This window comes from Myripristis murdjan, chromosome 5 (assembly GCF_902150065.1).
Source record: "Myripristis murdjan chromosome 5, fMyrMur1.1, whole genome shotgun sequence".
NCBI classification, from domain to species: Eukaryota; Metazoa; Chordata; class Actinopteri; order Holocentriformes; family Holocentridae; genus Myripristis; species Myripristis murdjan.
Window position 1 is genome coordinate 2,412,895 of NC_043984.1, and position 56,571 is coordinate 2,469,465.

Sequence of the window (56,571 nt, forward strand, 5' to 3'; positions counted from 1 at the left end):
CAAGGGACACAGAGAAGGACACAGGGAGCTGCATCAGAATACATTTATTTACCTCTGCCTCTCTTGCTTTCTGTCTCCACTTTCTAAGTAGGTCCTGTAGTTGCATGTATAACCTGGATGTGCACCCTTTACAGGGCACCGCAGTAACTGTTTCTCTCTCCAGCAAAATGATGCTGGAATGACTCACCTCCCAGAGGGTTAAATAAATTGAGTCTCAATGAAGATGCATTGGAGAAAACACTATTTACCAGCAAGGTTGTGGGACTGGTAGCCCCAGGAGTGAAAAAAGCATCACAGAAAATAAAAATTGTCAGAGCACATAGGGTGAGGTCATTTCAGCACAAGACTCTCATCAGATATTGTGATTTTATGAGAAAGAGTTCACTAAGGAGGAATCGTTCACAAGAGGGTATTGCATCATCATATCTAGAAGCAGAAAATCTGTTTTTATGTGGCAATAAATCCAAGGGTGAGCTTGATGTGCACAGCTCATCTATGTCATCTTATTGCATTATGTTAGCCAGTGAGCTGGTAATAGAAATTACAAGGTATTTAAACTTTATCATAGAGAAATTTGGGACTTTGTGTGTGTGTGTGTGTGTGTGTGTGTGTGTGTGTGTGTGGTCAAGGAGGCTTTACACTTGTGGCTGGTGCAATGCAGTGTCAAGGACCAAGGAATATGATACTCCCTATAGATCTCCAGTGTCCATACAAAGGGTATTGTGCTCTAGGGACCAGGGCCACAAGAATAACCAGTTTTGACAGTAGAGACAGCAACTATGAAAAAGCTGACAAGCCTGACTTCATAACAGGCTACCAAATATACAAAACAAATGTTTAATTTGGGTCACTGATGATCTAAAAATATGGCTTGCATGGCAATCTTTGATCAAGAATAAGTGGGCACACCTCTAGCATAGCCTTTTACATGTCCATCTGTTGATCTGCATCAGCTACTCTGCAGCAGTGACGTCCAGTCATGTGCCACTGAGGGCCAAGAGCATGAAGGTGTTCAATCCAACTAAACACTACATCAGCTGATTTTAATAATTAGTGACACAACTTGTTGAATTTGTGCTAATTGATGAAATCAATTGGTGTAGCTGAAGGTTGGGAAGAACAGCTTTTGTAAGTTAGAGTTTGACTGGAAGAGAATCTGCATTCTTCTGGCCCATTCTGGCCCATTCTTGGCACATAAATAGACACCAGTCAGTTGGCACATGATTGGAGACCAATCAGTTCCCTGATGCCAAAGATGTATTAAAGAGTAAGCTAAATGGCTCAAGCCTCAACAATAATGACCCTTCATTTTCTCAGTCACTGAGTTCATTGCCTTTGCTCTCTGTTACTGTGCCAAAGAAACATCTGATGGGGATTGGGGGCGTGTCCTGAAATCAATACCTCTTGGAAACAAATTCATTGTTGACACCCTCGTCTCCAACTTACACAACCACCCATCTCCACGTCTCCATATGATTAAAATGCACAGAGCATTTAGAGTGCTTGGACCCTTCGCTTTTAATTAAAGCAAGCCAGCTAATGCAATGTCAACTGAGCTTGAGAGACTGCATTAACAGTCTTTGTAATGGGCCCCTGGCTCATAAATAATGGCTATGCTGTCATGAGGAACCTGGGAAAGCCATTAAGAGACAGTGAGAGCTGTACGCATGTGTGGCAGCACACAGGCAGACAAACAGAAGGGAAAAGGCTGGGAGCCCTTGACGGTCCTGGGGCTGCCAGTAGTAACCTTGGCAAAGCCAAGTCTCACACAAATCATCCCGCAGGCAGGCCTACCCATCCCCCCCATTTCTTCCTCTTGCTCTTTCACTTCCTGCCCTCCAATCCAAGGGATTCCCTCTGACCTTTGGCTCGTACGTAAGGTCATTTTTGGTCATTGTGCTTCTCCAGTATTGACAATGGGGGAAGGAATTCCTATTGACCAGTTTGAGCGTCATTTTGAATAGCAGAACACTATGATGGAGTATTTGCTCTATTTTAGTCACCCTTGTATCTATTATTAATGAGGCTTGTTGCCAGGAAAGCTTGCAAGAAAAAAAAATTCAATGAGGATCTCAGTTGAAACAATATCCAAAGATGATTTCAAAAATAGGGGGGTTACAAGGCAGAAAGTGGATGCATAACTGCTGCTGCTACTATTATACCAGTGATTTTCTCTGTCAACATCACAGCTCACGAATCCTCCTGACTTAGAAAGATGTCTCATCACGCACACATTTGCAGTTCAAATAGGTTGTAACTGTGTTGAACAAGGCTACAGAAGAGAATGTATGAACGCTGGGCAATATTTCAAAAGATTCCTCTATTTTCATAGCAAAGACTGATAACCACGTAGCCTTCTGCCTAAACCTCATCCTAAAAATAAATTCTGTATTTACAAAATAATTATATGATATAAGTATAAATGAACTCCTGACTTGGAAAGATGTCTCATTATGCACACATTTGCAGTTCAGATAGCATGTAACTGTGCTGAACAAGGTTACTGAAGTAAATATATGAACACTGTGAAATATCTTTAAAAAAATCTGTTGGCATGGCACTGTCTGATAACCACAGCCTCATCATAAAAAAAAAAAAAAAAGATGTATTTGCAAAAAAATACTGCAATAAAACTACTGCCTGCCCATAATTCTATCTGACAAAGAAGAACAAGATACTGTTACAATGAAGACGGAATAAATTCCAGACAATAAGCAATAAAGATGTTTTGGCTGTTAAAAAAAATGGCAATGCAGCGTGGAAATGACAAATTAACCGGCCGATTTCACCTTATACGCGAGAAGCAGATCTGCTGCTGAACCACTGGAGTTTCATGTTTAAGACGTGTACCCCTTTAAATAGCCCACACTGCAGATAAGGTAAGGAGTGGTAGGCTACAGTGCGGAGAGAGAGCGCGTTTTTGCGCCCTTGCCTCCTCCATCACCAGCACGTCTCTTTGTATGCATAGCACTGCCCGACTGCAGGTTTGACTTCAGCTTTATATACCAGCCTGGTGGCTACTGCTGATTATAGGAATATTACACCGTGTCTCACCTATTGCCGGACTGAGACCGTGACCAGTAAAGGTCACTTGTGTCGGGGCTGACACTGTGAAATTGCATAATGTAGCCCAGTACGTAGGGTGATCCTTTCATGCATGTCGTTTCAAGTCAGTGTCTGAAGATGCTGTTCTTCACACAGTGTGGGCTATTAGGAGGCTGCAGGACTCGCACAACTCTGCCCGCCTCTGCCCACTAAACCATGGGATGCACTTGACTCTGTTCGAACGTCTGCAACTGAGGCATCGGCCTTTTTTCTAATGATAATAATAATCATTATTTTTATTTCTCTTGTATTATGTGGCACCATTATGCCAATGTTAGGGGGGAATGTGAATTGGCTGGGTGACGCATAGGATTATATTTTCTAGGCAGTGGGTTAATGCCGATATTGAAATGAAAAAGTTGTTACCTTGGGTGACTTATGAGTCATTGTTGGTGCATACACATTCCTTATAAATCGTCTCCAGCTGCGGTTATTGCCTCTAATATCTTTAAAACACATAATCTCTGATTCTCATCTCCTTCTTTTTGAGAGCAACTCACCCTCCTCCTCCCTTCCCTTTTTTTTCTCTTTCTTTGCAGATGTTGCCTGTGAGCACCTTATCGGGACAGTTTACCTTTGCGGTTGTCTGCAGCTCCAGCTCGACACAGTCATATCGGAGTGGAGCAATGGTGGAGGCAGACCATTCTGCTGATCCCAGCACCTTTAGTTATTAAGGGAAGCACCAGCACCTCCTTGATCGGTGCCCCCCTCCCTCCCTCCCTTTTTGTCAATCGCCATCCCACGACAACCTGCCCGGAGGAAAGGAGTCGGGGAGGGGAAAGCGAGGACACACCCGCAGATACTGTACCCGGTGTGCACGGCGAGGATGCTGCAGACAACATGAGGTGAATGTGATCGACCGTCCCAAATTGGAAATTTCTGCCTTTTTTCCCCCCCTCTCCTCTCTTGCAAGACATATAGACTTGATGGTCGCAGCTGGTTATTCACCTCCCTGATATCAGTGTCCAGCAGGAACATCAAGTAACACCCAGATATGAAAAAGATGTCTGCAGGTATGTATGCAATCAAGATGCAATGTAGCTCACATTTACCTGACATTCTTTGATTTCGATGAAATGGCTTTTTAAGTGGTGTCTTCATAGCCTATATAGTTCATTTGTTGATTTGTACTCCAGAGGAAAACGTGATGACTGAACGCTCCCAGTAAGCCTGCAGTTAGTTCATCGTCAGTAATTTCTTAGGTGTTAGATAGATGGAATGTATTTTTTAAGATATATATATAAAATTGTGTTTCTGCTGTGGAAATGGAGAGGATGCAGACAAGAGATACAGTTTTTCTCTTGAACCCTATTTCCTTCCCAAGGATAAATAATTTATAGATGTTTTTGAATATTTCAGAGACATGCACCATTTGAGACCAGTAAGACTAAAATGCTCCAACAAAACTAAACTGAAGTGAATTATTATATCGTATTTTGTGTGTGTGTGTGTGTGTGTGTGTGTGTGTGTGTGTGTGTCTGTCTGTAACGTGTGTCTGTGTATGTAATGTGTGTGTGTGTGTGTGTGTGTGTGTGTGTGTGTGTGTGTGTGTGTGTGTGTGTGTTTGGCACATAAATAAATGTTAAAAGCATCTTCAATGTTAGTGTTTTAGACTGCAGTGGTTTTCTATGATCTTCTAGACAGGGTGATGTCTGTATGAATTTGGTGCCTGCTGCATTGCCATATTCATGCATGGCTTCACTGCAGAAGGTGGTCCGGTTCATTTCAATGGATATTGTCCATTGCAGCAGATCAGTGTTAGCACACGTCCTAATTCATGAGCTACTATAGGTTTACGTGCTGGTTACTTCCAGAATTTACCTGCATTGAGCTGATTGATATGCAAGACGGATTACTCATTTCCATATTAATTTGTCCCAGTCAGGAGCAGTAGTGTAAGCTTCAAGTTTCCCAGAGCTGATTCTTTTAGGATTGCCTTATCAAGGCAGGATAGCTTTACATAACTCATATTCAATTGCTTTAGAGAGAGACTACATATTTAGCTCTGTTGTCTTGTTTAATTTTTTCTGTTCATGCTCAGGAAAATTCTTCCTGCTTTTGGGTTAATTCTTGCCATTTTGGATGAAATGATAGTAGTGAAGTTGTCCAGTCATACTTGCCTCAGGTTCACCTGACTCTGTTGTCCTTGTTTTTTCTGTTCTGCATGCAGCCAGATCCTAGGTGACATCCTGTGGCCGTCAGGTCTTTACGGTGTTGAGCCCCCTCCCTTTCCTGGCCCCTGCCTGCAGTTCTCCAGGCTGCAGGACCCAGATCCACTGAAAAGTGCAGGCCTCCTCCCCCTGCAGAATGACTGTTGCCACAGGCGACCCCTCTGACGAGGCGGCCGCACACCCAGGGCACCCCCAGGACTATGACCCGGAGGCTGACCATGAGTGTTGTGAGAGGGTGGTCATCAACATCTCGGGGCTGCGCTTTGAGACACAACTCAAAACTCTCTCCCAGTTCCCAGAGACTTTGCTGGGGGACCCCAAAAAGAGGATGCGGTACTTTGATCCACTGAGGAATGAGTACTTCTTCGACAGGAACAGACCCAGCTTTGATGCCATATTGTACTACTACCAATCAGGGGGCAGGCTAAGGAGGCCGGTGAATGTCACCCTTGATATTTTCTCAGAGGAGATCCGTTTCTATGAGCTTGGGGAGGAGGCCATCGAGATGTTCCGAGAAGATGAGGGTTTCATTAAGGAGGAGGAGAGGCCTCTTCCTGATAATGAGTTTCAGAGACAGGTGTGGCTGCTGTTTGAGTATCCAGAGAGCTCAGGTCCTGCTAGGATTATTGCCATAATCTCTGTCATGGTCATCCTGATATCTATAGTCAGTTTCTGCTTGGAGACCCTTCCTATTTTCCGCAATGATGAGGAGGAAATGCACAAGTCTCATGCGGAAGTCTTTTCACCTGAGACCAACACCACTATTATCAGCTATACATCCACCTACTTCACTGACCCCTTCTTTATCCTGGAGACACTTTGCATTATATGGTTCTCTTTTGAGTTTCTAGTGCGCTTCTTTGCCTGCCCTAGCAAAGCAGGTTTTTTTGGTAATATAATGAACATTATTGATATTGTTGCTATCATCCCCTACTTTATCACTCTTGGCACAGAGCTAGCAGATAAACCGGAGGATGGCCAAGCAGGTCAGCAAGCCATGTCCTTAGCCATTCTCAGGGTCATCCGTTTAGTACGAGTCTTTAGAATTTTCAAGCTCTCACGTCACTCCAAGGGGCTTCAGATCTTGGGCCAGACCCTGAAAGCCAGCATGAGGGAGCTGGGTCTTCTCATTTTCTTCCTCTTCATAGGGGTCATTCTGTTCTCCAGTGCTGTCTACTTTGCTGAAGCAGATGAACCCGAGTCACAGTTTGAAAGCATCCCAGATGCCTTCTGGTGGGCTGTGGTATCTATGACAACGGTTGGCTATGGTGATATGGTCCCTACTACCATTGGTGGCAAGATTGTGGGCTCCCTCTGCGCCATTGCAGGTGTGCTGACCATTGCTTTACCTGTGCCTGTCATTGTCTCCAACTTCAATTACTTCTACCATCGTGAGACTGAAGGTGAAGAACAAGCCCAGTACCTGCAGGTCAATGTTCCCAAAGCTGATTCAGCTGAGGAGCTGAAGAAGAGCAGGAGTGGCTCCACCATCAGTAAATCAGACTATATGGAGATCCAGGAGGCTGTTAACAACAGCAATGAGGACTTTCAGGAGGAGAACCTTAAGACAGCTAACTGCACACTGGCCAACACAAACTATGTCAACATCACCAAAATGCTCACAGACGTGTAGTCATATGCTGTTTTTTTCCCCGTCACTGTGGGAAATGTGGAGCTGAGCAACTGGATGGGACAGGTGTACAGCCTCCCCATCTCACATGTGCTGGAATATTAAGGCAATAGGCAATATCAGGATGTTCTCGTCATTTTAAGAGAGAGACCTAGAAAAAAAAATTACAAAGACCATATGCTCACCCCCCTCCCCATCCTCTCTTCACTCCTCACATCTTGCCCTTAACTCCTGGCAGCATAACTGTCAATCAGTGTGAAGATTCAAATTTTGCATTTAGATTTCTGCATGGAGTTGGCTTTGTCTGTGTGGCTGTTTAAAAGCTAAATACCTAATAATTTCCTGCGCACAACAGTAGCCAACAGTAGTGCACAAAAAGAAGAAAAAGGGAGAAACTTAGTAGGATAAAAAAAAAAAAAAATCAAAATTTTGCTTCCAGAAAAAAACAACAACAACACAAACCCTGCTTTAGTCCCCTATCCCTTGGTCCCTCATTTCCCAAGGCACACTGCTCTGCCATGCGCTTCTGAAGAGCCCTATTTGCGTGCTACATATGCTGCTTCCTGGAGCCAATGAAACAAAACTGTTCAGTGGTTAACGACTTAGAGATAAAAGGATGTACGAGCATAAAGCAAGCACACTCCGATGCTTTGGCCTGTGGGTGACTTGTGACGAGATTGGTAGTAAAGTACTCCACTTTATTTCAAGGATGAATGACAGCCATCAGCACTAAGCTTATGGTTCGACACCTTTTCTTCCCAGTAGACATCAGTATCTGATGAATGACTGAGAATGGCCTTGACTTTTCACTGCTTTGGTCTTACATGGTTTATGTACTGCAATGCAAGCTTTCCCCTTCCATTCACCCAAACTGGTCTTACTGCAGAGCTTTGAGGACAACTTGAATGTTTATTCCTATTTCATTTGTTTTTCACAATTTCACACATACTTACTCATATAGATAGGTAGGTAATTGTGACTTAACTGATACTGTAGTTAGATAGGTACTTTTACTAGGAAATGTAGACAGTAGATTACTGCATGACATTCTTATCTGAATAAGAATTTTCACTTGTTTCACTACTGCCATATTGCTTCAGCACACCACTGTATATTGTCTGTACACTGCCCTCTTTACAATCTTAAGTCCACTTATACAAGGATGTCTGCAGTTAGCTGTTTCAAGAACCTAAAGCATATGTTAGAGGGTTTCTTAAGGGATAATTATATGACCAATCCTGCACTTAACAGGATGTGGTGTCCTTTGTCTAGAAATTCAATGTGAACACAACATTCCATGTAGAAGTCATTGCCATTATCTTTGCCAGGTTGCTGCACAAATACTGCAGCTGAGCTGTGATTTCCGGCAAATGCATTAACTTATACTCCGGTTTTTAACGTTAGTCCCAGTTACAGAAGTAATAGGCTCGCACTGTTGTCTTCTTCACAGCTTTGTTACATGAGCATGTCTAAGCAATCAAAATGACAACTTTTAAGGACTCGTGTATAGAATTATGCTTCCCCTTAACTGCCTTTATCAAAATGGGTTTACTCTCCTAGTGTTGCATGACCTCAAAACATTCCTAGAAGCATGCATTTAAGCTCAAAGAAGAAGACTCTGAGACAAAAAAAAATCTACAATGAATACAATAGATATATTTATTTCAATATATAGAAATATATATAAATATATAAACAGTACACATACTTTATCTGAGAAATAAGGGAAAGGGAGAGCTTTTAAACAATACGCAGACCATTGCCATGTTTTTTTGTTTTGTTTTGTTTTGTTTTTTATTAGAATATCACTGATTTGCTCTGAGCTCTGTTCCTGTAGCCCTATTTCAGAGCCTGTACAGACAGAGTGCCAAAGACACACTCTTACTAGCCACTACACCATCAGTTTCTTGACCTACAATACTGGTATCCAGCAAACCTAACAGTCATCACTTACTCGGTTTGAGACTGCCTTTAGTGAAGCAGTTGCTGAGAGCAGAGGGCGATGTTAAAACTGTACCTTCCCTACCCAGTTTCAGAATCTTGAATAATCAGGATACTTGTAACCACATGGGCTTTGCCCAGCTGGTTGTGTCTGAAAGGCGTTTTATTGGTCAGAATATAATTTCTCTTTTTCCCCATCCCCTGAGAAGTCACTAACACTAGGCCCGGAATCAGTCAGACATTTTTAAAAGTTGGCACTGAATGTGAATCAGGGCCAGATTCCAGCAGAGATTTCACCATTTGCTCAACACTGCCAAGGTAATCGTCAAAGGCAGTAACATCAATATGAAAGGTGATAATTAGCAGTAGTGTAGCAGATATTGGCTAACTGTGGTGTCCTCTGACCTCACTCTGTCTTCTCATAGATGTAACTGGAAAGGTGATGGATTAGGAGAAGGTCTGTAGCAAGAAATGACTAATTAAGCTCTGTCATTTTTAACTTTATGGGTAAATATTGTCAAATACAATACCACCAGGATGTACATCTTGATTCTTAGGATTTCATTCTGCAGACTACGGGCTTAAACCTGCAGTAGCAAAATATTTTATACCATTGCTGCCATTATGTGCTCAGGTTGCCTCGTTTGACCGGCCAAGGCACCGAGGCGCCTGACGTTGTCTCTCTGTCCGATCCATGTTGGCTCTCATGTCTTGAAAGGACAATTGAGACTTTTAGTAAATGAAACTGAAGCCATTGTATTTACTGCTTTCCCAAGAGTAGCATAAAGATGGACTGAGAGGTTAAAATGGGGCCGGAGTCCCACTTGTGTGAAGGGTCAGGGTGAGCTTCTTTCAAGAGTTATCAAGCAATATTCCCATAATTCCTTGATGGTGGGTGCTGTGTGGTGACAACATAAGCATGGAGATGGAAATTATATTCAAACTTTTCTGGCACCATAAACACTAGACCTCTACACTGTCCAACCAAGGTCTTACTGATCGTCAGTTTAGTTCATGTGGGTATGCTGATGCACTATGTGGTAGTTTGCACTGTGTGTGTGTGTGTGTGTGTGTGTGTGTGTGTGTGTGTGTGTGTGTGTGGTGAGTGAAAGAGAGAGACAGAGAGAGAGAGCCCACCTCTGAATGTCAGTATCTTAGCCTGGTTGTACAGCTGCATCTATGTGACAATGCACAACCACTTGCATGTCTGTGTATTTAGGAGAAAAAAAAAAAAAAAAAAAAAAAAAAAAACATGATCACAGTATGACCAAAAAGACTGAATTGTCTATGCATGCAAGTGCATTGTATTTTCTTTCAATCATTCCTTTTTGCAGACAGATATTCATGACACACATCTACAGACAGCATGTTTATCTGTTATGTTTGGAATTGGCCGTGTCACCTCAGTCAAATTTACTGTAGCAGCTCGTACTGGAATACACAATATTGTAGTTGAATATCAATAATTATTTCTCCTCCAAGCACAGGGACAAGTAGAACCACCCTGCCGTGCTTGCAGATGTAAAATGTCTTTATTCCATGAAAACAAAGTAAATTGAAAAGCTCTTGTATTGCTTTATAGGGAGCACCACAGCCTCTAAAATATAACATCCCTCAACTGCTGAGGGACCCACCAGCAAATCCACACCATGAGAAGGGTGCCCAACAGTGAATACACTGAGAAATCTATGCAGAGAATGAATATTAGCTAGTAGTTTGGGAAAAAAGAGGGTTTAAGGAAGGAGTTGTGTGTTTTATTTAGCACCAATTACATGTCAGCCCTGAGAGCTGGCAGTGCATTTCAAATTAACCCGGAAAGAAACATGAACTTGAATATGCAAAAGTAGGATTGTTTTTGCTGTATGGTAAACACTCACACATGTTAGCTGAATGTGAATATGACCTTTCCAAAGTTTGGGTTTGTTTGAATTGCACTAGTCTGTGAGCTCCATGAGACAAGGCCCATCTGCTCTCACAAAGAAAGTCTGAAAGCTGTACATTTTCCATTTTCAGTAGAGAGGCAGACTCATATAAGGAACCAAGTCGATCAATATGCAATCTGTGTGCATGTGTGTTTTTGAGAAAGCGTTTCTTTTTTGTTTGACCCAAGAGCCTGACAGTGTGGCATCCACTGAAATAATATGTACAGTTGCTCACCTCACCCCGATCCTCCCCATATCACGGAGGCCTAAAATCATTTATCAACTTTTGGTACAGTGGATGATGGATTTTCTTTCTATGAAATGAAATGTGAGGGAAATAATGTACATAACAACGATGGATTTTGGAGCAAAACATGTACTATACTGTATGTGAAGTCTGGATTTAAAAAGTAGTATTAAACTGCACTTTACATGACCAAAAGGACAATCTATGGACAAGAAAAAAAAAAATGTCAAAAATTAAAATGCATATAATCCTTCCAAATGATCATAACCATGACAAAGTAATATCAATAATGAAGCCAATAATAATTCAGTCAAAGTTGGGCTTAGTGTGTTTATTGTGTTCAATGTCTTCAATCCTGAATACTACACTGCTGCCGTTAAAAAATGTCATTTTTATTTATTTATTTTTATTTTTATGGACATAAGGTATGCAACAACATCCAAATACACATATTTGCATCCCTTGTGGTGTTGACTGAGAATATGCGAGAGGTGTTTTTATGTTTATCAAACCTTTTTGCTCACATCACATTGCTGTTCACAAGGTATTTAGTCTGCCAGTGATTTGAGGGATAATTTTAGCTGATGAGCATCTCTGCTGATACAAAATGCCATGAATCGATCAAAGCCATCTTTGTTGTTATTCTTAGGACATTCAGCAAGCGTCTTTGTAGCCACGGGCGGAGCGGAGGACATTTTCAAACAGCCCCTGGCATCTTCAGCTCCTTCCTCCTTTAAGTGCACTGTATATGCTCCCTGCAGTTTAAAGAGAGAGCAGGGCGTTCTATTAATAGCCTTTTTGTTGGAGAGAGAGATAGGAGTAGGAGCGTGAGCAGAGGAGGAGACATGGGGAGGGAGGGAGCAGGAGAAAGCAGAGGAGGAGGAAGAGGAAAGGCTGTAGTCTTAAAGAACTTTCTCCAACGCTACAGTCCCAACATCCCTCTGTGATAAGCAACACTGAAAAAGATGAGACATATGTTTGCTGCTTTGCCTTTTTTCTCTGGACATTTTTTGTTTGGGAAAAATGAAGTTTTTTTTGTACATCAATTTGAAAGAACTGAAAGGAACACAACCAGATGTAATTTAGTTATATTAGTTAGAGATTTACATCTAATCTGGATTCATCTTGCAACTATGTGTTATTCCTAGTATATTTTTTGCTTGAACCTGCCACATTTCATCTTAATTGTAAATGATTCTGATCAGCCATGATGCCCACTCCTGAAAACTCAATTTTTGGCACCAGGACTTATAGATAGTGTCTGGTTCTGTGCTATCTATAGTGTATGTTTGGTTTAAACGGCTCTGCATTGAGAGCAGGAACACTTGGGGCCTCAGTACTGTAGTTACATCTCTGCTGTAGTCATTAGTCTTGCTTTGATCCAGCGATGCAGTGCAGCTCCACAGCTCGCTCGGCTGAAACCAGGGCAAGTAGGAAGAGGCTGACAGAATGGAGCACCGGGGTGAGCTGAACCAGCCTCCCCAAGGACATGGGCATGGGGCAGGTGGCCACCACAACACTGTTTTTTTTTTTTTTTTTTTTTTTTTCACAAGGGAAGAGTGTATGTGTGTGTGCGTGTGTGTGTGTGTGTGTGTGTGTGTGTGCATTCGTGTGTGTGTGTATATGTTGTTTGTCAAGGATGGTGCCATGCCCACAGGAGCACGGTTGAGCAATCACACAGTCAGGCACTACACTTACCAGCTTGTAATTAGGAGACTAGCGCTGTGGGACTTGCCTCTAATCCAGCAGGGCAGCCCTGGCACAGGACCACACCTCGCTATTAGGCAGATTCAACACTACACATACTCACTCCCACCTTCACATGAGTCATCAACTCATTTTTTTAAGCCTAATTCTTACCTAAAAAGTACTGAAGTGTCATGGATGTTTTGAGTCCTCAAAATGTCATTTGAATGGTTTCTGACTGTTGTGTAGTGTAGCTGTTGCACTGTGCCACAGCTGTTTGGGCTGACATGAAGATACAGATATTAACTTTTGCTCGGCCACACTAATGCTTGGAACCTTGTCTGCTCAGTGAAGGGGAAAATGAGGAAGAAAGCATTACTGCCCTCTAGGGTTGTTGCGGCAGAAATGACATACAATGTCTGTGCTTCAGTGTCACTATGGCAGTGGGCTATACATATATATATATATATATATATATATATATACATATATATATATATATATATATATATATATACATATATTAAGATCAACAGAAGATGCGAGATAGAAGTGTAGAAGTGAACTTCATCTGAAAGCTAGGAACCTGATGACTGATTTAAGATGCAGCTCAGCACTCAGCACAGCTCAGTCAACTTTTCTAGAAATAAATCTGGAAAAAACATTTTATCTTTTATCTTACATCTTTTATCTATTTGAGTGTGTAAGGGTTAGAACTTGATGATGGAAGCATATGATGGCCTGATCATATTTGCATATTTGTCTCATAAGTTGTTGCAGCAATTCTTGGATTGATTTTGTTATTTGTTACACATGTTTGGTGCTAAATTAGACCATTTCCAACCACTCCAGAATTGATCAACATGGTCAAAAAAATACTCTAATTATTAATTAATAATTAATGTGATAATTATTAATTATCACATTATGACACAAAACCTTGTGTAATATCATAGAAAAATGCTTTTACTTGGTGTCAAAAACTTTTGACACCAAGTAACTTTAGTAACTAAATGGTGTGTGTTCTGGTGTGGAAATTGCTCAGAAACTCCCCCTTAATGTCAGTATAGCTAGAAAAAAATGTACATCCTTTCAGTGTAGTAGAAAAAACATACATCCTCTCAAATTCCTAGGTCTCTAGTTTATCCCTTGCCAAAATTTAGCCTAACTTTGGAGCAATATTTAGTTCCCCTTGACAACTAGCTAGCATTGACATGTGTGGTACTGGTGGATTTCTTAGGTTGTCTAGTTTCATATGATACCTGTATCTTCATTTTAGCTTCAAAGTCTAGCTTTATCCAAGCTTTAGATCCTGCTACAGCCGTTTAAAGACAGTCTGCTGAGGACGCCGGTGTCCCTGCCTGAGTTTAAGAGGTCAAGTAATTTTGTATAAATACCTTCTGTCCCCACATTTTCATCCTCTAAAACTACTTTTCTTGTTAAATTTGCAATTCAAGTGGCAAGACAGGTAACAATAGCATTGAGTTTCCACACACAATAGGACACATGTCCACCACAGCTCCCTCTAGAGTCATATGGAGGATCAATACACTCACACTGTGTAATGATCCCAGTGAGTGGGCATGAAGCACACACACACACACACACACACAATCAAACAAAGGCACACTAACATACATACACCCCTCCACCTCTCTGGGGGTGACAAATGGGTTGGGTTCAGCTCAGCCAGCCATGCGGTGCATCCCACAGGGGACTGTGAACCTGTCAGACCACACAGTCAACAGACAGATGCTCTGGAGCTCATGAACACACACAAAAAGCAGGAGATAATAGGAGAAACGACCCCGATATGGACGCTCTAGCAAATCCTCGTTTATATCACAACAGCGTGGGCTGAATAAACGAGGATAAGAGGTCACAGGGAAAACAATGATTATGCATCAAGCTGCCGGACGCAGCAGGTCTCGCTCCCAGGTGTTAATTTGAGATTTCAGAGTTGTTTAAGTCCGATTACTGTAAGTGTTTTTGGCATTCCTGGGTCATGTGGGGCTGCGACATATGGAATCTAAATTAAATAAGGTCATATTTAGTAGCTCAGAGCAGTTTTAGCCTCAAGGTTAGAGGGTTAGCCTGAGGAGTTGCAAGCTTGTGACTGAAATGACAATAATGGAATAAAACAACTAAAATCCCTTGACTGCGGGCAGCTCCCAGGTATGGATGTGTAAGGTGTAATGTACAATGTGAGAATGACTAAGTGCACTCATTCAGCCAACCTAGAATCGTAACTCATCTTAGGCTCACTGAAATAGATTCTTTTAGACACAATTATGCATCATTGTATTTCATTTCTTCTTTAATTACCCAAGAAAGTCACAGTGATGTGCCATTTCATTTTCAACGGAGCTCTGGCTAAGAAGGCAGCATTTTAAAAGTGTTGGCATAAAAACATCATACATTATAAGTATTAAACATTTGTGAGTAAAATCAATTCAGTGAATGTTTATGAAAGCTGAAAATAGAAGCAAAAAGCCATTATTTATTTAGCATTTATTGAGCGAGTTCATGATGGTCAAATCTCCATTTTTTCTTCAAAATTCCAATAAGAAATGATAGCTAGTATATGGAAACAGATAGTTAAAAATCTTCTTTTTCACATGAATTATCCATTTTTCCTGTGACATTCAGCACAACTTTTAAAGCAATGTATTTCAGTGGGAAGTGTATTTTGCACCTGTGCCATGTATCATGAGGGGGTACACAGAGCAACTAACTCTGCATTAGGAGGGAGTTGTGCTGGTGGATGGGTCAATCGACACGACTTTCACTCAGGTGACCTGGATTCGAGTCCAAGGCGAGACCATGTTTGATATCATAGACAGAGTCCAGGTTCTAGGTCTGGTGAGTCAATCTAACTTTTCCCTAACCTTAACCAAGTGGGTTAAAGCCTAAACCTAACCTTTCCTCACCTGGATATACATTTTTGCTGGCCAGAGATACCAAAGTTTAGCCAGTTCTGGAAGTGGTTTTATCCACTTCAATTAAAGGAAAATTTGTGTTCATGGACATAAATTAAATACGTGTCCATATGCACAAAAAAAAAATTGACATCATCTATAGCTACAAATCTGCAGATCAAAGTCCTGCGAGACAGGGTTAGATCCAAACAGTGCTACTATTAACGCTGACCCTGGTTTTGCCCAGAACATCTGTAGTACAGTAAGTTGAAATCAGTTCAATAAATCTTTGATCAGGTTCATTCCTCTTGTCTTTATCACTTGACTTTGGCAAATGCTCTGCATCCCTGATGGGTGCTGGCTCCGTACACATCTTGTAAGACAGTGATGCTGCACGGAAGCCATTTCCAACATGCCAACCAGGGAAAGAATGTCAGAGGCTTAAAATATCCTGCGTGAGTTAATATTTTATCAACATCTCAGTCCCAAGGCCTCTCCCCCCTTCATATCCCACTTCCAGCTCTGAGATTGTGCACAAAGCATTGGAAATCTGTAAGTTCCCCATTGCTGCATTTCCCAGCTTTTGTCTTAGATAATGTATATGCTGATTACGTTGTAAACAAATGTTTGTTGTCAGGTGGCAGAAAAGCATTCACAAAACCCATGCCCTTTTTGGGGAAATTTTGTTGTTCTTATCATGAAAGACCCATATTTGTCCAACTGATTATAACAGGGGGGATGATGTGATGAATACGCAATCTTGATGAAGCAAGGGTATTCAAATGTGCTTTGTAAGCAATTTCTATTTGAAATGACGAAGCAGCCATCAGATCAGCAGTGTCTCCATATGAGAGTTATCGTAGAGAGTGTGTGACAGCGCATTGTGGATGTGTGCTGTTCATGCCACTTATTCATTATGTATGCAGTGATCTCTTGAAGAAGAGAAGGCTTCTTGCCTCAAACGGAGTCATCACTGTGCACCCTGGATGACGCTGCTTTGTGCTCCTTTGTCAAACTGCGCAACAAAGATAGAGGATGCATGTGTGTGTGTGTGTGTGTGTGCGTGTGTGTGCGTGCGTGTGTGTGCGCGTGTTAATGGGCGCGGGTGTGTGTGTCTAATTCAACGGGTGGAGGAGAGAGAGGACTCAGAGTACATGGTGGCACTGGCTCCGGAAACGCACGTGGCCTGGTGGAGCTGTAGAGCAGCCATGAACTCTCTGTACTGACTGACCCAAAAATAGAATATATATAGAGCGACAGTGAATGTCTATATTATCATGACATGTCTGAAATGAGAGCCGGGTCCCGGCTGACATAATGGGGTTCCCGGGTGGAGCGGTCACGTCAGGTGCGAGCAATGAGGACAAGAGATAGTGAAGGAGGATTAGCAGCTTGCCCTCATTCATTATTCATGTTTGATCAAAGAGAGTGATCCCGTCGAACAACGGTGGAGAACAAGGCCTGATTACAACAAAAGAGACGCTGTTTTATCGCTATGCACTATTTCTGTTTTACACCACATATTAATGTAGGATTAAGGAAATGTAGTAGAAAAAAATATTTTAAATAAAGCACAAAAGATACAAGTTGTTTGGTGATTCTGGCAGAAACACAGGTAGCAGTTACCCTGTGGTAACATGACATGGAGCTCACCAACAAATGACTGTTCGTTCATTCATTCATTCATTTTGACTCCTACAGAAGTGTAAGAAGATAGACTATCACTTTTGTTTAATGATTCAGTTCTATTCTCTGGAAGCAGCAACCCATGCAACCGTGCCACGGCAACAAAGTGTTGTTCCGCTAGATAAGCAGATAGCCACTGCTCACAGCTGAATACCTGTCTGTCTGTCTGTGCCGACCAACATGGCAGCAGCCACAGCTTTCCAGCAGCTTTCGGACACCAACCTTTATCTAGTCCCTGCCCATGCCAATTCACTGAGGCCAGTTCTGGGAACGAGACTCCTGACTTGGAATGAACACAAGGGTGTAGAACAGAAATAGTTTATAAACCATTAAAAATGTGTTCCAGCAGAATACTTCCGACCAAAGGAAATGCATAATGGTAATTGTATTGTTTGCGTTGTGGAGCTGTGGTTGAAGAGCTTGATATACGCCCCAGCCTGCAAGGGATTATTTTATGAGATAGACTACGTTTTCATTTAAAATATCTTTATTAGGGTTATATATACTGGCCATTATAAAACAGTGATTTCCAGTAGCGCACTCTGAATGGACAAGTGGTGTTCCATGAGTGCTAACACACACACACACACACACACACACACATATATATATATATATATATATATATACATATATATGTGGTATTTTACTATCAGTATCACTCACCTTTACAAGTGTTCAGTAATAACTGTTAACTGGGTTAACAACTGGGCTACATTGTAACTAACAAACTGTGCACTGTGTGGATACTAGTGGTCGTGTTCTTTGTTTTGTGTCCCCACTGTTGCTGGGCAGCGCTGCGTCCCAGGCTGTGGGTTTTGCTTCTGGCTCAGGACGCTCCTAGTCTAGTCATGAAAAAACCTAGGACAAATTGCAAGAGAAGCAAACTCAACTGATTTTGTATCCTCAGTTTGTCCTGAGTGAGGGGAAAAAAAAGTCCCAAGAAATCCCATTGGTGGAAAGTTTTGAAAATCACCTCTATATGACCATATAATACCAAAAAACACCCTTTTCAACACACAGGGGAAAGGGGTTCAACATTTTACTTTCAGATATCACTATAAAAATTCACAAGCTGATTACACACACAAAGACAAGAAAAAAAGTCAATTACAAGTTCGTTGAATTATTCTGTTTGCAATTTGTCCTAGGTTGACCCCAGTTTTGGCCTAAAATTACTGGACTATCCCTTACAGAGCAAGAAAATTGATTAGCAAGAACAGATACTGCACTGAAAACCTCCAGGCAAGCTAGCTCACGCTCAGGAAACTGTTGATGTTTGGCACAACACGATCTGTACCTCCTGCCCAGGGGCATCGCCAGGAATTTTGGGCCCCATGAAAAAAAAAAAAAAAAAAAAAAAAGATATATATATATATATATATATATATATATATATATATATATATATATATATGTATATATATATATATGTATATATATATGTATATATATATATATATATATATATATATATATATATATATATATATATATATATATATATATATATACATATATACATATGTATATATTCACTCGATGATGGTTTAATAATTTTATATTATATATTTTACCTTTTTTTTTTTGGGGGCAGGCAAGGGGCCCTTGAAATTGTCCTAACTTTTCCCCCATATATGGCGCCTCTGCTCCTGCCTGATGCTAGTGTTGCTGCGCTACTGCACCTCAATGAGCCACAGCTAAAAAGAGGAAACAATTTGAAATATTAAGATTGTGTCAATAGATGGTGAAAAACATAAGCTTGTTACTTCCAGTTAGCTTTGTTGCTTAAAGCTAGCCTTGCTGGCTAAAGCCATCAACGTTGCATCCTACACCGGACGGCGAAGTGTGACCTGGCAGCCTTACAGACTGACTGGAGGTCAGGCCACACACACACAAGTCAAGTCAACATAAAACTGCTGTCGTCCAAAGTGCAGGCTGTGCCAGCTTTTTCCTACCCGAGGTAACACGTGAACGATGTATATGCCTGGATATCAATATATCTTAATAAAACTTTGTATTCATCTTAATTGAACATTACTAAACTTGTAACGGCGACCACTGAAAATTAAATCCAAAAAAGGCCAAAAGTTCAATGACTGTTTGTCCAGGACTGGATGCCCTGTCCGTGTCTGGCTTCCACCAGTCTTGTTTTTGTTCGCTTATTAAGCTAATCAGTTCATTCAGCTAACGGTAACAGCCTTCCTGTTTGATTTGCTAAGCACGTGAAAGCAATGCTATTTTTGCTAACAGGCTAACAGGTTTTCTCTGTCATCTTGAGGATTTTATCAGATCAGATCAAACTGCTGATGCACATGCTTTTAGCGATGGGCAGGAGGAAGGGGTCGGGTTCAAACCAGCTGCTTCATTTCTGACCAAACTACTGAGAGGGCGAAAAATTAGAAAATCATTGCTCTTGTGTCTTATTACCAGTAATTAATGGAAGAAGTTGAACTTTAAAAGTAATATCACACAAAACAGAGTACTGTTATACTGGACATCATTATCTTCCATGATTATCTTATGACCGAATCATCAGTCGTGATGATACTCAGTATCACTGCACTCCCTCTCATGTGATGTTGTATAAATATACTGGGCTGCTACTGGAACTTTGCATACAAGAAAATGGACCAAGGTCTACTAAAAGTGCATTGAGTGCATTTTCTCTTTTTTTTTTTTTTTTTTTTTTTTTTTTGATATGCAATAATCTATCCCCTACCACTGAAAATGCGGTGGTACCCCCTGCCTCAGTAAGCTCCTGACCCACCTGAAAGAAAAGAATCAGTGTGTGTTTCTAGATAGATAGATAGATAGATAGATACTTTATTCATCCCGAAGGAAATTCACAGTTTTTAGCAGTATCCACAGAGTACAAGATTAAGTAAATAAAAAATAAAGAATAAAAGATGACACTCGAGCACTAAAGATCTAAGTACCTAATGTGCAAAAAACAATGTGCAAAAAAAAACAAAAAAACAGTGTGCATCGATGTATACAATGTCCATAGATGTGGGCAATGTGCAAATTTACAGTATAAACAGATGAAAAATAGCTGATAAATAGATGATAAAAAAAAAAAAAAAAAAACAGTGTGCATCGATGTATACAATGTGCATAGATGTGGGCAATGTTCTATGGAGCATTTTTGATTCTGTGTAGAACATCGCATCTTATGCAATTTTTAAGCATGATATTCAGTTTCAGTTTTTAAAACACTGAATAGCAAAACACTGATTTGACTAAAAATATCCCTAAGTGCCTTTGAAAACCCATATCAGTCAAATCTTAATTTTTATCCTGTCCTTAACTGCTCCGGCAGTGAGTCAGATGAGAGTCATGATGAACTGTGGCTGAATTAGCAGGAAGCTACGGCCATGAGAGCTTGACTGATGATGGCACGCCCCACAAAGAAAAGCACTAAATCATCTCTCTGTATATATCAGTCACATTTTCATCTCACCCGGCTCTGACTTTGTGAATGACACTGTGAATGGACAGAGGAGAGGGCAGAGAGGTGAGCACGTTGCAGGAAAATGGCATATGACCAGCGAATCTTACACATGAGTGTGAAATGTGATAGAGAGCCAAGCAAGAGCACCTGGCAAGCAGACCGACAGGTAGGTCACTTACAGGACTTTACTAGCATTGAGAAAAATGAGCCCCGTGCTGCACAAGCAGAAGTGGCACAGTGGGGTGGGCAGGTGAGAAGAACTGGTTTAGCAGCAGTCAGAAATGACAAGAATTTAAAGGTTTCCAGTGACAGTCTACTGTTCTTATGCGAAGGCCCTGGAAGGTCGTGTTGCTGCTGCAATCAGATATGCTATAGCCATAAGGGCAGTGTGAGTCTGTTGTAATAATATTAAAGCAAAAGCATTACAAGGTGGCAAGTAACAACAGGAGGATTTATTCATTTTCTGTAGTTCAGGGAAACTGGTCAGATTGGTTGAAATCTTGTTGCTACCTCCAAAAGAAAAACATGTTTTGTTTATCAAGTATCTAAAGCTAACTGCCCTGCCTTCTGTCAAAACCTCTCACTTGAAAGAGATTTGCAGCTGCTCCTTAAGACTTGGCCATGGCTTGCTCAGATAATCTAAGAGGATGCATGGCAGATGCATCGGACAGCATTCTCTCCCCACTCGGTGACAAGGTAAGTTAAATGTGTGATGCCTTTATTTATTTATTTATTTATTTATTTATTTCAACAAATATTATATTTACCTCATTAATTGATTTTGCTGGATTTGAATAAATATCAGTTGAAGATTTTTGGCTGAATATTGATATTTAAAACCAATAAACCATTAAAAATCACTCATAGAACACTAAACATGATCTACCTTTGATATTTGATATATATTACATTATTTCATAACTTAAGAAAAATTGAATGGATTAGAGGTATCATTAATTTTGTGCGTTTAGGTTATTTCACCAAAACCAACAAATCAAGGGCTGTTATTATTATTACTATTATCATTATTATTATTGTTGTTGTTGTTGTTGTTAGTAGTAGTAGTGGTAGTGGTAGTAGTAGTAATCATACTAATGATCACAGCTATAGTATCAGTAGTAATAGTATTGATAGAATATTCACCAGAATACTCTCACTAGAAATATAATTTTCCATTGCTTTGAATAAGAAAATATCTTTCATAATTGAAACGTGCTACTCAGTTACTAAATATTTTACGATTTCAAAAACAAACCACCAAAAAATGGATTTAATGATGCTACTTAGTCATTTACACCCGGCCATCATAGTGAAATGTTTTAAAAAATGTGGCTAAGATTCACCCAAAAATCTCAGTAAAAAATGATCAGTGTTTTCATATTTTGTGCACTCCAGCAGGCCATATGGGGACATGAGGAGGAGGCTCACTGTAACTCAGGAGGCGTTGGATGAGCTCGGAGCTTCTTTGGCCAAGAAACCTCCTTGTCCTCTGGTGAGACATGCTGATTAGAAAATACTGGGTGGAGTATGGCATTCATGCTGCCTGTGTGCTTGTTGGATGGAAAATATTCTTCCCCCTGCATGTGACTGTGGCTTCATAATGCTAGGAGGGAATCTGTGATATGAAGGAGCAGCATTTATCACAGGACAGTGAAAGTGGGACTGGCACAACTGGCACAACTGGACAATTACAGGATATGGTGGTATTTAATCAGGGAGCTTAAATCAGTGGCAGTGGGGATTTTAGTGTTAACTGTTAAGACCTAATGTGATTGGTTTTTTGTGAACTTTCACCCATCCTTGTCGTGTGGAGGGTCCAAGGAGTCATCCCCAGTTAGCTCTTGTCTTCTGATTAGTCGGGCTGGAAACAATCCAGACATTTCAATTAAGCCTGCAGTCTTTAGTCCCCCACTGTTCATCTATGACGGTGATTCTACGGGCTGATCTCCTGTGTTGCATAATCTCCTTAATGGAGTAACAGTCCTCAGAGTCAGCACCGGCGCCTGTACCGTCTATAGGCCAAATCCTCAATCAAAGCATAAATGCGAGCAGAAGACAGCAAACACCCCCCCACCCCCAAGACTATTCTTCCATGTAAAACCGCCTGACAGTAGCACTTGATTCAGGCGTCTGCAGCATGTGACGGCTGTTTTAAGCGCATTGCAATAAGGGTGTAACACACTATCAGAAGACTTGTATGGGTAGTATGGGCAATGTGCAGTACTGCCAATTAAATTCTCATTAGGGACACCAACACTAAAACGATATCAACATATGGCGCTCTAAGGAGCTTTGGATGAACGTCTCCAGCAAATGTCATACACTGCAAACTGCCACCTTGGCTTACCTAACACTGTGCTTGAAGTTATGAGGGGGCTGATGCAGCTGCCATGCCCTTGCATGTTCTTGATGCAGCGCTGCATGCTGTTTGCAATAGGAGGGACCTCTACAACAATATATAGGATTACTAGACTACCTTTACAGCAGCTATAAGATTACTAGTTTGGAATATCTAACCCACGCTAGCTGGCATCCTGTCACCCCTAATGGATGAGCATAGAGGCTTTTTAGATAGAATTACTAGATCATGTGTGCTGGATGAGGCACCGGCGGCTTCTGTTACTTGTCATTTTCAACCTGGCTGCTTCATCCAGAAGCAGCCAGGTCTAAATGAATTGCTGTTTGTATTCTTTTTAAAAAAAAAAAAAATATTTAGTCATGTTTGCTGGCAGTTTTTTTCCTCACATACTTTGATAAACCTTCGTCAAATGTCAGCATAACCTTGAAAATGAATGACTGCCTTACAGATGCTAGTTCCCCTTCAACATGCTGTATTCATCAGACTGCATGTGGGGGTAAAGATGATGCCATTCCAGTAATCCTAAATCCTAAGTGGTCACTCTCGTGTTGAAGGCGTTGTTGACATTTCTTAAACAAAAGTCGATAATCCCAGAAAGCGTGGCTCAAGTATAGAGGCGTGTGTTGAGTGCAGCAGCATACATGTGATGTCAGGATAGTTCACACACAAGCTTGCTGATGGAGAAATTGCTTTGTCAACACAAGAGTGTTAACAGGTAAGGTGACAGTGTCATCCAGAGAGAGAGAGAGAGAGGAGGGAGGGAGAGGGGAAATGGGAGCAGCGAGGGAGGGGTGGAGGGAAGGAGGGATGAATGGCTGTATGGAAGGATGGACGGAGGAAGGAGCGTTATCTGTCATGCCTGAGATTAGTGACACTGCAGTGGCTGCATTTCACTTCCATGCCGTAGCTCATATCTCTCCCATTTACCTTCCCTTTCCCCACTTCTACAGACACAAATCACTTTGCAGGGTATGGGTAGATTATGCGCCCTCTCTCTCTGACTCACACAGTCTTTGTCGCCCCCTCTCTATCCATCTTCCTGTCTCGCTTTCCCCTGTAGTGCATTCCATTATGAAGTGTTTAAGAGACAGGTCATGCTTCAGCTGCCTGCATTCTCAATGACACGTCCAGGACATTGCAGGATCATGCAACAAAAAAAGGGAGAGAGGGATGATGAATCAGCAGCAGTATCTGTACACACTTGCATGTGTATACCCTATACAGTATGGATGTGAGGGGGTATGCCTGCATGAGCATGTGTGTGATTACTGACATGCATGCACATGCGTCGGTGCCTTGTGTGTGTGTTATAATGAAATTATACATGATGAGATTCCCAGCTGTGATGGGTGGGACGGTGTATATCAAAGCTTGGGACTGTGAAGTCTTAAAACTGCCTCTGTGACCTTGAAGCTATGTGCCAGTTGTCTGCAGTGGTGCTGCTCACGCCGCAATGTTACAGGGGACCAGGAGACAGCCAACTCCTGGCTGCAGCAGAATGAGAGTGAGAAGAGGAATGAATTCTGACTTTAGACAATCAGTTCCCTATCATGTAACAGAATATTCCAATAGTGTTGCCAATTTGGCAGCCCTTCTTCAAAAGTGCAAGATTAACTTTGAAAGTTTTTTTTTTTTTTCTCCCTGATCAAGCTGTTACTAAGACATGGAGTTTTCTTACTGTAAAATCAAATGACCTTTTCTGTTTCCCTTGAGACATTGCTTTAGAGCCACAGGGCCATTTTTGTTCATTTGACAAATCCCCGATTGCTGGCATGTGCAGATGTGCTTGACTTGGCAGGGACAGCTTGAATCAAAAACACTTGGCAAAACGCATCCCGAAGATTTTCTTGGAAAAGGACTGTTTTTCTCTCTATTACAAATCTTTACTTAACACCTCCAGGGGACGTGTGTGCCCAGAATAAATAACCTCTGTGAAACATTCAAGGATTTATCAATACAATGGATTCTAGTGCCCTGTCTTCTTGTATTTCCTAAGTGGAACTAGCATATTGTTAATGTCAAGTGAAAACCTTGTATCTGGAAAATGTCAACATCAAGAGCTAAGGCAGCCTTGTTTTAAGCCTTACCACCATGTATTTTTGAGTTCATGCAATAGGGGAAAAACATTTAGAAAACTATTTGGCATTTAGGACAGTTGAAAATGGCAGCAGAAGTATAATTTTGCCTTGTAGAATAATAACATGTCGGATCAAATAACAGTTATCATCAGCATGTTTTACTAAAGATGTAAACAAGCAAAAGCAGTAGCCCCTAGGCAGATATACTCTCCTGCAGGTTTTGATGGCTGTGACAGGTACTGTAACAGAGAAGGAATACAATGTAATCCCCAAGGTGAGGTTGGATTGGATGATCCTGCATGTGGATGCTTACTCTGCAAGAAAGCAGGAAAGAGAGGGTCCCACTCTCCCTTTGCCGCGTCAAACAGCGATTGGCTCCTGCAGAGTAAATCTCTTATCATAAGGCTACCTATACCTATAGCTATCCTCACTATCCCACTGACGGAGGAGGGAGCAGGGAGAACAAAGCCAGGTGACCCCCACATTCACATTACAGTAAGTTTGTCTGAGAGCTTGTCGTGTTTGTCTGTGTTTGTGGGTGCGCTTGTGTGTACATTTCTGCGCGTGGGTACCTTTGGCATCTCTGGTTTCGTATAGGGTATTAAATTACCCAATGGGAGCTTTAATAGAGGTGGAGACACTCAGATCTCTTGATTGTGAGTCTGGATGAGGGAGAGGGTGAAGGGAGGAAAGGGGAGCAGAGCGAAGCTGCCAGAGAGGATAGTTAGGGCACAGCAACTTCTGCAGGCACAGAGCCGGGGACACGGGTGAGTAGTGCGGACATTTGCACACAGCAGCAAATAAGCTTTTCACTTTTTCATGGTTACTTGGCATGTATTTGTGTATGCATGTATGTTGAATCCAGTAAGGGATAAAATAATGCCACTGGATTCATTGTGCCTTTCAATGTCAGCTCATTATGATATAAGGATAAATTACCTCAGTGGTAAGGCTGTAGCACCGTTTGGGAAAAAGGAACTTTGAGAAGTGATGCTTGATTGGATAGAATTGGTTTTTAGAAACCTTTAAAAGTGTCTCCAGAAATCACTAAAGCTGCAAGGTTGTGGACCTGAATAGATTAATCTATACACTTTCCCAGCACCTTTGTGTTCTTTGCATCTTTAGTATTCTTTTTCTTGTACTCAATAACTCCTCGTCGTGACATAGCACAATCAATACACTTATTTTTTGCAGAATTTGAACACTGTATCCTTGCATGAAAGGATAAACTGCATGCAAATGCTTCAAAATCAATTGTAATGTCAACTCTTAAGTTATCTGCTAATGCCTGCAATCCAAGTTGAAGCAGATCTAGGAGATTCACCCAGGGGTCGTGGGGCCTTGGTGTCAAGTGGACGCAGAGGTTGAAGCTTAAAACGTTATCAGGATATCATTACCTTTCCGAAACAGACAAATGGAGCGATAAACAGCCACTTAGACGTCTAGTGGACTTGATGTTAACTGACTATCCCATATTGGATTAACTGACAAACAGTTAAGTGGTAGCCTAAATAGACAGACTTTGATTCTCAAACACTAAAATGGGGAGAATATTAAGTGTCAAAGTTTTGGTGCAGTTGTGAATTGAGAGGGAGTTTCTATTCCCATTCATACTAGAAGGTCCAAACATATTCAGTGATATGGCAGATGATCTGCGATAACACCACATACTGGAGGTATTTTCAGAGCTGAACTTGCCGAGTTTGTCTTTCAATCAGCTTTGAGTGAGAATTGGAAAAAAAAAAATCTGAACAAGCACAGTATCAGATGGCCAGTTCTCTGCTGACGCCAATATAACCTGACAAAAATTCTCCTTACTAATAAAAAAAAAATGCACCATTTAGTGAAATGCAACATATCTTTCCCTTTTTCTGTTTTAGATGATTCAAAATACATCTGAAGTCACTCCGGGGAACAGTTCACCCGCCTGAATGATAACCAGGAGGAAGGAAGCCCTGCTGGGATCTTCAACGTGGCACTGGGCGTGGTGTCCTCGCTGTCTCTCACACCTGCACCACACTGACAAACAAAGTTGTGGCCAGCACCGGCAGGACAGGTGATGGAGGTGCCGCTTGTTAATTTTGAGAACATGGATGATGTCGGAATCAACATGGGTGACCCCAATGACTCTGGGTACCCAACCTCACCCACCTCAGAGGACCCCGATCAGAATCTGGTGGCCAACCGTCTGACATCTCCGCAGGAGTCGCCACTCAGGAACCGACGCGGGCACCAGGCTGGTCAAGAGGGGTTTTCACCCTCTACTCCCCCCACACTGACGACTAAGGGGAATTCAAGCAGTGGCAGTCTGATCTCCAATCTAAAACTTCTGATCAATAGTGAGTCACCCACTGACAGTGTGTTCAGTAAGATGGCTAAGGATGGCTGTGAGAATGAAGATATGTTTGAAAAGCATTGTGTGGAAGAAAAAGATGAGAAAGTCGTCATTAATATATCTGGCCTGATGTTTGAGACCCTGCTCAGCACCCTAAATAAATTCCCAGAGTCCCTGCTCGGTGACCCCATGAAAAGGATAAGTTACTTCGACCCAATGAAAAACGAGTACTTCTTTGACCGAAACCGTCCCTCTTTTGATGGTATTCTGTATTTCTACCAGTCAGGGGGGAAACTCCGCAGACCGGCCAATGTACCATTAGATGTTTTTGCTAACGAAATCGTTTTCTATGAGTTAGGGAACGAAGCAATGGAGCAGTTCCGTGAAGACGAAGGGTTCATCAAAGAGCCAGAGGTCCTTTTGCCCACCAATGAACTACATCGACAATTCTGGCTCCTGTTTGAATATCCCGAGAGTTCCAGTGCGGCAAGATCTGTAGCTCTGGTTTCTGTAATGGTCATTGTCATCTCCATTTTCATTTTTTGCCTGGAGACCCTGCCAGAGTTCAGGGAGGATAATGACTTTTTCCCTGGTGTGACCCAACTCCTTAATGGAACTCAAGACGGCTCTGTCTCTCATCCATCCACAAATAACGTGGTGGCTTATGTCACAGACCCCTTTTTCATTGTGGAAACTATTTGCATAATTTGGTTCTGCTTTGAGCTTGGAGTCCGTTTTGTGGTGTGCCCTAGCAAGAGTGACTTCTTCAATAACATCATGAATATCATCGACATTGTCTCTATAATTCCTTATTTTGTTACCCTGGGAACAGAGCTGGCCACTAGTCCTGATGAAGATGTTAACTCTAGTCAGAACATGTCCTTGGCGACCTTACGAATCATCCGTCTAGTGCGAGTTTTCAGAATTTTCAAACTCTCGCGACACTCTAAGGGACTTCAAATCTTGGGACAGACCTTGAAAGCTAGTATGAGGGAACTTGGGCTGCTCATCTTCTTCCTTTTTATAGGAGTCATCCTATTCTCCAGTGCCATCTATTTTGCAGAAGTGGACGAGCCCCAGACACAGTTCATTAGCATCCCTGAAGGTTTCTGGTGGGCGGTGGTGTCAATGACTACAGTGGGATATGGAGACATGTGCCCCATCACCATGGGGGGCAAAATGGTTGGCACTCTATGTGCCATAGCCGGTGTCCTGACAATTGCCTTGCCTGTTCCTGTGATTGTCTCCAACTTTAACTATTTCTACCACCGTGAGACTGAGCAGGCAGAAAAACAGATGATCGATGCAGCAACAGAGGCTGCCCAAAAGGCATCAGCTCTGAAGTATGAAAGCACACCTTCACTAAACAAAAGCAACGGCACCTGGCAGAATGAGAAAAATGGCATCCACTGATAAACTAACCAAGGCGTTCATATCAAGGGCATGGAAATATGAACACATCTAACATATCCAGCAGTGAGAAGCATTGATATTAGTTTGTCGTTGATTCTCACTAATTTGTACTCCAGAAACAGCAGCACTTGAGCATATTATTACAGTATTAACAGGTATTATAAAGTGTTGGCAAGACAACTTTTTACACAAGTTGTCTAATGATCGGCATGTGGATGTGTCAAAGTGCAATTAATGCAAGTCAAACTTAAATCAATTATCTGTATGCACAGAAGACAGAAGGTAAAAGGTGTCATTACATCAAACTTGACCTCCTGCAGTTATATTTCAAGCAATGTGTGATAGTTCATTTGTACTATAGACAGATATTCCATCTTGTTCATGTAGGTTGTTTAAGTCAGTGTAGAGAAGAACAGAAAAGCAAGTTGTAACTTGACAAAACTGTTTTGTTTCAGAGGTGTATATAACAGTTGACTTTACCCCAGAGAAGAAAACAAATTGAGAACTATTTTGATTGTCGCAGTGTTCAAACTGGAAGTGAGCTCATATTACGTTGAGTTCCATGTCAATCTATACTTTGTGATATTCAGCAAAATCTAGATAGAGCTTGGCATGATTTTCAAGGACAGGCAAATATGCCTTGGTAAGGCAAGAGGGCATCAGTGCAAACACTGTCTTATCAGCAAATCTATAATTGTGAATGCTCATCCAGTGCTGCGCAGTACTTTTCCATGCAAAACAGAGTAACCATATCTGTGTGATACATAGTTGGCACATTAGTAAGTGCTATTAATCTTGCATGTAGGCTACAAAATATAAATGAAATCAAAAGTGCATAACATACACAGTTTAACCTGCTATGGTACATGCAGCAGTTGCATGCTAAAGTTTTAATTAAAAGATCACATCAACTATTTCCATCCACATGGTTTTGTTTTGTTAGTTGTTTTCATTAAGTACTTTTAATTCATGCTCCAGATCATATATTTTAAACTAAATATGCAATCAATGTCTATCTCATCTGCAGATTATTATTAATACATGAATGTACCCTAGAAAACCATATCAATTTATTGCACTCAAAGTATTTTTTCAAAATCTCTTAAGCACTTTTTGGCACTGTTGGCACGGAAAACATATTTATTAGAATGTACTGAAATGTGAGACAAGCTAAATATTAGTGGCCCGTCTGAGAAAGTGCAAAAGATGAGACAGCAAATGCAAAAGCAACTTTGCACTCGTATGACTGAGAATTTCCTCATTACGTTGTTCTTTCTTTTTTTGTGTGTTTTTTGCATGTCATAGAGTGCCGAAATGAGGTAACTCCTCTTATTATCAACAACTGAAAGTTTGGCATATTTATTATAGCTAAATATACTATAATATTTTCATCATATAGCAGTGTTCATTGTATTCCATGTGACAGAGACAGCCAATATAGGTAGTATAAATGATGAAAACAGACATTGGAAAGCAGACGTAGGAAAATATGAATTGGTAATATGTATGCATGCCACTTTTCAAACTTGAGAATGTACTGTATGCAAGTGTATATGTACTGTATCCATGTAAAGACAACCTGTATAAAAACAGCAATGGATGTAGATGTAACTCAATCAATGCCTTTCTAATAACCTTACAATATGCAATGATGATTTATGGGTGCACAAACCAAAACAAACATGAACAAATGTGTGTTGGGTTTATTTTCCACCAGTGGAAACAGCAATACCTGTAATCAGTGAAATTATATGCAATAAGTTGTGATGGTGACATCAGTTAGTCACTTTGGTGTTGAGCACTTTAATGTTGTTATCTAAGCACTTACTCTGTAAGACTGTTACTGTATGTGTCAACACTGAACAGTATACAGCATCATAATTTGCAATATTCCTGTAAAGAGTGCCTTTCATTAAACATGTATCCTGACTGTGTGATGTTTCTCTCCATTTCCACAAGAAGTCTGTATATGAATGGCTGGTACATATTTGCAATACGGGACAGGACAAAATCCTGAGCAGAAATTTAGATCTGACATGACTGACACTTCTTGATTTACATGCTCACATGCTGTCACTTTTGAGACAAGCTCTGCTTACCACGTCATTTTATCAAGCAAATTTCACGTTTTCCTTGTCAGACTTGAAACTTTTTCAGACAGGTATTTTTCTCCCTGGATGCAGTAATAATCATGATGAGAGGAGTTGTAAGTGCCATTGCAGTGCCTCAGGGCTGAATGCTCATTATCACCCTATGTTAGCTGTTATTAACGCCTTCTCACTGTTGATTCTTTGCACTGGTGTGACGATGATATCCCCATCTTTCTCTGCCTCCCTCAGACGCTCACAGAAAAAAAAAGTTCCCCTGTGAGTCCTGCCTGAGAATGTGTCATTTCTCGGGAGGAGAGAGAGATTCTTTTTATATCTGGTGTATATGACAGTCTGGAAGAGCAGACGTTGTCGCCGTGTTTTCTGTAACAAGCCTGTTATCTCATGAAGAAGTGAATAGGCTAAAGACCGGCTAAAAATAGGTGGGAAGATTTTAAGAAAAAAGGGATTATCGAATCATGCAAGAACACAACAGATGTGAAAAAATGACATATTGTTGATTCTTTGTTGCTGTCCAGGAAGAGCTTAATAATAGCTGATGAGAAACAAAACTTGTTCTCCCTTCTATTGGCACAATGTCATGCTAGACACTGAGAAATTCTGGTGTCTTGACAATACCTTTGACTAGGATCGCTTCAAAAGCAAAAGCACCAAATTAAATATGCAAACCAAATGAATCATTTATAAGATTATCTATCTTGGCATCCAACGCTGAGAGTCGAGTGTTTCGCCTCACGTATTACTGTCCCATACAGTCAGCTCAAGAACGCATTCTCCAAAAGAAGCTGTCGCTGATATAAGCATATTTTTGTATGTGTGTACATGCTTGTAAATTCCAATTTTCTCTCTCATGCAGCTTCACTGAGGCTAGGGTGTTGAATCGATCTGAACATATTTGGCTCACATGGCACGGTGGCCATGTCTTTTTTTGTCGTCTGTTCAGAGGTCTTCTTCATCTGCCACTAGTTAACAGTCAAGTTAATGTGCCCTTCTGCCCTGCTGATCACTGATTGTGTAGTGATATCCCAAACATGAAGCTTGATAGTATTTTGTCAACAGACAGGTGGCTATTGCAAGGTCAAACCCAAAGTAAGCCTGTCATTTATAATTCATCGGGTGTTCCATTATCAAATCCATCTGGCCTTTAATAAGGATTCAGCCAGATAAAATTCATTCAAATAACACTGATTCAGTCGCTATGGCGCAGCAAACTATACCACACCCCTTAATGAATCTAAAAATATCACAGCTGCATGATGGTTCTTCCCCTTTACTTTGCAACTAAGTGACAAACCATGTCCCAATCTTTCAAAGAGGAGACAATGGAAGGGTCTTGCACTTAAGCTCAGACAGAGAGTCTCACATCAGTAGATTGGGTTACTGTTTTGTCAGCAGACACGCTATAAGCCAGTTTCAGAGTTGCACAGACAGCAGCTTGTGTACTGTAGCTCATGCCCTCCAGAGGGCAAAGTCTCATAGAACTGGGCAGTCTCTGCTCGTATGGAAAGTCTCCAGTTTCTTCCAGTCAGTGGCTTAACTTCTCTGAAGCTGCAACGACAGCGCAGAGTCAGGCAGAGGCCTGATCACCGCTACAGCGACCTTGCCATTACTGCCTTAAAGCCCACCAGGTCTAATCTCGAGTGGCAAAGCAATCTTAATGGGTTCCACTTTGATTAAAATTCACCTTTGGCATTACTTGGGCAATTGATTCTGTGCCCCAACTTTGCTGACTATGAACACTCTGACACTCTGACAATTACTCTTATAGCTTCTTTGTCGCCCGCTGGTCCAGCATGATGAACATCACACAAGCACAACTGTTTCAACAGCTACACTAAACAAATGAACACTAAGCATCACTGGACATATTCTTGGCATAAGGCAAACCAAGCATGTTTGATATTCCATCTGCTCGCTCAGCATAAAGGGGAGTGAAGGACAGGTGGACACACCCTGCTTCTTGGTGAGCGGTGACAGAGGCTTGCTGACATACTGTAGCGTTTCACATCATGACGCGATGTGGCACATTTGGGAAAACAGTTCAAACATACGTGCAGTATCTGCTTAACATTGAGATTACAGCACTAATGCTAAGAATTGCTGATGCCGCCCATATATGCCACACATGATGAAACACGTTAGTGGAAATGTTGTATTTCCTCCATGGTAACACCCGCTACCTGTTTTATGACTAAAGCTGGACAACTTGAAAACAGTCCATCACACTGAGTTAAGGACAATTATACATATCTTTGTGACAGATCACACATAAACTGGATCAGCTTTAATACAACACAATACATTACAAAACTGAAATATTACAAGACCATGTCACTGCATGAAACACAAGATGATGATTTGAAAATATAAATAAAAGTTTATATTTATAGAAGTTTTTCTTCCGTCACTCTTCGTACGTCTATATAAGGACAGCAGACAAGGAAATGGATTCCTATACATATTTCCACAGGGCAGTACTAAGTGTTGCACATGTTTCCTGTGAAGTGTGACTCGCTTAACCATTAACAGCGTTTTTTTTTTTTTTCTTTTTCTTTCCTTGTGATGTCACAGGGAACTCCTGTGGACCACACTGAGAGTTCATGGCAGCCAGACTTTGTTACCACAAACTCCTCAATTATTCATCTGACATTTTGGTCTAACTCAATAATTTAGAGTGGCTTAAGAGAAGTTTGTGATGACCAGTGCTCAATATATCAAATAAGCCATTATAATTAATATTGCATTAATAAAGCATTAAGGGCATGTAGTATGCACCCGTAAGCATTACTTTGGAATACTGACGTAAATGGCAAACAGTTTTGTCTCCAATTTCAGCCTGAACACGAGTCTCTACCTCTGTTTTATTCTTCCTGAATTTTGCTCATTCAAATCTATCACTTTCGACACTGAAAACTGCACTGTCATGTCTGTGTTTATCAGATAACCTCCGGTGCAGTCACACAGGGCTTCACAGGCCCAAGATAGAGAAGGTAAGTAATGATTCAGGGAGATAAAGATTTATCTCCTTGAATCACTGGAGTGAGTGTTCTGCAGCAGTGTACCGCCTCTCTAGGTCAATGGCCAGACCTTGCAGGATGAAACGTGAGTCTCACATTTGTCCTGCTTAACGCCCATGAAAAATGAAGCAAGTGACCTGAAGTTTCACCCTGGATCAAATAGTACACTTGTTGCCGTCAGAGGACCATGAGCTGCTCTTCACGTACAGTGTGTGACGGGCACAAATGTGTGCAAAATCTGATTACGGAGCTGAGGTGACTGAGCAAAGAACACTAGTCATCCAGCTGAAGAGCCTAAATAAATCTGGGGGATTCTTTATAGATAATTAGTGTAACTGTGGTAATGTTTACATTAGGCTGAGGCAAAGCTGCCAGAGGAGAGAAAAATCAACCCAGTAAGAATTGGATCCTGGGCTTCCAAAACACAACAGATAATACATTCTTCATAGATATATCTCCCTCTCTCTTATATATATGTGTGCATGTGTGTGTGTACATATGTGTATACATACATATATTCTATATGAGAAAGTATGTGCATTTCAAATAAATGTTGAGGTTTGAATTCTAAGGTCAGCTGGGACATTTTGTATAGAAAAGTTCAATAAGTATTGCTTTCCCCTGCTGCAGAAATAACAATTATGGTGCAGTTAATCAGAATCAGGATCACAATCACAAATACTTGATCCCAGAGGGGAAATTGGTAAGGCAAGGCACTTCACCTACTACCTGCAGCCTGTCACCCATACAGGTATTATATTAAAGACAACGCAATGGGCACAGGACTGAATTTCCATTACACATCTACTTGTGTGACCTCAGTGCCATCTGGAGGACAGGCAGAGGTTGTTTCATAGTGTTCAGTGTGACACCTTGTGGCAGTACTTTGGTACTACCCATTGTAAACAGGTTGGACCAGATTATCACTCTTTTGTTGGCTTCTGTGCAATTTTGTTGCATAACAAGTTCACTTGCAAAGAAATAGAGCACATTAGTAAATCTATTTGGGCCTTGTGTACGTAATCAGTTTTCTTGGTCCATTTATTTTTCCTTTCCAAGCCCAGCAGAGGATCAAACAAGTGTGGGCTCTGCTCACCTGAAGCCAACAAAAAGCTCAGTGATGCCACAGTCACAAACTATTTTCCATCTGAACATCTAAATGAATAAATGTGGAAATTATGAATCAGTCACTTGTATATCCGGACAAATGAGCAAATCTTTCTATACAGTACCCAGCGATGTTGTTAGGGGATTCCAGCATTAAAAATGATTTTACTTCCTCTTAATAGTGAAAAAAGGAAAGTATGTCTCTCTATGATACATGTAAACAAGAGCAGAGGTAACTGATAACACTTAGTTGCCCAGAGTACACTGAGTAGCTTAAGTATTCTTAATTTTAAAATCAGTAACCTTTTTTTTTTTTTTTTTTTTTTTTTTAAATCAACATTACATGTTCAATGAAGTATTGTACATGGCTACATTTTAAATCACATCACACACATTTTGCGAGCTCTGGCAATAGAAACTGGACCAAAAAAAAAAACAGAAAACAAAACAGAAAACAAGACAGAAAATAAAAAAAGTACAAAACGTTAGTTTTACTTTTTTTTTTTTTTTTTTTTTTTTTTAAAGTAAAACATTAGCAATAACAAAACTCTTTCCTATAGGGCATTTCCATTGCAGGTAGACCGGTTTCTAGTAAATGATCAAGCAGGGCATTAGTCATATGTTGACCTCACACTGCCCTGATCTTTATGACAGTGTCTGTTTGCTGAAGCAAATGAAACTGCAGTGAAGGTAGCCTTTAAAGTAAATACTATTGTGCATTTCCTGGAAGACTTTGACAGTCCTTATCCCTATCTGCAAAGAGGAGGAAAAGCTGCTGCTGATGTCATCCAGGGAAACACCGTCTGAAGTGAAGTGTATTGTTGTCAGATATTAGGTCACCACCATGCCATGTTGGAGGAAAATGATTTTCAAAGTCACAAGATACAGGTATTGCAGCTGCTGCTGACGTAATTGTAATGTCTCCTCATTCCAATCATAGTAGGCATAAAGAAGTCACTACAACGCAACCATGAGGACTGCTTAAATAAATTCATTTATTTATTCATGCATAATTGTTTTGTTTTTTTTTTCTTATTTTTCTCCAGATATTCCACAGTTACAAAAATCCTAGAATGAATAGCCAGGGCAGACAAACAAAAAGGTGACACCGACAAAATGACAACAACCACACACACACACACACACACACACACAAGTGGGAATACACCAACTGGACAACTCCTCAATCTTTGGGGGGGAAAAAAAAAAAAAAAAAAAAAAAAGAGGAGATAAGTAGTAGTAGTAGTAGCAGTGGAAGTAGCAGTAGTAGTAGTTATAGTAGAGGCAGCAGTACTAGTAATAGTGGTAGTAGTGGCAGTAGTATTGGTGGTATTAATATTTTTTGTTATTATTGTTTTTATTATTAATAGTAGTAGTAGTGGTAGTGGTAGAAGCGGTGGAGGTGGTAGTTGCATTGGTAGAAAAGAGCAGTCATCGATAAGCTGTCAGAATCAAATGGTGTGAAAATCTATTCTAATGGCGCATGTGACTAAATAGTGACGGTCTACTTTCACATCGGTCCGCTGTGTGGAGGATCGTTTCTGCTTCCTGTTTTTTGATGCAGCCAAAAAAACAGGAAGGCGTCAGCCCAGGGAGCTGACACGAAACCGTAAACAAGGTGTTCGTGATCGTGGCCGCCGTCTTCACTCCGCCCACTCATACCTGAACATGACGGCAGGCTCCGGGGCACAGGAGAAGGGCGGGACCTGCGCGACGTGTCCGGACAAGGGTGGGGAATGTGATCGTGGCTCCAGGTCTGGGAAGAGTACCTGTGTGAGGTGGACCCATTTTTAAGTCGAAGCAGCTGCGTGTCAGTCGCTGCGAACAACTCTACCGATCTACTAAACAGCTAGTGTGGCAGAAAGAACTGAGGTGAGTCCACTGATCATTTACTGTTGCCTGTCACCTATTCTGTCTTTCAAGGAAATTATAAGTGGGCTACAACATGCAATAATGTATATGAAGAGTTCATTTGCAAAAACAGATAAAAGCCATTCTTAAAATGAATACACCTTTTTCACTGATACTGCTTGGAGTACACACACACATATACACACACACACAAAGCATGATTTAGGATAATAAACATTATGCCAGGCTAAATAAACATATACAAAATAGAAATAAATATAAAGTAAATTTTAATAAAATTCAAAAAAGTTTAAAAAGGTTTAATAAATTCAAATGGAGATATCTGTTTTTGCAAATGAACTCTTCATATATCATTTATGTTATATCATTTGTTTTTCCTCTAAAATGTCGAACCCTCCACAAGAATAGAATAGAAGTTCTAAGTACATTTTCTAAATGAATGCAGAACTCTCCTGGGCCACAGAACGGACAGTTCATACAAACAGGTCTAATGTGTGCTGTAAAACAAGGATACAAAGATACAAGGAAGTTTATTGGTCATTATACAACAGGTTGTATAATGATGTATGTATAATCATGCATGTGTTAAAGCTTTCACTTGGCCTTCCTGCATGAAGCCTACAAACACAGAGGCACTTGATTTTTACACCCATGAAAGGCATGTACCATAGGTTTTTGCTGCGTATATGGAATGTGTGTTTGATTTTGTGATTTTTGTTGTTGTAGATTTCCCATCATGGAGACAGAAACACAGACGGAGAAAGAAAGGCTTCCTCAAGGCCAGTTGATTTTTGTGACCCGCAAGGACACAGCCCGTCTGCTGGAGGTGTATGTCAAGCGCAGCCTCAGCCTAAATGATGGGACAGTGATGGAGAAGAGGGCTGAAAGGAGGAAAAAATGGGTGACAATGCCTGAACGCAAAAAGCTACACAAACAAATACGTAGGCACTCCAGTAATCCTGACATTTACTTGGGTCAAGGCTCAACAGATGGAGAAATTGGGACATTTGCCGTCGTGGAAAGTCCTGCAAACCAGCCTGAGAAGATTGATAAACCGGGAAAAAAGCCCAAAAAACCCAAAAAACCCAAGAAGACTAAAAAACCGTCATTGTGGAAAAGCTTTTTGGGCTTGTTCTCTAGGAAGGGGTCAGACGAGAAAGAAGAAGAGCAGGAATGTCGTCCGGACGTGCCAGAGGTCTTCACATCATCACAAGAGGACTCTGATGCTTCTGCCTCCTGCCTTCCTGTGACCCCCGACTCTGTCCAAAAGAGGAAGTCGGTGAAAAGAAAGACCACAAGAAGAAAGTTCCCCAAAAGGCGGCTGTCTCTGAGAAAGTCAATAAAGCGAGACGCCGGTAAAGATCTGAACCCAGCCGACATCACTGGAGTTGAATGTAAGTTTGAAGGACAGAGGCCATGACAGGCTCCTGGGACCTAGTATGTTGAAAGAAGTGGTGTTGCATGACAAATAACATGATCAGATCCTCAGAACACAATCAGGATGTATCACCATAATAATACTGAGACTAACCAGGGTCATTGTCAAAATATGCTTGCATGCTTGTTATATGCACATGTAGTAATGAATAATTGTTGGTTTGCAGCTGTTGAGATTGTTGAACCTACCTACTCCTACTATGAGAAGGTGTCCGAGGAAATGGAAAGGATTGTCCATGAGGTCAAAGAGAAAGAAGAGGTCCTCACAGACGGTAGGAAGAAGCACTCTCTGTTTCTCTGAAGCTGTAAAACTGAAAGAGCTGCTTCCTTCATTTGTGTGCATGGCAGTAGTACAGAAAAATGTGTTAAAGCTAATGCATAAATGGCATGTTTTACTATGACAGCAAATTTGGTGAAATACCAAATCGAATGCACACCAGACAGCAGAGTATTTCTCATATTTTCTCGTGAAAATCATGACCACCTGTCATCTCTGTTGGCTCTGCATCCACCCAACTCTAATCCTTAGAACTACACTACATTCTTTGGTAGCTGCAGTTTTCTGACTTAATGATGACAGTCAACTTAGACTTCCTTTTTGTTTTTTGTCACAGAGGAAGTAATCAACCGGATCATTGCTTTGACAAAGAAGGAGGGGGACGCCATAGAAAACAAGGTTGGTATCCATGGCTAATTCAGGCAAAAATTGGAGAGTCGGCCAAATTGTACAATAAAGTACTATGTTAGTATTCATACAAAGGATTGATCATTTTAAGTCCTGGTGGTAGTCTATATTCGTAGCAATGTCTAATCCAAACCGCATGTTAATGATTACCCATAATCAAGATTGCTGATAGGACAGAGCAACACAACACATTAGGATCAGGATAGTAATATAAAGATGTGACCCATTTACCTTTGGCTAGTTATCCATGGGAATAAGAATACAGAACTGCAGGGTTTCGTGCCAATAACTGCTAAGGTGTCCCAGGATGGATTTTAAACTTTAACCATGAATGTTGAGGAGCTGTGAATTGGCCCGATCCTCTTTCCTGACAGCACTCCTCTCCTTTATAACATCTAGATGAAAGAAAACCCCACCCTGAGCGGCTTCTTCCAGAAGATGACATACAGCTCCTTCCAGAAGTTGGTCGATGCCTATTTGGAGACGGAGGCATCGCCAACCTACAGCAACCAGCTCAACGTCCCACCAACGGCCCCCGAGTTGGTCAGCCTGGCCTTTACGCTTGATTTTACCGCCAGAGTCGCCAGCCTCTCCAGACAGAATATAGGTCACATTACGGGCTTGGGGAACCGCTACCTAGAGGACCGATTTGAATACAAACAGGTGAATAGCAGCAACAGACCTGAAGGAGAAAGAGAAAGCAGAGTGGAGAGCTGAACTTTTAGAGCACATTTTTATAATGTTGTTGAAACGTCATGCTTTTTGTATTTACAGGCATCTACAGATCATCCGTGGTCCGACAGTGATGATGCTAATGATTGAGACGCAACTGTGCAAAGTGAAACCTCGGTTGCAGTGAAACTAATTTGTGGCTAAGAATGTGTCGCAAAAATAAGTTCCCCTTTTACCAAAATCAAGCGCTTGTCCAGACAGGGAGAAACGTTAACAACAGACTGCAAACAAGCACACTGTTGACTCTGAGAGGAGCTACATAAGGTTTGTGTAATTATCCTCTTTACTTAAAAACCAGTTGGACAGCATTTGCAAAAACAAGAGAATCCCTTTATAATGTGAAGTTGACCGATGTCACGACAGAAATCAAACTGTCTTCACAGTCTTGAATCATGTAGCAACATTTTAGGATTATATTCTACCAGTCACACTACATAATGTGATGTTCTTTTTTTTAGAAATCACTATTAAATGAGCTGCACCTTGCACATTCATTTGTAATAGCACAAATAAGCGATGAAAAAAAAACATGTTTGTATGTAAGATGGACAGACCTCAGTGCAATAAATCTTTGTTTACATTACTAGGATGTAAAGATGAGGAACATTTTGTATATGGAACGGACAATAACATGAGAATATGTGATGTCATTTTCCATGTTTGCTAAATATGAATGCTGGCGTTCATATGAAAAATAAGAGATAAAAAAAAAATTACACCTTTGTATTGTTTGATAATTAAACTGAAAAATGTCTCAGACTGTGGTTAAGATGATAAAGATGATGATGTTGTAGAAAATGGTATAAATAAAGATATAAAAACAATAAAAGATGTGTTATTACTAAATCAAGGCTCATTTAGGTCAAATTAGGACATGCTTCACGACAAGTCCACTCCCCAGATCCACGTTGCTAACACTGGCTTCTTCCTCTAGTTGTTAATGCGGCCCATACTAGTTTGTTAAACTGCATTCCCTCCAGATTGAAAAGAAGACAGAGCCCTGAGGAACAGAGAAAGTCTGAACTCCTCCTGGCAGGGATGCGAGTATGTTTTATAAGAAAAGAGAACTACATTCCTTCCTAATGGCTGAGGCTGAGATCAGCATGTCTTGACAATAATGGGCAAATGCACAGACAACACGAGTGGATCAGTTCAATCAGTTTTGTCTTGAGTGATGGTGCACACAGGCACATTTTCAAGAATAAAATACAGCCACACCTTTGACACTGATGGGAAACCAGGGGGCTGGACAGGCTTACATTGTTGATGTACATTAAGTATACTGTAGATGTGAGAAGGAGCTGTTATGTTTTTGCCAACATTTACAATGGATCGTGCGTGCAGTCTGCTGGGCGATCAGGAGATGGAATGTGACAGTCTGTCACTTCCATGTCTGAAGCGTGAAGTGATGGCTCTTACCTGTAAATAAGTTCCTTTGCAGGCAGGAGACCTTTCCAACAAGAAGGAGGAGCTTATTTTAACATCTTGCCAGAACCAAAGGGCCCCTAAAGGTATTTCAGTGCAGTACCATGGAACATGCGCACACAGACACAGATAGGAGAACTGAGCAAGTTGAAAGAAAAAAAATGACTGGTGAGCTATAAAATGCCACTCATAATCTCACATAATAATCTCATAGTTGTTTCTATTACTGTGCCATCCCATCCACTGACTATACAGACAGCATTTCTTAATATACGTCAAAGATAAAGAAAGGTATGATGTTTCTTTATTCGTAGCAATGTGTTTCTGTCCCTCCTGTTGTAGCTGATCATCACATTAACACTTGAGGTAAACATAAAGTTAACTAGATGAACACAAAGTTAGGTAACTGAAGGGCTGGAAACAGTACTACAATGTTTGAGCGCTTACTTTGTTTATATTTTACTTCAGTAAAATCACAGTTGTACGACTAACACTTAAAGGGAAAAAATAGCTTAGTTAAAATGCACTCAGAATAAAAGCTATTAAGTTACTTTTTTGGAAAGAGATCATGGATAACAATCTTTTTCATGACATCTAAAAGGATTGCAACACAGAGTTCAAGCTACATTGTTTAAGTCACGTTGATCTGTGTTTATCTGGCAGGTAAACTAACCACAGCTTACTAAACATGCAGGGAAGAAGGTAGTGGAAAACTTTATCTCCAGGGATTATGCAACAGTTCAGCTATCATCAGTGACAAAATTTACTGGCATACAGTTGCTGACTGAAGAAGGGAAAACAAAAACTAAGATATGAATCATGATTCAGATTTCATGAGTAACACTGGTTCTCCAGTCAAATTAGACACCACCTGGGCTAGCTAGATGGGATGTGCTTAATTGGCAATATACACTACTCACAAAAAGTTAGGGATATTTGGTTTTTGGGTGAAATTTATGGAAAATGTAAAAAGTTCACGCTACAGTGATATATCATGAAAGTGGGGCATTTAAGTAGAAGCATACACTGGTGATTTCCTCATCTCAAACAATTTCTTGAAACAAAAGCCAACAATAGTGGTGGATATACCACAGCAAAAAATGTCAGTGTCAATAACTTGTCATGTGCCCTTGAGCATCAATTACAGCTTGACGACGACGTCTCATGCTGTTCACAAGTCGACTTATTGTCTGCTGAGGCATGGCATCCCACTCTTCTTGAAGGGCGGCCCTCAGGACATTGAGGTTCTGGGGTACAGAGCTCCCAGCCTCTACACTGCGACTCAGCTGATCCCATAGGTTTTCTATGGGATTCAGGTCTGAGAAAGTGCAGGCCACTCCATTTGAGGTACCCCAGTCTCCAGCAGCCATTCCCTAATGATACGACCTCGATGAGCTGGAGCATCAAACACCTGTTGTGAATTTTGCCGTTAAACTCCTTGTTAGAGAACAGCAACTTGTGCAAAAAGTACTGAAACATTGAACAGTTGGACATGTGCATTCAAAAGTTTACAGAAGGTCACATTAAGTTCACCTGTAAAGGTCATAATGCATTTTAGGTTCATCCTGAAATTTCACCCGAAAGCCGAATATCCCTAATTTTTTGTGAGTAGTGTATTTTACTGATTCCCATAAGGAAATTCTGCTTCCACTGTGTCCCCTCTCAGGGAGGGAGAAGCACTCAACTACCCACTGAGATCTATCTCCTGTTCAGCCAGCAGCGCCAGTCAATTTAGGTTAAATACCCAGCCCAAAAATAGCTCAGTGTTGTAGCAGCCAGTGTGTGAACTTCTCTGGAGCCCTGGACATATAACTAGTTTTCTTGAACGTCAACATGGCTGGTTTGATGAGTATACACACTGTAACACTGGATCGTAGAGGTTACTGCTGTGGCATTCTCCGTTTCTCACCATTTTCTACTTTCCCTAATTCACAACAGCTCGGGGAAAAAAGGAAACCATTTCAAGATCATATATCCATCTGGAATAAAGACACGTTCTTAGCCCGCACTGTTGTGATGTGTAGTCACAGCTACTCAGCCAACAGGAAGGCACACTAACCACATGCCATCGTCTGGATTGCCCAATAATGATAGGTTACAAAGTCTAACCTATTTATAGCATCAGTAAAACTGCTTTCAACATTTGATTAGGATTCAGTTTCAGGAAATTCTCTAAGCACTGACAGTGGGGCTATGCATTTCTCACTACCTTATCGTGGTTTTACTACTTATTTGAAGATCATATACCAGTCTGTGACAATACAATGTATGTAACAGTACTGAAACAAACAATCAAACAACAAACAGTATTTGTGTAAACCTTTTACATTTTTATTGCTTTTTAAACACTGAGAAGGCAAATTAATCAAAGAGTCCAAAGCCCATGTCTTCATCAGACTCCTCTGATTCCTCTTTCTTCTCTTCCTTTTTCTCTTCCGCTGTAAATAAGAGGGAATTGGGGTAAACATCAATATATACACAACATAAAGAGAGCAGTAATACTAAACTGCGCTATGATCCAAAGAATCAACACTTTATGTTTCAGGATATCAGGGTGCGGCTACAGAATTTCAGTGTGTCCTAATTAAGGAACAAAATCCTCCCTTCACATGAGTCATATCTGCAGACAGTGGATGCAAAGAGCTTACCAGCAGCAGGTGCAGCCCCAGCTCCAGCGGCCCCGCCACCAGCAGCAGCAGGAGCCGCTACAGCACCACCTGCTGGTACAGAGGCTAACTTGGAGAGGCCTGTGGGGAAGGCAAGCTTGTGTGAGTCACGCAGTTCAATGAAAATCAGTGTCAGTGTGGCCAAAACAAACAAAAAAACAACTCTTTACCTGAGTTCATTACTTCATTGATGTCCTTCCCATTCAGTTCACTGATGACCTATGGAGAAACACTTAAGATCAGCTACACACCCTCTTCAGGAATCTATCTTTTAACAGTGCAGTATACCTTGGTCATGCCATACCTTGTTTAAGCGTTCATCATCGGCCTCAATTCCTACACTGCCCAAGATGGCCTTGATGTCCTTTGAAGAGGGGCTGGTGTTCCCACCGAGCACAGCCAGGAGGTAAGCGGCCACGTAACGCATTCTGCATACAGACACAACAGGAACAAGGTAAACAACTTCATGCCATGTCATCGTGCTGAAACAGGTTAAGGTGTTAGTATATTTAACTCAGAACCAGCGTCTGTCATTTTTTATTCTGGGATTTTAAACCACTATAAACAATCTCAAGCAGACATTTAAAGCTTGTATTCAAGTAAATGACACACTTTTGATGTTCTTGGACTGCTAACATCAGAAAGTGTGCTGACCCAATTCAGCAAAAATTCATTACGGCTGTCACGTTAAACCTATTATATTTAGGGTCAATTTGACCCCATTCAACGTTTAACTCTTCTAAATACATGATTAACAACATTTTTTATTTTGTATTCCATGACTTTTCCTTATTTAATGGTGACCGATGGGCAAACATAGAATGAACCTATGTTTTTAATGTCCTAGACACATTTTATATGCACTGATGGTGATCCCAGGATGTTTAATTGTATTAAAAAAAAATAAATAAAATAAAAATTACACACAGTTTTAGTTTTGGATGACACTGACGAACTGTAACATGCCATTTCTAATTGTTAGAAACGTTCCCTGTGCTTTAGGGCTGTGACTGACATAACATCACCTGTTCATATGTTCAGTTCCCGTGACATCTGGGAGGTAAAAACATAATTCCTACAGGAATGCTGATGTACAAACGGGTGAGTGGGGGTTTGGGGTATGTTTTATTTAAAAGGGCTATTTAGGTCGTCAACAAGACACAAGGTATCCGTATTATTGTTATAATGATTTTCTGGAGGCTGTACTTGGGGCGGGGGGTTAAATAACTTTCCAAATATGCTGCTTTTGACATATGACACCTGGTAAACAGTTTGCTATATTTACAGACACTCGGTTCTTGAACACGGCGTAAGCGAATAACGTTACTCCACGTGAGCTAAAGCACACCTGTAACTGAGGCAATAATTAAATGAAATTAAAAAATAACATTAATAAAATAAAAAAAAATAAATAAATAAAAAAAAGCCGTATTAAAAACAAACTACTGAATGACTTAGCCGCTAATGAAGATTGATTACGGCCCAGTCTTTATGTAGCAGCTACTTGTCTCACTACCCAGACAACACTGCCCATGTGCAACACTCAAACACTGCAAAGAGTGAAAAGCTGCGCTCCTCAGCCAAAACTAGCGTAGCTGTCATTTCGTGTGCTCTGCTAAATGGGTGCAGCTAGGCTGTTGCCATTAGCTCGATAACCAAATTAGCCTACTGAGCTAACGAAAAAGACGACTCTAGCCAACTAAGCTAACTTTAGCAAGCTGAGGTTTTCGCTAAGTCATTCAAAGGAACTGTATAAGTATAAAGTATAGAAGCATAAAAACTAAGTATATTATGAGAAAATTGCTTTATTTTGGCAGCTTTAGCTAGGGCCCATTGAGCCGCGCATGCGCAGTACGATTGGGCAGTGCCCGCGCACTAGCATATAGCTTATGTTAACGGAGCAGCCATGGCGCCCGGGCCCGCTCTTTGTTAAGCACGTTGTTTTCACTCGACCACGTTTATCTTTGCTGATTGATCCCAAATACAAAAAGCTCTGGCGTAGAAACTAACGTGATACGCTGCCTATACAGCTTTACAAACCTTTAAACAAATACAATTTATACTTACTTTAAGTCTCAACAGACACGAAACGTCGGTCACGCTGCTAAATCCGGAAAGGGAAGGTCGGTGGCACCGGAAGTTGTAGAAGGGTTCAGTGCGTTGATTTCATTGGTCCATAGGAATGACGGACGTATATACGTTATCACGTTAATGAACTGATTATTTTATTATCAGTTCTGTATTATCAATAAAATTAGAAAAGAATCATGATCAAAATTTTAAACAATATATACCCACACAATAACAAACTTTCTAATATTGAAAACAAAAATTATATTTCTTCAATGATGAACCATTTAATTTACCATGGTGCATTCTCAATTAATTTTTTGACCTAAAATGAAAGAATATATATTTGTAAAACCAGTCATAAAGTTAAGTAATTGATTGTGAAAGTGTCATTACGTATTGTGAACATGGTGAAACTAGGATTGATTTCATGCTAAACTTATTGATTCTATATGGTAAATTTCATATAAATAAATGCAGAATTACAAAGCTTACCCCCAGCAAATTTTAAAATATCTAAAGAGTGTCAACCTTATAAGGACTAAAAAAAAAATAATAATAAAAAAAGTAATAAAACTGTTAGTCTGTAATGTGAACTCTTTAGTCTATGCCAATGATATTAGAATTTATTTATTTATTTATTTATTTATCATTCATACTCCTGTTTCTTTGTATGACTTTGTATGAAGTTTGAGCACGTCTGATATTTGTATAACTGAATGTATTTTCAATAGAGATTTTTCTTTAAAAAGTGATCATTTTTATTGTTCTTCCTATTAGTCGTTGTCGTAGTAGTAATACCATAAAACAGCACTGCACTTTTTCCCCCTTTTTTAGGGGCCAGGCAGCCTAAGCTGCCAGGACCCTCTTGTATTCCTGAGTGTCTTCTTTCTTTCTTTCTTTCTTTCTTTCTTTCTTTCTTCCGAGGAAGTCCTACTTCCCATGTGCGAAAAATCACCAAATTTTGCACAAAGGTCCAGTCCCATGCCAGATTACCTCAGATAGAAACACAAGCCAATAGTCCTGATGGTGGCGCTACAGCAAGCCTCTAAATTTTAAAACTTTGAAAATTTATAATAAATCAACCATATGTGCTACAGCATTGCAACTTTCATCAAAATGTAGCCCCAATACTGAAGAAACCTTTGTGCACTTCACACTTAAACATATGTTTTTCACTTATGTAGTAAATCAGTCATTGTTAAAAACAAATTACCAACATCTCCATGCTGTCTAGATGCAATATGTGTATTTTCAGATTTTTGTCTTGATGACCATTGCTGCACAGCAGCTATAATTTCTTTTTCTTTTTCCTCACCTCTTTCACTCTATAGAGCCCTACCATGGTTTGTTTCCTGACAGAAAACTGTATCAATTAACCTGCTGTTTATTCTCCAAATATTTTAAACTCATATATTAGCAACTTATTAACTGGTGAAACAGTGCAAAAAATGTGCCTGTAGGTTTTACTCCAGCCTAAACTCATGGGAAAGAGTATTAAAGCATCCTCCTTATGTAGAAGTATTGTGAGATTGTTAGATATTATTGAGCTTGAAGTTAAACTACCAGTGTACACATTTACTCAAGTGAAACCCACAGTGGTTTGTGTAAAATGACTGACTGAGTCCTGTCCTTTCAGCCAGGTAAGAACTGGATTAGATGACAGAGAAATTACAAAATGCAGACCTCAAACTAAATAAAGACGGATTACTCCTCTCCTCCACGTTGTCTGACCATTCACTGCAAATTTACCATGGTCCAGTTTGCGGTGCTTGTAAGTACAATACCTTAACAAAAATGTACTTAAGTAAAAAATAAAATGACTTTAAAAAGCACTCAAAAATGCAAGCACACAAAAGCTACTCCATTACAGTAATTGAACTAAATGTAGGCTACTTAGTTACTTTCACCCTCATTAAATATGGAATAGACACGATTACGTCCATCTTTGAACTGTTCTAAACACTGTTGCTTCCAGTGGTGTAGTCTGAAGTTATCAGAGTGCAGTCTGAGCCTTAATTGTGCAGGCTCTAGACTGTAGTGATCTGTCCTGACAGGAAAATGGCATCCTTGGAACTTTTGAAAATGACTGTAATAATTATGATTATGGTTTTGAAACTACAAATAAATGACAGACACTAGCAGGTTATCAAGCGACTATTTTTTGTCACCTGACAGTGAGTCTCCTCAGTCTGCTGTACATTTAAGACTAACCGCAGCCAGAGTAACAACTTGTGACAATTTCCATAAATATGAAGGTGGCGTAAGTATTTCAGCCTCAGCATAGGGTCATATATCAAGACATTGTTGAAAACCAAGGTTCTGTGGGATAGATAGATAGACAGGTTGACAGATAGACAGATAGATTACTTTTTGGCAGCACAGTGACACCAGTTGGTTAAATGTTAAACCAGGACACTGTCAGAGAGTGACCAGAAGGTGGGGATACAAGAGATGATTAAAAGCAGATTACAGCAGCCTTTCCTGGGCTACGCTGATACACTTACATTAAATGCAGATTTTACTTTATTTCATCAATTCACAATCAGAATTGAAATTCAGAAATCAATAATACATGTATGTCTTCTTAATATGAATTCTTCAGCAGGAATCTAATACCTCATGGGCATTAAACGATGTAGAAAAAACAGAAAGAGGTAACAGTTTAACCTAGTGATCATCCTTAACAGTTTGCTTGAGCATATGTTTTACAGCACCTACAATTCAATCATCTCCTCATGTTCCTCCTGGGTGAAGAGCCAGCCAAACAGCCATATCGCTGTATCTGACATAAAGCCTGCAATCTTCTTTACATCTGTCACATACCACACCTTGTAACTGGCTTCTCCGAGGAGCATCAACACAAAAATGACGAAAAACCCAAGGAAGAGGCGGTCCATGTAATAAACAACCTTCTCTCTGAGAGTCCACTGCTCCCATGGCAGGGCACGCCGGGCTTCACAGTATTGGGAAACGTGGAGCAAGGAGTCCTCTTCACCAACCTCTTCATCCAGAGACTCTACTTCTTGGTTCCCCTCGGCTCTATCTGCATCAGCCATTTTACACACTGGTTCCTTTATCAGTTTGGTGCTGCAAATCCCTTCAGATCCCTTCAGTCCTCTGAGGATGTTAAAATGAAAAGTATTGAATCTCCTTTGTTAAAAAAAAAAAAAAAAAAACGCTGATGAAAGACATGTACAGGAATAGCACTCTAGAACAATCTTTACCGTGTTTCTCTGCTGTCTTCTGCCAGTAATTGGATGAATTTCAAGGGTCTTGGCTCAGATAGGATTAGTCTTTCAGATGTATCAGATACACAAACTGAAGCCCTGGGTCTTTCTTCTCCACATCTACACCATGCTTGTGCCAGTCATGGTAGGCCGCTGGTCAGGACAGTGTGGTGTGACTGCAAAGGCAGTAAATGCCATGTTGATTACCACACGTACCTCGCTAAGATGAGCGTCAGGGATTAGGACACACTCAGCAGTTTCAAATCCCTCAACAGGGATGAAGGTGACAGATGGTAAAACACGTATTGATGTGTGTGTGAGAGTGGCAGAGAGAAAGAGACAGACACAGAGAGAGAGAGATCCCAGGGGCAGATTGAGTGTGAAGGTTTTAGATGTAAACTTGTGTCAATGTGTCAGTGTGTTTGCGGCCAGTTGGTCAACATACCTGAAGGTTAAATGTATACAAATCTGAAAAAAATCATGTACATTTCTACTGTCTGCTGAAATACAGCACATTAACCTTGTGTGTTATACAGCTTTGGATAAAAAAATGGAATACAAGGTCTCAAATCGTAACATATTCATACATACAGTTGCTGTCGGGTGAAAACCTCTTATCTCCAATTGAGATCATTTCTCTGTTTTCACCTCAGTTGATGGATTTCATGGTCCTCTGGACTGAAACTTTTCTTACCAATGCGTTTATGAAACCCTTTTGAAATATATTGAAATTAAGGCTGCATTTTCTCAGTTTTGAAAAAAGTTGCCTTTTACGAGATTGACAGTTTTCACCTGACACCCGCAATATTCGAAACCAGATGACATCAAGGTTTTGTCATGCATGTGTGGAAGTGGGCAGACACAGACTAGAACCAGGCTGGGGTCAAGACTGATGACAAAGCAGAACTGATACAGCTTTAGCAGAAGCTTTAGGAGGGTTGGAATAAATCACTTCACCATAATGCTCTGTGTGTAATTCACTCAAATGCCTGACAGCCTTTCAGCACCCTGTCACAGCAACTGAAATATGGCTCAAACCAGCTGAATTAGCTGAAGTGGTCTGCATACTGCGATAAACACAGATGGTTCAATTGCTTTGATGTTGGAGCTGCCAGAGTTTTGTTTTATTTGGATTTGGTGATTTGATTGGTGATTTATCTTCTGGGCTGGAACTTTGAATGGACTTCCATGAAAACACTGATCTTCACAGAAGACTGTTCTTTGTATTGATCTTACTCCATAAATCTTCCTTTTAGCACTCTGAGGTTTGTGCTGCTTTTTTTCACATGTGATTTCTCAAAAACCAACAGGCAGCGTTTACAAAATTGAGACACAATTACTGCTATGCACTAAATGAAACTTCCTTTTGTAAATTCACATTTACATTGCAATGCACCAAGCAATCGTGGTTAGTTGAGTTAGCAAAGTATATATGCTAGGGCGTAACCATGCACTCAAATAATGAGAAAATACCAATCAGCGTCCCAAAAGCCCCCAAACTGATGTTGGTTTCAAGTTGCTAGGAGGTTTGGTTCAGGAGATATGGCCCCACTGGACCCTCCATTATAGGTAAATGGAAGACATGTGAAATGTGAACGTGTCAAGCAAAAAATGTTGTTTGATACTTAACTTAGGGACTTAGGGACCTGTTTAGGAGCATGTTTCAGGCCATTCTGAGTCAACTGACACTTCCCTCTTTTGGTAACTCTTTGTACAAGTCTATGATTTCATTCACATTAGACAGTGTAAATGCACAGACATTTATTTTGAGACAAATCAAATCAACAAATTAACTTGGACTTACTTAGAGGTCCATAGGAGTTTTTTTTGTTGTTGTTGTTAAAAAGATAATGTGTCATCTGTTCAGCTACAGCATTAGTTGTCATTCCATTCACAATATTTACATAAACATGCTTTGAATATGTCATTTTTCCCTACTGGAAGCTATCCTATTTGCTACTACTGGAAAAGGCATAATTCCAATTGGCAGGTGTGTTTAAAGTCAGTAAACAGTAAGCAACTGACCAAAGCAAAACAAAGTGGATAGGCAGCCAGCCAGCCACTATCTTGCAGAAATCAGACTATTCCTTTAAATCTGAATTCAAATGGTCAACGCAGTCCTTTAAATGTAGTTTTCATATATAAATATCATAGAACTGTAGGAAATGCCCCCCAGTGTCTGTACCATGGTTACGCCCTTGTATATATGCATACTGCACACATAGTGCATGCATACAGTATGCTAAACTTATCATCAAACTGTTTGTTCTTCATGTTATGTGCAATCAAAAAAATATGTCATTCAATATGAATTAATCAGGACAGCCATGACTGTAAACAACATAATGCAGGCTGACAGGGTTATTATTCTTTTCCATATTTGCAGTAGAATCTTACAAAGATTGGGCTGTGTCAAAAAAAATGTGAAGGGGTCAGAAATGAACTTGTCCTGTGACTCCATAAAGTGCTTTGTTATGGGTTTATATTCCATGTGATATTACAGTGTCCCATAAGTGTCATCACTGCAGCACTACCTCAACTCACTGTAAACCTCACTTGAATCCTGTAGTCCTTGCTACAGGTTGACAACCGTTTTCTCCGTCAGGGCTGGCGTGCTTGTGGGACAGGGGCTGGGCTCTGTGGACTTACACAACATGCAGCGGTGAGTTATCTGGATCAGTGTGACACGGAACCGGTTTATCCTAAAAGCATAAACCATCGGATTGAGAGCTGAATTAACATGGGACATGAAGATGCCTGCATACATGGCAAACTTGGGCACGTGACACTTGGGGCAGAAGAACTGGATACAGTTCATGATGTGCAGTGGCAGCCAGCATAGAGCAAAGAGAAAGACCACCAAGGCCAGTGACTTGGCCAGCTTCAGCTCCTTCTGATAGTACCTGTCCCCATCACAGGTGGCTTCTGCACGCCGGTTAAGCTGCCGCCGGATCACTCGGAAGATCTCCCCGTACAGAGCAATCATTATGGTCAATGGTACCACCACCCAGCCAAAGAAATTGAAGTACACCATGTAGTCCATGCTCATAACGCTGGTGAATTTACAGACAATGTCTCTGGAGCTGCTGAAGTTCCCATGTGTATCTTGGTTGTGCCAGCCAGTCATTGGAACCAGTCCTGCCAAGAAGGAGAGGACCCAACACAGGCAAACTCCCACCCATGCCCTCCTTTGGGTCACTATAGTGCTGTACCTGAGTAGGGTCATTGGAAGAAGAAATAAAGGTGATTTTTCAAAAGCAATCAAATTTCTTCACAGAGCAAATAAAGACAAAAGGGGTGGAGAGTGCATGCCACATATCAAGGCTGAGTCTTTACTGCAGTGCCCTGGGTTCAAATCTGACCCAGGACCTTTGTTTTGCTATTTCTCTTTACTGTCACAATGAATAAAGCAGAAATGCCAAAAAAAAGAGGCCACTTTATCATGACTAAACACTGGATTGCTGTTGACATTTATTTTCTTTACGTACCTTCTTTTCAAATCAGGGTCCTACTAATAAACAAAAAGGTGTATGGATGACTGCCAAAATCCCTAAACAAGCTATGCTTTAGTCACTCGTGTAGGCAGACCGAGACATTTTAATTTACTTAAAAGCTTTTGACTTCCAGCCCATTGATTTGCATTAAACTGGGCAGAGATATATGGCGCCATGTCAGACATAGATTTCAGCTACAGAGGGAACCTCGTCCAGGACAATTTCTTGCCCCCTGAAAGCATTTTAAAAAGCTAAAAGAATAGGGAGCTGAAATGGAAGTTAACCAAGACCATTCACTGATTTACTAGTAGCTAGATGGCAAATGCAATTTTCCATAGACACATGAGAGACATGTCCTGTATCAGGTAAACAATGCAGTAGTCCATGATGATAATCCTCTTGTGGTATCCACACTTACACAAGCGGGTATGAGATGTAGCTTAGACATTTTTGCAATTTTTGAAGGAAAAACCATGGATAGCGCTGTGTTCTTATATATGCAGAGGAACATATCCAAGTGACTGCACCTTTATTGCTGGTAGGTAATACCGTGCACTAGCCAAAGACCACAACTGTTCATTTCATGGTGCAACATTATCTGGTAGAGTCACTAGCAAGTAAAGCAGTTGATCCTGTTTGAGCCAAAGAGTGAAGTTATGCCTAGATTGTATTGCATGGATGTTGGTAGACATAAATATATTTTGATTTTGTATAGTTTTTCCATTTTTTTTTCCAATTTAGTCATATTCAGTTCCCCATATGTGCCAGTTTTCGTTACTGTTGCCCCCCACTGTTGGGCTCTGAACAGTGCAGACTGTCATGTGCCACCTCTAATACACTTTGTACCGAGAACATGATATATGTGGCTGGTTCAAGATACCATCCCCCAAAACAGGTCCCTTAACCCTGCACTATCTGGGCACCCCCAAATGTAAATACTAAATATGTGCAATCATGTTGAATGAATGCTGCTGAAATCAGGCCAAACAATAAATATTACTCCAGCCTGTCGTATAATTCAGAATGTACATTTTTGTTCTTTGCTTTTATGTAGTGATTTGCAGTGAATGATGATGATGTCAATTTTTCGCAACCTGTTGCTGTGAGTCATGATCATTTAATTGCTCTCATAAACAGCACGATATCAATGACTGTGTTGATCACTTTTCGAGATTGCACCATTAAGTTACTAAGAATTAAACCAATACACATTTTCCAAACCAATCTCTTTCTCTTAATCCATTCATATTACTCTGCATTCCAAGAAAAATAAATTTCACCTGTTGAGGGAAAGAGTGACAGATGGCTGTTACAGGAGAACTCACTTGGTGGGAATCTTGACTCGCAGGTATCTGTCGATGGCGATGGCCAGCAGGGAAAGGATGGAGCTCTGGGTGATAATCAGCAGCAGGCAGGAGAGGAAGAGGCAGGTGTAGAACTGAGTGTTCAGTCCCAGGCTGATGATGACAGCCAGAGGGATGACCAGAACCCCCACGGCGATGTCCGCCACCGCCAGAGACACGATGAAGCAGAAAGTGGTGTCCCTGAGAGCCCGGTTCACACACACCACCAGCACCACCAGCACATTGCCCAACACTGAGGCCAGGGCAATAGCTGTCTCAATAGAAATGTACATCATGTCCACATGCTCCCGCGGCGTGATACCAGGAGAGGAAGACATTTTCACTATTCAGAGGTCTCGCTTACCTTTACTCAGATTGCCACTAGGTTGAAATACAGAGGGTTTTTGAAGTTTCCTTTCCCAAGTTTGGGTTGTTGCTTCAGCATGGTGCCATCTTCCATGATGTATGTTCTCTTGCTCAGAGAAGTAAAGGTTTTGTCTTTGCCACATTTACTCGATGGCTCTTGTGCTCATGAAAAGACGCAGAAAGACGAATGCCCAGCATATTCTTTCAGCGCTATACTGGACAGGATACCCCTGCATCTCCACTCTGCTCTCCCTCCTTAATTGCTCTCTTGCTCTCTCTCTCTTCCTCTCTGATTCTATCTCACCCACAGAGAGGGAGGGACTTTCTTCTCTTTGCAGCACCCTGCATCACTATTCTTACTCACAGTAGTGTGTGTGTGCTGGTCTTGAAGGCTTTGCTCAGATAAAAATCGATTGACAGGATGCTTTTTGGTTAGGACATCCAACCAAATGACCTGTCCACTGAAAATGGAAATACATAGCTGCATCAAGTCATTGATTAGAAAATCAATCAAGGTTCAGTTTGGATTCTGGAACTGACCCAACAGAATCACATAGGAACCAAACTGGCAATTGTCTTCCTCCTCATTGGCATCAAGTCAAAAAGTGATGTCTTGTGAAATAACTCTAACCATCTAAAGAAAGACGATAGATTTTGAAAAGCAATTCATCAGAGCATTAAATAACACCAAGGCTATGGATAGCTTTATGATTGTAATGAATATCAGACTCAGTTCTTTGCCTTTAGCTTATGTCATGTTAGGTGGACTACTCAGGCAATCCATCATCTTCCGTACAGCTGCAGTCCCTTCGAGTCTTAAGGCTCACCTACATTACCCATATTGATTTTTCCTTTAATCATGCACCATCAATACTTCAGAAATATGGGGGCTAATTGGAGGTATGTAGTAAATGAGCTATAGGTCTAATTCAAGTGTAATTCATGACATATTCAACCTTGGTCGATTAATAAGTCAAAAGATAGTTCAGCATAACACAACACAAGCACAACAATTTACTTATAAGTCACAAATTTTGTCATTTTTTCTCTTTTTTTCTGTTAAGTTGCACATTATTGGTAAATTTTTGTCTGTAACTTGAAAAGTAAAGCATGCCACTTCAACCCATTCCTCATTAAATGAACATGCGCCCAAAATTACTACATTTAATTACAAATCAGTTACCTGAAAACATGTAATTATTTAAAAAAAAAAAAATGTAATTACAAATTTTCACGTAAACAGAATTACATAAAAAACTGTAATTACTCAAAAACTCACTTGTTTGAATAACAAAATGTTCATCTGTGAATCAAAAGGCTTTGGCAGTAAATAAGCTGCCGTACAATACCATAAAGATGCACTCTCTGAGAAGCAATTCATTAAGGAGAAGTTTCAGTGCCCATAAACCTTCATTTCATTCTGTCCCTTTGTGGAGGAAAGCGATGCGTCAGGATTTTGTTTTGGGACAGTGCCTCTGAACTCAGACTCTGGTCTGTGCATTAGTGTCCCAGTGAGCAGACACTAATTCACTTTTACTGGGTCTGTACCATCTATTCACAATCCTCATTATTTCAAGTGGGTGTCCACATGCATTATCACTTGATGACACCACTGAGTGTCAAAAATGAACATGTAGAAGGCTTTAAGTTGATGTATGTGGCGTGAACATATGGTCGATAGACATCATCTAATCATCATATCACTCGGTTTGATTCTGTTGCACATGGTGTCAGCCTCGATCAGTAAAAATAGCTCTGTGGGACTGGCAAGTTTTGTTTGTCTTAGATTTATGTAAAATCTTCTCCTTTATAAAATAACTGTGATTATAATCATAATTCTGTATGAACTCAGAGAGAAATTAAAATCCTTTTGACATAGCAACAGTATCTGTAACCACATCATCAGTGTGTTGCAGATAGAAAGTGTTGTGTGGACTTGAGAATGCCTTTTGCAATGTCACACACCAAAATTTAGGTTGATTTGACATACATAAGGCCTGCATAAAAGTCAAGTCATTATTGATGTGCCACTTGATCCAGGGAGCACTGCAATTTCTTCTATTTATGTTCCTCT

At 40.6% G+C, this 56,571-nt stretch overlaps 5 protein-coding genes and 1 long non-coding RNA gene across 8 annotated transcripts; 3 read left to right on the forward strand and 3 right to left on the reverse strand.

Annotated features, from left to right (window-relative positions):
* The first annotated feature begins 5,412 nt into the window (after nucleotides 1–5,412).
* Nucleotides 5,413–11,384, forward strand: LOC115359847 (potassium voltage-gated channel subfamily A member 2). The gene has a single exon (XM_030052491.1). It carries the CDS (start codon nucleotides 5,413–5,415, stop codon nucleotides 6,907–6,909), a length of 1,497 nt encoding a protein of 498 aa, XP_029908351.1. The 3' UTR covers nucleotides 6,910–11,384.
* A 15,866-nt stretch (nucleotides 11,385–27,250) lies between these two features.
* On the forward strand, nucleotides 27,251–28,945 carry LOC115359724 (potassium voltage-gated channel subfamily A member 10). Its single transcript, XM_030052334.1, has one exon. The coding sequence runs from the start codon at nucleotides 27,257–27,259 to the stop codon at nucleotides 28,943–28,945; it is 1,689 nt and encodes a 562-aa protein (XP_029908194.1). The 5' UTR covers nucleotides 27,251–27,256.
* An 8,000-nt stretch (nucleotides 28,946–36,945) lies between these two features.
* On the forward strand, nucleotides 36,946–40,689 carry LOC115359723 (uncharacterized). Of its 2 annotated transcripts, XM_030052333.1 has the most exons (6): nucleotides 36,946–37,049; nucleotides 37,776–38,443; nucleotides 38,654–38,758; nucleotides 39,101–39,162; nucleotides 39,571–39,834; nucleotides 39,946–40,689. In XM_030052333.1, exons 2-6 carry the CDS (start codon nucleotides 37,786–37,788, stop codon nucleotides 39,991–39,993), a joined length of 1,137 nt encoding a protein of 378 aa, XP_029908193.1. In that variant the 5' UTR covers nucleotides 36,946–37,049; nucleotides 37,776–37,785; the 3' UTR covers nucleotides 39,994–40,689. The 2 variants fall into 2 exon arrangements, with proteins under 2 accessions (XP_029908193.1, XP_029908192.1); XM_030052332.1 differs by lacking the exon at nucleotides 39,946–40,689 and having other exon boundaries at nucleotides 39,571–39,891.
* Nucleotides 40,690–43,637: 2,948 nt separating this feature from the next.
* On the reverse strand, nucleotides 43,638–46,189 carry rplp2 (ribosomal protein, large P2). 2 transcript variants are annotated; one of them, XM_030052336.1, is made up of 5 exons: nucleotides 46,062–46,189; nucleotides 44,299–44,422; nucleotides 44,165–44,213; nucleotides 43,977–44,075; nucleotides 43,638–43,766 (listed from the first exon to the last, which is right to left on the reverse strand). In XM_030052336.1, the coding sequence occupies exons 2-5, from the start codon at nucleotides 44,419–44,421 to the stop codon at nucleotides 43,690–43,692; spliced, it is 348 nt and encodes a 115-aa protein (XP_029908196.1). In that variant the 5' UTR covers nucleotide 44,422; nucleotides 46,062–46,189; the 3' UTR covers nucleotides 43,638–43,689. The 2 variants fall into 2 exon arrangements, with proteins under 2 accessions (XP_029908196.1, XP_029908197.1); XM_030052337.1 differs by having other exon boundaries at nucleotides 46,058–46,141.
* A 1,775-nt stretch (nucleotides 46,190–47,964) lies between these two features.
* On the reverse strand, nucleotides 47,965–49,526 carry LOC115359982 (uncharacterized). The gene is made up of 2 exons (XR_003928298.1): nucleotides 49,292–49,526; nucleotides 47,965–49,184 (listed from the first exon to the last, which is right to left on the reverse strand). It is a non-coding gene; the product is annotated as an uncharacterized LOC115359982 (long non-coding RNA).
* Nucleotides 49,527–51,615: 2,089 nt separating this feature from the next.
* On the reverse strand, nucleotides 51,616–54,472 carry LOC115359561 (adenosine receptor A1). Its single transcript, XM_030052105.1, has 2 exons — nucleotides 54,114–54,472; nucleotides 51,616–52,506 (listed from the first exon to the last, which is right to left on the reverse strand). Exons 1-2 carry the CDS (start codon nucleotides 54,467–54,469, stop codon nucleotides 51,870–51,872), a joined length of 993 nt encoding a protein of 330 aa, XP_029907965.1. The 5' UTR covers nucleotides 54,470–54,472; the 3' UTR covers nucleotides 51,616–51,869.
* Nucleotides 54,473–56,571: the final 2,099 nt, after the last annotated feature.

What these genes read in the sequence shown, in the direction of transcription:
- LOC115359847 (XM_030052491.1), top strand. Translation starts at nt 5,413, where the DNA reads ATGACTGTTGCCACAGGCGACCCCTCTGACGAGGCGGCCGCACACCCA.
- LOC115359724 (XM_030052334.1), top strand. Translation starts at nt 27,257, where the DNA reads ATGGAGGTGCCGCTTGTTAATTTTGAGAACATGGATGATGTCGGAATC.
- LOC115359723 (XM_030052332.1), top strand. Translation starts at nt 37,786, where the DNA reads ATGGAGACAGAAACACAGACGGAGAAAGAAAGGCTTCCTCAAGGCCAG. An exon ending in CGACATCACTGGAGTTGAAT is followed by an intron (nt 38,444 to 38,653) that starts GTAAGTTTGAAG and finishes GTTGGTTTGCAG; the next exon opens with CTGTTGAGATTGTTGAACCT. An exon ending in AGAAGAGGTCCTCACAGACG is followed by an intron (nt 38,759 to 39,100) that starts GTAGGAAGAAGC and finishes TTTTTGTCACAG; the next exon opens with AGGAAGTAATCAACCGGATC.
- rplp2 (XM_030052336.1), bottom strand. Translation starts at nt 44,421, where the DNA reads ATGCGTTACGTGGCCGCTTACCTCCTGGCTGTGCTCGGTGGGAACACC. An exon ending in CAATGAAGTAATGAACTCAG is followed by an intron (nt 44,076 to 44,164) that starts GTAAAGAGTTGT and finishes CCTTCCCCACAG; the next exon opens with GCCTCTCCAAGTTAGCCTCT. An exon ending in TGGGGCTGCACCTGCTGCTG is followed by an intron (nt 43,767 to 43,976) that starts GTAAGCTCTTTG and finishes TCTTATTTACAG; the next exon opens with CGGAAGAGAAAAAGGAAGAG.
- LOC115359561 (XM_030052105.1), bottom strand. Translation starts at nt 54,469, where the DNA reads ATGTCTTCCTCTCCTGGTATCACGCCGCGGGAGCATGTGGACATGATG. An exon ending in CGAGTCAAGATTCCCACCAA is followed by an intron (nt 52,507 to 54,113) that starts GTGAGTTCTCCT and finishes GACCCTACTCAG; the next exon opens with GTACAGCACTATAGTGACCC.